Source organism: Chiroxiphia lanceolata, chromosome 7, assembly GCF_009829145.1.
Source record: "Chiroxiphia lanceolata isolate bChiLan1 chromosome 7, bChiLan1.pri, whole genome shotgun sequence".
In the NCBI taxonomy this organism is placed as follows: Eukaryota; Metazoa; Chordata; class Aves; order Passeriformes; family Pipridae; genus Chiroxiphia; species Chiroxiphia lanceolata.
In genome coordinates, this window is record NC_045643.1 from 10,062,527 (window position 1) to 10,123,474 (window position 60,948).

The following is a 60,948-nucleotide window of genomic DNA, read 5'->3' on the forward strand; positions in this document are numbered from 1 at the left end:
TCAACCAGCTTTGCACTTGGCCCTGTTGAACCTCATGAACTTCACATGGACCCACCTCTCAAGCCCATCCAGGTCCCTCTGGATTCCATCCCTCCCCTCCAATGTGTCACTTGCACCACACAGCTCGGTGTTGTCAGCAAATTTGCTGTGAGTGCCCCCGATCCCACCGTGCCTGTCGTCAGGATGTTAAACAGAGCCCATCCCAACACCCACCCCTGAGGAACACCATCTGTCACTGGTCTCCACTTGAACATGGAGCTGTTGACTCTGAGTGAAACCATCTACCTGTTCACTATCCACCAAGTGATCCATGCGTCAAATCCATGTCTCTCCAGTTTAGAGACAAGGATGTCACGAGGGACAGTGTCAAATGCTTTGCACATCTCCAGGCAGATAATGTCTGTTGCTCTTTCCTTATCCACCAGCACTGTAATCTCATTGTAGAAGACCACCAGATTTTTTAGGCATGATTTGCCCTTGGTGAAGCCATGTTGACTGTCATCACTCACCTCCTTACTTTCCATATGCTTTAGCATAGTTTTCAGGAGAATCTGCTCCATGATCTTGCCAGGCACAGAGGCAAGACTGACTGGCCTGTAGATTATGCTCTGTTGAGTGCTGTCAGAAAAGCACAGGGAAATGCTGTCCCCAGAAGAAACAGAATTGTTGGCCTGGTTTTCTACACCTGGAAACCAGAACACCTGTCTCTCTGGGGCCTCTGCCCAGGTGACACTGTAAATTTAACTCATGTTTGGAAAAAGAAGGTGGGTTGCTTTTGCAGATTCGTGAAAATATAAACTATTGCCTTATGAAGACTGAATCAGCTCTGAAAAGAGCCAAAGAGCTGAATGTGAGCCATAACAAGACAGAGAGCTGTGGGATATGTAAGGAAGACAGAACTGTTATGGGTGCAATGAACAGGCAAGAGATGTTCGGGGTAAATTCCATCTGCCTCAAATTCTTGATGTCTTGTTATTTCCTGCTCATTCAGGTTTCTGTACAATTGCTGATCGGGTTATATAAGAATGAAGACTAACTCTGTGTTTTGCTGTCAGGAGACCATTGACTTTTCAAATGAATGCAGTTGCTGTGCTGTTTCTCGGTACAACAAAAGTGGCATTAAAAAAAAATGGAAAGAGTTGCAGTAATATTGATCCACCTCACTCTACCCTGCAAAAATCACTTTCCTCTGGGTTATGTTTTGGATTACAATTAAAACCATCAGCAGTAACCTCTGAAAAATTGTCTGCTGCTGCTTGGCTGTTCACCATAACTGGGGCTTGTACACTGCATACCTCTCAGTGCTCAACAGTCAAAAGTTCTGTGCAGCAATTTGAGGTGTCCTCCTGTGAAAACAGCGGCTCTGGTTTTAGAACTAGAGCACTACCATAATATTGTTTTTACCAGCTCAAGGTTCAATTTCAATACAATAATAAATAAAAAACCCCGTTCAAACAGTTCCTTAAAAATACAGTAGTTTAAAAAAGAAACTGCAGAGATAGCAAGTCTTCCTGTTTAGGGAAGTGACTAAAGGCCATGCAGTCTCTCCCTTTTGTAAATGAGGAAGAGGAGAAAGAGAGAAATGACAAGAATCAGTCACTGATGTCCTGAACGATGAAGTTGGCACTCAACATCCTGTAAGTGGCCTGATCTGATCTATAATGTGTGCATGCTGCTCTCAAGAAGTGAGTGCCTGCAGCACTTTCAGGTACATTAGGGCTGGCAGTTCATTTTCTGATTCACTGTTTTTAGAAGCTGCATAACCAAGTCTACTTTTGTCTAATTGGTGATAACTGTGATAATCTTAATATCTTCTGAGATAATGGGGCTAAAATTTGTATACTTCTTTCAGGGTAAGAAGAGTAGATTACCTTAAAAGCAAAGCCCCCTTGGAATAACAGCAATGAATTCTTGTCATTCTTATGTTATGAATTTGACACATCCTGTAATATAAATAATATTATCCCAGAATCATGCTGTCCAAACTAAGTACTTCCTGGTCATTTGAGATAACTTGAGTAAAACTCTGTGAGCTGGTTTGGGATTGAGAATTTCTTAGAATCTGGCCTCTGCTTCACGTGGGAATTTGGCAATGAGCCAGCCCAACCCAGGTATATGTGAGCTGGAGAGCCCCAAGCAGTCTCTTTTAAAGTAACTGGCTTACCTAAAATATTCTTATTTCAAGCTTCCTTGCAAATCATTAGTAAGTATTGACTTAATTTTAGCTTCTGTTTATCTGTAAGAAACAATGTCTTGAAGCTTCTATGTACTATTTCCTTCTTTTCATTTGGCATATTGATTTACCAAAGGATATTATGTTGTGCTTCAGAGACTTATTCTCAGAATTTTAGTAAACTGGAAATTTGGCAATTATAGGCTTTCAAACTTCAGATTGCACTTGCAATTAATCCAATGGATTTCTCTCATATATTTAATAATTAATAGAAAAGTAATTCTGAAAATGTAAATGAAATTAGTGTCTACCCAGCTACATTGACTTCTACTAAACTACCTGCAAAAAACAGAGAAGGTTATTCTCTGAAGTATATACTGTTCAAAGTGAGGATATGATTTTATGAACTATTTTAAGGTACTGGGTTTAGGTAACTACTTAAGTGGTCTGACAGCCAAATGCTACTGGGAGACTGCTTTCAGTGAGAATAACTACCCACTCATTTTCATATGTGTACAGGGTGAAGCACCTTATGGTGCTTTTTTCTTCTAAGAAATAACTAAGAAACCTCAGCAGGAGAGAAAAACTCTTTAGAAGTTGCACTCTCCACATATTTAGAGTAAGCTACATGCTGGAAGCAGTTACGTGAGCAGACATATTTGTTGAGAGATGGTAACATGATTAAATGAAAAAATAAATATCAGTTCACTCCCAAGACCTTTAATTTTGCCCCCATCTGTCCACAAGGCAGTAGTATTTGGTTTTTTTCAATTAATTTTCAGCCTTGAATTAGATCACTGCATGCCTGTGGTGCATTTTGGTATACATTCAATAATGTAAACCTGTTATAAAGAATGAACAGCATTTACTGTTCAACAGTTTACTTTAAATATTCTTGGGGTGCTTTGCTTTGCCAGGAAAAGGTATGAATTCAAACTCATGTTTTTCTGGGAGAAGTCCACAATAATTTCATCAGCACTACAACAGAAGCTCATCTGAGTTTACCCTTTGTGTATATGGGAATGAATTTTTTAGTTGTCTTTATGGAGAGATAAGAGATACAAGAAGGGAAGGTTATCTGAAAGGAGTGGAAAGACATAAACACCATGAACGAAATCAAACATTTTCAAATTTAAATTTTTTTTTCTTTTCAATTTCAGTGTTGACAAAACTGGCATTAAGTTTGTCTCAGATTGGTTTTCTTTCCCTGAGTTTATCAGTCAATTTTCTTGGATGACATATCCATGGATGGACAGACTGGATGTCAGTACAACATTTCAGCAAAGTTAGTCCAACCCAACCATAGCAGAAATGGCTTTATTTTCCATCTGCTTGTTTACTGGCATTACTACCCTTGAGTTCTCTCAGAGCCCTCTCAGTGCTCTAATACATCACAAATAACATCACCTGATCTGTCAGCAAAGATGTGTGACCACATCCCCTCTGTCACAAGCAGTGTCTTTCGTTCCATGCTTGAGAAAATGCTTTGAAATTTCTCTTCCTTTTCTAACCATAATGGGATTTATTCATCACTGTATTAGTCAATTTTTCTGCTGCTATAGGTTGCTCTCAGAGGAGTTATCACTGTTTTACAGCAAGAGGTATCAAATGAGGTTGCTAAGTCATGCAGATGAAAAACAGCCATGAAACAGGCTTCCCCATTTGTCTGCTCCCTTCCCAGTTTCTAGCTGTGTAACATCCACGTGGCCTATCTCTCCATGTAATTTCACTGATATTCACCCCTGATTTTTACATTTCTTGTCATTTAGACCCCATTTAGGTGTCCCTGTGATTCATCTTTTTTGTATATCAGTTAAAGTTTACTCTCTTCTTCATAGCTCTTTCTATTTAAATTCACATTCCTACTTGTGTCATTAAAACTTAATTACCATCCAACTGTGCAAAGTATTTTGGGGCAGCAACATGGAAAATAAACTGCAGTACTTTGTAGTACTGTAAATAAGTGTAGTTAAAGATTTGGAAATTGGGGTGTTTCCTAACATCATTCACACTGCTGGTGTGTCTTTATTTATTTTCTGTACAAATCACTAAATACAGGTGTAAAAATTAAAAACATGTAAATTATGGGGAGAAATTACCCAACTTCAGTGCATGCCAGCATTTTAAAGCTGAGGTCATGTACTTTTAATGGTGTCTGAAGGCCAGTGTCCCACTGCTCCCTCCAATTCCCATTTATGAATTATCAGGCATGGATGGATAAACACAGCTGAGAGTAAGTTAACTCTTTCCCAAACTGTGGGCCAGTCATTGACAATTTTGATTTTGAGAGCCTGTCTGTTGATTTTAGATTTTGCTACTTGTACAGCTGATTTTCAGAAAAGCAAACAAAACACCCATTTCATAATTTGCTTTATTTCTGCAAACAATACCTTTGTCTTCCCTGCCAGAGCATGTTCTTGTCACATATCTTCTCCAAAGGAATCTCTTTGAGGTTTTGGATCCTTGATGAAGAAGGGATGAGGCTGTACAACATCCTTGTTCATTCATTCAAGCTCATATTGGCTTCCCTTTCACTGCTGAAATGTCATAGATGAGTAATCCCTCCCAAGATAGCCAGTAGCTTAAGGATGTTTTGGCTTCCTGATTCTTCCTGCTGATAACAGAGGAATTGCAGGAGTTTAAAAATTTGTCATATCCACTTCTGTGTGTAACAGAGGCAAAATGGGGACATTCACTCCAGCTGCCTGCTAAAATCCAGCTTTAGAAGAGCTATCCTTCTATTACTCAGCTAAGTTTAGGTCATATATAAAAAAGGCCAATTCATCAACCTAGTGGTTAAAAATTGACAGGGACTGACAAACAAAAAAGATACTGACCTTTGTTTTCTTATTTTGAGCTGCTCATTGATTCTTTCAAATAATGTCAGGGACAAGTCTCATTAAATTTTTCCATTCTGTTTGAGAAGAGGGTGTTAAACAAATTCCTCAGCATGTTAAGAGATTACATTAAAGTCAATATTTCCTCTTTGGTCAGGTGGGTCAGTTTTGGAATCAATCCAGTTTACTTTTATAACTGAAAGCCTTTAGAGGAATTTCTACCCCACCCAGCCAGCTAGCACAGCTTTGTTTGATGCTTTGAACCCTGCCTGGCTCCAGCAGATAATATCCATATTTATTGATAGAGAGCTCTGGTGTGGCTATGACCATAAGCTCTTTGTGGTCAGCAATCTCAGCCCAGTCATGTGCTGAAGGAAGCAGCTGACTGGCCTTTACCTCCCATCACATCCTTTAGTATGAAGGTGATATCTTTCTACAACCACTGCATACAGAAAAGATGCAAACAGGTGATTTCAACAGTCAGGAAGAAAAATAAATGAACCTGAGCTTGCAAGAGAGGAAGAAGGCTGTGGCACACTGTTCTTGCTTTCTAGTATCTTCCACTTAGAATTTTATCCCAGCCCTGTGACCAGCAAAACCTGTCTGTCTCAGATCCAATGAAAGGGCTTGTGACTGCTTTAGAGAGTAGGACTAGAAAGTTATGTTTAAAACAAATAACAACAAATCAAAGGGATATTCATTTAACAAAGCAAAGTTTGCCAGCAAAAGTTTTCCTGTGGATAAGCTATACTAGCATTTGCCAGCTTTGCAAAATCAGCCAAAGGTCTATGAGTCATATTGGCTTTTTTCCATATTGCAGGAACACCTCTGTGTTTACCAAAGACTTCAGTTGCTGCTGCAGCATCACGCCCTTTTGTTTATGTCCTTTGATGTTTATGTAACTTTAAGTCTTGAGCCAATGACAAAGGTTTTATATTTTTTCACCAAAAATATCAGCCCATGTTTAAAAACAAAACAAAAAGCCTAGCCCCTCCCTTCAAAGAGGCCAACTCAAAAACTTCTGAAACAAAGATCTTTAAAACCTGTATCTTGTTTTATCATGTTAGCAAAAAAATCATGGGTTTCTGTCTAAAGTAACTTCCTGTATTTACACTAGTACCATAGTTAAAAGTATGCAGACAATATCATTGACATTGACATTTTTGCTTCAAAACCTACACATATGCTCATACATGTTTATATACTATCCAAACAGAGGGATATCTATATGTTGTTGTAATGAGAAGGATAACAATAGTTTTTAAAAAAAAAAAGTTAGATGGATTTATATCCCTTTTTGTCCCATCTTATGAGTAAAGTAACTTTCAAATTGTACTTACTAGTTCATGCAAAACTGACCAGATCTACTTTGAATTATCATTGGAATTCGCACAGTTGAAACCAATTAGAGCTAAGTAAAGAAATCTGCCAAGCAAAGGCTTAAATGAGAGCACCCAGTTTGGCAGGAAAAAATCATATATAGTCTCTACTAAAAGTACCCTATTTATACACAGCCTTGGAGTTATATAAACTTGGGCATTAAATTCATTGCAAAAAATGCAAGCAGTCCTGAGGCAGTGAAATCCCCCAGAGAACATCATTGCCTATTTCCAAGCACAAGCTTTAATCACAGAATCACTACCCACTTGTTTAAGTGCACCCTGATGCTTAAACACCTTCACTTATGTCCTTGCCATAAGCAAAGTCTCTGCTGCTTCAGCACCCAATCTCAGCCCTCTTATACAGCCTGGGAATGAGCACGTTTCAGAGTGCCAAACAGCAAAAATAGAAGCAAATCTGTAAAACACAACTGACCACACAGATGGTTACAGAGTAAGTACATCAGCAAATTCAGAGCAGAAAAGATAGCTTCAGGTCAACAGGTTATATTTGAGATACAGATTAGGAAATTATATAATAAGGAAAGAAATGCCTTCTATGTGATTCCCTGATATTTCACTTCAGCAGCTCTTGTTAGTGCACTTCTGAGCAAAGCTTTCTGCAGTAAAGCTCTTTCACTCCTAAGGAATTTCGTAAAATCCTTCTGGCTTGGCAAGTCTGCATTGACACTATGTCCTGTTAGCTGTTCTCTACCTCAAGGTTAATTCTGCCAAGGTTAATTCTTCAGCAAACTGATTAATACTTGTTGGTCATTGTCACACAAGAAATGGCGCGACTGACTCTGTTTCAGGCTCTCAGAATTCCTGAAAGGCAGGCACAGAAGCTAGAAAAAATGTTTTAAAGAAAATATACAATGTAACATGTGCCACAAACCCAGCTATGTTGGCGTTCCCACTGCCTTAAATTCTGATTAAATCTTGGATAGATATTTAAAATAAAGAAGGAAGTTAATGTTTCAAGCCATTATCTTGGCTTTTTCATAAGATATCAATATTTCAAAAGTAAGAAAATTAAGTTGTTTTCTTCAACCAAAAAAGCTGAATTTGGCAGAGAGGTAAAAATTTTATTTTGTCAACAAGTAGTGACATTTTTCTCCTACTTAAATAACAGAAGGTTTGTGTACAACTTCAACCACTAGCTTTCTAAATTAATTTCTCCCAATTAAAATATTTTTCAGTATTATTGTTCCTGACCTCCAAGGAATACTCACAAGACTTTCACTTCTGTTTACAGTCAGAGGCAGTATCAGGATATAAGAACTAAACCTGCAAGCAGAATTACTAATTCTATAGCTTTGGGTTCTGGTTGGTTGGTTGGTGGTTTTTTGTTGGTTTGTTTTTTTTTAATGGGGGGTTAATAGTTTGTCTAAACAAAGTACTTTTCTGTATACATATATATGTTAACCTTTTATCTCTCACATGCAGTTGGGTTGTTACAAGGGAGGACAGGAAATTAGTGTGGGAGATCTCACAAATTCTCTCTAATCTCACCCTCTTTAAGCCTGCATCTCACAGCTAAATCTTGGCACCATACCCTGTCTCTTACTTTCTCATCTGCTGTGCTGACACAGCCAGCTGACTTCAGCTGGGCCTGCTGTCCAAATGCATCAGGACCTCAGGGCACTGGAAAGAGGTCACAGCATTGTACTGGAGCTGGAGGTGTGCTGCTAGACAGGACCCCATCGTGAGACAAGCCCTGCTAGAAGATACAATCTGCTTTTGCAGCATTATATCCAAAGCCCTTCTGTATTACATATACACATAAAATAATTCCCTTCCTGCAGCCCAACGTACGAGCCTGCACTGTGCAGTGTTACTCAGCAAGGAAGTGAGCTGTGAGAGGACAGGGGGAAAAAAGACAGATCTGTTCTAAAAGTATGGTAATATATCATTCTTTTTGAAGCTTGAAAAGGCAGTCTGGATTTGTTGCATACATTTGTATACTCTCAAGCTCTCAGCACTCTTGCAGTGCTGGCTTCCCTGCAGCACAGAAAGTTGCTCCACGGGCTTTACAGGGGAGCACACTTCTCAGCTGCATGCTTTTCATAGTAGTGCCTGATCTAATAGTTTTTGGGTTGGGTTTTTGAACCTGTGTTATAGAAAATCATACCTTCTTTTTTCCAAATGTTGATGTGCAGGCAGCTCTTGTACCAAAACGTCTGGTTAAAACTACTGAGAAGAAACATAAATGAAAGATACAATGTACAACTATTGGGAAAATATTCTAGATACAAACAGGCTTTTCAATGTATCAGCAGAAAGCCATGAGCTGACTAACTGGGAAGGTTATAACCTAACTCAAACTACAAATTAGACTTTCATTTGTTAGCAGGGAAGGATACTCAGATGTCTAATGACCAGTATCAGAGTGCTGGAAGGCCTCTTAATGGTCCCTTCTGGCTTAAAAATTAACAGATACAAGTTAGAGTGTGCAACAGCTGGAACCCACTAACACAGAGATTTGTTTATTGGTACACTTTGGTTGGGTCAGTCTCTGGAAAGTATCTGTGTAGCATCAGTACATCCACAACAAGGCAAAGCTGCCTTCAGAGCAGCTTCCTTACCCACCAAGTTTTCTAAACACAGTAAAACTAGTACAAAATCAAGCAAGCCTTAAATTTTAAATGACCTTTCTGTATTAAACATAGTAATTTCTATTCATCCATTGCAGTGCTTTTACTTAGAGTTCTTAGTTTCTTTTTCTTTTAATGAGGTTTTACATTATTGGAATTTTACACAGAAAAGCTAACAAACCCCATATGCTCCATTTTATTACTGAGTACAATTCACTCAATATACTCAGAAGGGGAAAGATACAAAACTTTGTATTTTAATTCTATTTTGCACTCAATGGATTTATTTCTAGACTGAACGGCAATACAAATCAGTCATGCCTAGTGATCAACAGTGGATATTGTGGTAGATATCTAATGACCAGTGTCAGAATCAGATCTGTATTTTATTTGCTGTACGAAGAGACATTCTAAGAGATAAAGGACCTGCTTGGAGGAAGAAATCATTCAAATCAACATACAAATGATCTAGTGCAACAGTTTGGTAATCATAATCACTTTATTAGACCATAAAACTTGATATAAGCTGCTGACTTCGGACTAGTAGAGTTTGAATTCTAGTCATGGATTCACTACAACATATGGAAAAAAATGAAGGAGGGAATATAAGTGTTTTTTCCCTCAAGATAAATACTAAAGACTGAAAAAGTCGATGGAGATTTGAAATTAGAAATGGACAACCATGGAGTATGGCTTGGATTTAAGACAGGACTAGGAAATGATTGGATAGGATTGGATTCTAGATCTGCCAGGCCTGACTTAAGGTAGTACTGGTGTGAATCATCCGGTTTAACAAGGGAACAGTTTTGGAAATAATTAGGTTAGTTCAATTCAGGAATATAAGAGAAAAAATGTGTGCCTTCTTAACAAATAGAGGAGAGGTTGGTTTGCCTCTAGATTGAAGCCCACTATGGAAACACCAGTTATTTTTGGAAGAAAATGTGGCAAAAATCGTATGCAAATTTCTCAAGAGAGAAAAATGAAACAGCTTAAAACTTACTTGAAACGTTCCTAGAACCGCGCCTCAGCCTTTTGACGTGCTTCTTATAAATAACCATTGCAAAACACGCTGCTCTATTTTAAAATATGATTTGTTGTGAAAGACTCCCACTATATTGTAGGTCTTACGTTATAAACCAAAATGTCCCCTGATCTAGTGAGGTGTTGGATCTAGTGAGGGGCGTTGATTTGTATAAGGCTGGGGGGGAGAGGGGTGTTTGGGGGGGGGGGGGTGGTTTTTTTAGCTCTGTAGCTGTTCCATAGGAATGAAGTGTGTCGTGACGAGGGGCTCCACCTCGGAACGTGGACACGTTTATCGCCTTATCAGGTTTTCATTTCATGAGAAAGCCTGGCAGGATTTTCTGCAGTTAAATAAACGGGGGGTGATGCGATTCTCGCCCTCGGAAGGTACCTCGGTACGGAATGCCCCGCTCCTGCTGACGGACCCTCTCCCCAGGCGGCTGCAGAGGCGGCGGCCCAGGCCCGGCCCGCAGGCCCGGCTCCCCCCGAGGCCCGGCCCGCCCTCCCTCCTGCGGGGCCCGGCGGCGGCCCCGCTCCCCGGGGCCCGCAGGGCTGTGCCCGGGGCCGTCCCGGCCCGCGGCCACCGCTCGGCGTTCGCCGCCCGCCGCCGCAGCGAGGGGCGGGCAGGGCAGGGGCGCTACGCCACTTTCGTAGCGCTGGAGCAGGGGTAGGAAATGGCTCCGCCTCGGGCCGCGGGGCCGCGCGGGCAGGGCGAGCGTACGCGGGTCTGTGAATAGCGGCGGCGGAGCGGCGGGAGGAGGAGGAGGAGGAGGAGGCGCCGCGGCGGTTTGGTACCGAGCGGAGAGGGAGATGCACACGGCACTCGAGTGAGGTAGCTATAAAACCCCATTTGTTTACATGCCCTCCCCCACAGCCGCCCGGCTCCGCGGAGCGGGTGGCGGCCGGCCCGGGCCGGCCGGGGCTTGGGGGGGCCGCGGGCGCGGGCGAGGAGCCAGCACGGGGGATCGATCGGCAGTAGCGGACACCACCTTCCCCGCGATGCGGAGCGGCGTGAGGGGCGACACGGCGGCGCGGCCGCCTCGTCACGTGGCGGCGGGGCCCGGGTGGGCGCGGGGGGCCGGCGGGGTGAGGGGGGCGGCGGGCAGGGGGGCCGCGCCCGGGCTCTCCCCCAGGCGGCGGAGCACGAGGCGCCGCCGCGGCCCTGGCGCGTCCCCCCCGCCCCCTTTCTCGCTCCTGCTCGTGCGGCGACCATGCGGCAGGTAAATCCTCCCCGCCCCCGCGCCCGGAACTGGGGGGCCCGGGACGCGGCGGCGGGGCTGCGGCTGCCCTCGCTTTTCGGGCGGAGAGAGAAAGGGGGTCGGCAGGGGTCGGGGGGCGCCGCGGGAGGCCCGGCCCCGCCGCACGGAGCTCCCGAGAGCCCGCTCTCCCGCTTCGCGCCCGCTCCCTTCCTGCCGGGATTGCGGCTCGGGAGCGTCCCGGCCCCGCCGAGCGCTCCCGGCGCGGCCACGTGGAGGCCCCGGGAGGGTGGAAGGTGCCGGCCCTCCCTTCCCGCCTGGCTCGGGGGCCGCGGGGAATCGCGGGGAGGGAGCTGCCCTGCGGGACCCGCGGAGCACACTGTAGTACTTGGCAATATTTGGGGGCAATAGAGTGGTTGTGGATGATGAACGAGCCACGCGAGTAAACCTTGCTGGGCTCGGAGTTCCGAGTTCGCGTTAACAACTGGGGGAAAAGCACTCGGGCTGTAACCTGCACATACCTTAAGGGTGAGAGATGTAGGGTCAGGAGGCTTTTGTCGCTGGCTGTAACGGGCACTAAAATGATGGGCGAAAATAATCGATTTCCTGTTCTGGACCATTACAGCTGCTTGCGCTGCATCCTTTGGAAACATACACCTAACGTTGCAACTTTGGAATAAAAATCACTCTTCAAAATCTTCACTTATCTTTGTCGTTTTTGGGGCCCTCTGTAAAAAGTGCTCATGCCTGCTAGCTCTTAAACTCTTGCCTCTGAGGAAGAGTTGCCAGAGTTAGAAATAACTCTGGTTTCTAACACTCTAAACACTGTATGTCTGTAAGTAGCAATCGTAATGAGGGTTTTTTTATTAAGATAGGATCTTGAAACACTGAGGGAACCTGTGATAACCTCTAGCCTGAAAAATGCACACTGGAAGGCCTGGTTAGTTTTCAAACAAGCAGAAGCAATTTTCAGCTAGTTAACGAACGTAATACCTAGTGTGTTCCAACTGGTATGTTCTTGTATCCCTCTGGGTAGTAGTAACTGATACAGTGACATAAAAAAAGAAAACTATTTCTTTGCAAAACAAGTGTCACATTTGGGTTTTAAAATTCGATTTTAACAGCATTACTTCCTTTACTTTAGAAGATGCCTTCTTTAACTGCATGGGGGAAATAGGTATTTAGTGTGGACTAACGCTACTCAACTCCAAGAATTTGACTTTTTAATGGTTACTATTTAGGCTAATACTCTGGTCTGATAATGTAAGAAAATAACGTGAAAAAACTCTGTGGTTTCCAAGAACACTGACCGGTGTCTCAATAGACTTTACTAGCTAAATTTCTGTTCTATAATAATGGTTAGAATAGCATTGGTGATACTCTCCTGCAGCACTTCTGTTTTAAACTGCTTTCAGCTTTTGAGAAAAAAAGTATGCAGCCATGCATTCTATTTCTGTAGGAGATTAGGCCTGTATGTATGTCTGTATATCTGTAGACTGTGAATTAATCATGTATGTTTGATGAGATTAATAATGGCAGTTCCATATGGGGATGTGTCTTAGTGTCCACAGAGGATGGACCTAGAGGATCATATACAATTGTCTATCTGGAATAGACAACATGAGAAGAGATTCTGGCTTCACAAGGAAAATTCTCCGAAACAATGAGGTTTGTTTTAGTTAATACTTGTGTAGGTCTTTGTGCTTTCCAGATTGGCTTAAATAAAAACCGGGTACTAAGTTTGCAACATGTATCCAGTCAATCATAAAATGTACAATTACAGCAAAGTTGTGGTTTAAAGCAGTGCAAATGTGCTCACAGGCTTTGTCTTACAACTTGTTTTTCCCATTGCAAGAAATAATCTAATGAAATTGGATCATCAGGGTGATTCAGGCATGTTCCAGAAAGTTTATGTAAAGAAGAGCAGATTGTGGTGCTGACCATTATCTACTACAGTGCTTGGAATACTTTATCATTGGTGATCTCAAACTAAGATTTATGTTGTGTGACAATATCCACCTTCTAGAGTTACATGTGAAAAGTCAGCAGGAGAATACTGAGTGCCTGTGGTACTTGGGCCTTGTATGTTAATAAACCATTCCTTTTGAATGTTCAGGAGCACGCCTTGGTAAGATACTTTTCATGTAGTTTGACTTGCACAAGCAACATAAATGTATGCACATGAAAAAATTAATGTATCCAACTTGGCATAGATGTCCTTTGTGGTCTTCACTAAGTAAGTCAAGCAACTGTAATTTAGCTATTTCTATTCATAATACATTTTTTGCAAAGCAATGGCTGATTAAATTATGAAGAGACCTTTTAACTAGTGCCCAGTTCACATGAACTTCAAGCCTGGGTGTATATAGTCCCAAAGGAAGTATGTTTGGACTTGTTTGCCTTGGCTGTCCAGTTTTAATGTCGTTTGATCATGATCATGCCTATTTTAAAGACTGTTGTTCCTGTCTCTGTCACAGTTCTTACAGAAGTGGAAGTTTATTTTATTATATGGGCACTTAATCGGTGATAAGGTAAATCAGGGTTTTGAAACATTTATGTTTTCTCATCAGGCGGAATTACTGAGTTAAAATTACATAAGCTAATTAAAAGATAAACTCCATGAAAGTTTTTCTGTTGAGTTACAATTCAGTCCTTCGCTGTGGCAAAACCCAGTGAAAAGATCGTGGCACCTGTACAAACTGTTGCACAGTATCAGGACGGACAGATGTAACTGCTGTGTCACCAGTGAAGGTGATACCAGAACAAGAAAACCTCATTCCATCTTCTTCACAGTGACTATGAACTGTCAGAACATTTGCTGTTTCATAGTGTGTTATTTTATGGCATGGTTTCATGAATGCATCTTTTCGTAACACATTGAAAAATGTCAGTAGAAGTTTCAGAGAAGGAAAGCTTGGCAGGTATGCTTTTCACAGGATTGAGCTTTAGGTGCAGGGCAAGTTCTGTGAATACTGAGAATTTATACCTTTTAGGAAGCAATTTCTGTTTTCCTAATAAGAAGAAAATCAGTGTAACTTCCTATTTTTTCTGTGGGAGTCCAACTTAATTTCGAGAGCAATTATTTAAAGCAATTTCATCATAGGAAAAGTATTCATCTTTGCAGGTGGGCTACTGAAGTTATCTTAAATGAGAACTAGTAATTTTGTCTTGCTGATAAAAGCCTGAAGTAACAGCACTTGATGCAGAAAGAATTTAGATTGTTCTTAGGTCATTCCTAAATCGCAACTGAGATATTATTTGAAATACACCTAATAAAGTCTAGTAAGGAAATGTGTACCAGTTAGGCTAAGCCAATAAAAAGAATTTTTTTCAAAGTTTCAAAAACTGATTGAAATGCTGGAAACCATGTCCTGCCTATATTTTAACCTCCTTAAGGAAGGAAAGGTATGCCCTGCATCAGTCCAACTATTCATAGTATTCTATGTGCTATTGAATCAGTACCATTTCTCCCGGGTTTTTTTATGTAATAGAAATCTGAGGAGTAAAGCTTTTTGCAGTCACTTTTGTTTTGTTACCTCTTGTGATAATCCAAAATCTGTACAGGTTTTAATACCCAGAAAGCTGGAAGGCAGCATGAAAGACTTGGAAGATGATTGTTTCCTCATGCCAGTTTCGAAAGCTTACGGGAAGAAGGGATGTTGGAATTATGCGTAGTGTGTTACACCCATACTGGGGGACACAGTTCATTTCGCTGGAAATGTTCTCATTTCTAAATATTACACTGTGCTGCCTCATCTTCTCTCCATTTGCTGGCTTTGCCCATTGCTGCAGAGAAGGAATGACTCAGCAGTTGTGTTTTTTCTCTCAGCTGTCAGTGACCCAGAAGCTTTATTCTGTGGCTATCACCTTGGCTGTAGCCTCATGAGGTTTGCTAAAGAAACCTGCACCTCCTTTTCTTCTGTGTTGACAGTCACATTTCAGTATTAATCAATGTATCATATATATACAAAATGTGGAATATTAACTAGAGAGGAGTTAGAGCTCTGTAGTTTCTGGACTGTTAAGAGGTACAGAAAATTGTATTCTGTAAGCATTGGTGCTTAGGTGATAAAGAGACATGGTTTTGAAGTCACTGATATTAGGTAGATAAAACAATCTAGAATTGAGATAAAGTCTGCGTAATACCGGAAGTTGGTGTAAAACTATGATCATGTCTGAAAGCCATTAATCAATCCAAGTCCTGTGGTTAGTTAGGTAAGATAAAATTCATATGTGAGATAAAATGCTCTTCAGATTAAGAATGTATGAAAGAAGTTTTATTCAAGATTAGATAATTTGCATAGAATGGTATATATACTGAACAGAGACTTTGTGCAGTGTTTCTGCATGTAGGCTTTAAATGCTTTAGAAATAGTTTCCAATCACAGTTCCTAGTAAAGACCACTATAATAAAACACGAATTCCAGACAGGTGCTGTCATACAACTCATATATAAAGATAGATATCTCAAGATTACCTGACTTGCACCTCATTCATAGACTGATCTTTAGTGTGATGATTATTAATGGGCAAAAATAATAACCTTGAATTCTGAAAGATAACTAAATGACAAATTATTTACAGCTGGTGATTTGATAACTATAAATAGTTCCTCTTTTAACCGAGCTAACTGCTGATGATAACATGCAGCCATACTGAGATTGATGTAACAAAGGAAAAACACATGTAATCTTCTAGTCTCTTTGAATAGACATTGTTCAGTGTGATTCTTGATGTGGATTTTTTTTTTTGAGTAATACTTATCTCTTTATTAATATTGATTTGCATTTTAAATAGGAATGAGTAGCACTATATCCTAGGATGACTGGTTTTAGGGTTTTTTGTTATAGTAGCCGTTTGTCATTTGTTCAACTGAAAGCTGAGTTCAATTCACCTTGCAGAATAACTGATAATGCCACAACTGAGTGTTTCTGTAAGGGAGAGTAGTGAGTAGGGATGTATCTTAAGTCTTTGCCACTGTAGGCAGTGCTTCATCCATATTCATTCATACACAGCAGTCCAGAAGAACTTCTTTACTGTCAAGTGGAATATTGTACTCTATATTTCACCTGATGGTTACATTACTTCTCAAGACTCTATGCAGTTTCTGTAATCCATTCCTGCCAAGGAAGACCTCTTTTTGTCAGGGCTTCACTGCCCTGATAAGTACTCTCATTCCATGAAATGCAAACAGTATCATTTAGGCCATATATATTGACTAGTTCTTTTTGCAGAATATAGAAGCATTTTTTTGTGCTGACCTGAACATCAGTCTATAGGAGACAGTTAAAACAAGAAATGCTACTTCACTGCAGTCCAGATAATGTGGTAGCCTTGCATTAGTGCGTTTTGATGCTAAAAATAAAATATTTCTATTTATTTGATGTCTGATATGATATGTAAACAGGACTGTTCGTCATTCCTGTTCTGAAATGTGTTTTGAGGCAATTGTCTAGCAGAGGCATTGTGTTACATTAGCAGTGTCCACTTGCTCTCAGACCATATATTCAGTAAACACACAGTAGTTGCAGCAGGATGTATATAAAAAATTTATCTTTTCATTGTAGTATGCCCAGAGCTAATTATTTTTTCACAGAGTCTTTGTACTCCACGTAAGAGTTTTGTAAAGTGTGTGGTCTAAATTTATGCATCTGGATTTCACAGAATATTCTGAGTTGGAAGGTACCTGCAAGGATCATGGAGTCCAGCTCTTAAGCCCATGTGGAGATTGAACTCAGAACTTGCTGTTCTCAGCACTCTGTTCTGACCAGCTGAGCTCATCTCTGACCAGCTCAGCCAGTGTCAGGGTATCTGCTCTTGCAGAGTGAGGTACAGAGTCAGAGAAGTTCATTTGTAGTGGCTCTAGGCAAAAATTCTTATGCTGGCTTTTGCTAACTGTATATGTTCAGTAGTAGGGAGAGGCATGTGAGGGGTTTATATGACTCTTAAAAGAACAGATTAAGATGAGAAGCTTTAATAAGAATGCAGCAACTATAGCAAATTATTATTCCGTTTCCTCTGTATCAAACTTTGTGGTTCAAATGAATTGCAGTTATGCTAGGTGATGTAAAATACTTTAACCATCTTTGAAGACCATACTTGGTCTTGTATTCCCTAAAAAAGTGCTGGTTTGTCAGTGCTAAGTGTCTGCATTTGTCTAATGAAAGACTGTGTTATGATACATTTAGGCTTTGGCACATAGGAACACCTCTCAGTTTGTCATATAGTTTAAACCAACAGCCCCTTAAAAATGTATAGATTTAATATTTTAATTTTGGGGGGCTTTTGCTATGTTTTTTGTTTTCTTAATTGGACTATGGACAAATAAAAATAATGTTTTGGAATACGACAACATACTGCTGTTGGGTTCTTAAAGTAGTAATAAAATTGAAAAGGGCAAATTGTCACTTATTTGTGGGAAATTCTGAGAGTTTCTGCAAATAAATTAATTTACTGGAATTTTCTCTCTTATTGTAGCTTAATTGTTAACAATAAATTTAGAATGTGGACATGAAAGGCAAGGGATTAGTTGGATTTTATAAACAAAGTATTAAAGTGAAACATCTAGAGGAATACATTGTTCTTCACATAAAAGGAATGTATTTTAACAATGAAAAAACCCACATTTTTTGCTGAATTTTTGCCCATATCTTATCAAATGTCATGCAGTAGTTCCAAGCAGTGATTGAAAAACAGTGAAATACCAAAATGATACCTTGTGTGCTCTGCAGTTTTTTATTCTGTATGTGCAGTTATGGTTTGCTTCAGTTTTACTTTTCTTGACAATAAGCAAAGCAAAATCCTTAACATTTCTACCTCACATATTACCAGTAATATAGTTTTTAAACATTACATTTACATTATAAAAGTACATGTAGTGTAATCAGAAATGTATAAACCTAGCATATCAAGTTAGAATTTTTTTTTGTGTGTTTTCACTTATTTGTTGTGCTTTCCTTTGAGGACACAGTTATGCTGGTCAAAGATTGGCTATATCTTTAGCCTTGCCAAATTTCTGGGAAAAAAGGCATTTCAGCCTTTATTATTCTGGGATCAGGTTATGAGGTTTCCCCCTACATTGAGAACATCTCTGATCAGGGGTGTGTGTATAATATTCCTAGATGTGGATGACAAATAGCCACCGAAGTATTGTCAGTATTTATTGAAGTATTTCAACTCCTTAACCTGGCAGTGAGGTGTCCTGCTAAATGATAGCATGTTATTCTATCTGATCTAGAAATAACAAAAGTGAGGCCTCTGACTTTTTTTAGCAGCACACAAATATTTAGGTTTCTTCAGCTGTAATTAAAACTTTGTCTGTTCTCAGGATTAAACTCTCACGCTTTTTAATGACATTTTAAACTGAGCTATTTTTTATGTTAAAATAAGTTTGGAGGTGTAGATGGACTGTATTTGTCTTGATTCTTAACTGATGCTTCCAGTAGTTTTTAATTTTGCTGATGTGTATCACTTTAGTTTCTGTCAGTTTATCCTGATGGTTTAAACCATCTTCTACCACAGGTCTGTTTTGTAGTCTGTTAATTAGTTATACATGTAATTTGAAATACAGTAGTTTTAATTGGCTTGATTTTGTAGAAAAGATGTGCAACCCTGTTCACATAATGCGTTGGATAGCTGTAATATGATCTCAGTAAGTATTTTGTAATCTGGCTGTGATATGCTCAGCAGACTGGAAGGGTCTGAGGTACTCGTAATTACAGTAGCAAAAGGAGAGGGAAGGAGGGAAGATATTTTTAACAGAAAATGTTGACTCTGTGGAGTGTTAAAGCATTTGTTACAGAATCTCATGTTTACATTCTCTGATTCTTAAATATTTTTGAAGTTGAACCCATAAAGGTCACAACTAACTATTGACTCTTTGATTTTAGAGGCAGATGCCAGTTTTCATTTTGTTTCAGCTATGAGTGGCAAAGAGCATAAAATACCTTTCTCTGAGAAATTTGATAACCCGTAATTTCAGTGGTAGGCTGCCAGACCATTTCTGTTCGTCAAAAAGAGAACAACTACAAATATTTTACCATTGTGGAATGTGCCTCTTGCATAGTCAGAATAGTCTTGTTCTTTCAAATTACTGGATTTGTTTTGAGATACACTTATTGATCATTTGTATTAAATGTTAGAGACAGCAAGTAGTTTTTTAAATTCTTTTTTTAAACTGTTTCTTGTACCATAGTATGGCAGTAGAACCAATTTCAAATTTTAATTCTGGAAAAATCAGAAGTTGGTTCATTTGCATATTAACTAAAGTAGACAGGTTTCACATAATTAGGAGGATCTGTTGAAGTAGTAGGTTCCTGATAAAAAGTATTCTTTCTTTACAGAAATGGGTTATGGAAATTACAGAGTCTGGAGAACTAATAGGATCATGTAAAATGAAGAAAACCCCATTAGCATCAATAATCAACGAAGATGAAAGATGTCAGTGATCCAGGGAGTGACATAGGGAACATTCATGGCCCAGTGATCCCACTGAGAAAGGTGGTGACCACACTAATATTAAACCAAATCAACAGTTAGTCCAGAAAATCATTGTAATTAAAATTATAATGAAAGGAAGAAAATTACACTCAAGAAAAACTATATTTCAGGAGAGGTACTGGAAGAAGTATGTACCAAATTACAGGTACTGCAAAAGCCAGGAACTCATATTGGATCAAATTATGATGCTACACACTGCAGTGGAGGTTGGATAGATCTCACTGCAGCGTAGTTTTAGAAACACTGCAAATGCAGCCCCACTTCCCATAGAATCTGTCCTTACCTGTCTGCATTGCTGTTAGAAAGTACCAATTGCAAGATGATGGACACAGGGAAGTACATCTATATAATGATATTTTTAAGATTGCAATTTTAGCCTATCAGTATTTCTAATTTGGTTGACTAAGAAGCCATCTCTGCTTGCATTTTAGGTTAAGGCTCTAAGGATTGTGCTTCCTTTCCCTTCTTCTGTCTCTAATCTTACACTAAGAGTAATCTTGGGTATTAATATATGTTCACTATTTCACCTTAAAGTTGTCCCATCAAAGTTCTCTTAATACCTTGTTAAGAAAGGTTAGTAGTGCACAGTAAGTGATTTTTGAAGCCAGTCAGTATTTGTGTCAGTTTGAATGGTTGCTTCAATCATCACACAGACCTGTAATGAGTAGCCATGTAGATCTTTCAGAATAATCTTGGCTAAAATAAATGAGAGCTAGAAGATGTCATGACTTCTGTTGAGGTCTCACTAAGATTGTGGTGAACATGACACATATTGGTTCAGCTGGGCATTTTCTTGGCAGATTTGCCTGTTGAAATATGTAAAACTATTTTATGTCATGTGTCAGACAGGGTAAGTGTTACTTCTGAATTTGCCAAGACATCTTCATGAACAGTTTTGTCTCCCACGGTTACTGAACAAAGACACATTTGCGAACCCACTAATTCAAGATGTGAATGGTTCCAGTAGCTGCCTATTGTCTTAGTAGCAGTTCTCCTGGTTTGTACTCTTGACTGAATAAATTTGTTAATAAGAATTTGAATGGCATGTTGACAGAAGGCCTTATAAAAGTCTGTGATGGTGGTTCATTAATTAAATTTATTAAAAAATGCAGATATGAGTCAATGGTATACATTGTCAAGTAAAGAATTTGAACCCTTTAATTCTAGAAATGGCCTTCATAGTCAGCCATGCACTAATTTGGCATAGCACATGTAAGAGAAGCATTTGTTTGTTCCATATTTCAGTGGACTTTCATAATTGATAGATTTTGTAAATTTATTTTTATGTGGTTTTAAAGTGAGAGAAGTCATCGGCTTAATAGTAGACATGCATCATTCCTTTCTGGATTGTAGCTGTGATAGAAGGGTTCTTATTATAATAGTACAGGTATTAAACACATCAAAGACATGCCTTTTAACATACCACAAGTATTATATCATAATGCAAGGATGAAATAGTTATGGTGGTTTAAGTTATAGTAAGAATAAAATTACTGCAACTGGTTTTAATGCTTTATTGGAAACGTTGTTATATTCTGTTTTGAAGGGAAAGCTTTCAGTAGGAAATACATCCAGTGTTGCTTTTTCATTGTTATTTGAGTACATTTTGAGGTGACCAGTTGTTTTATTTGTGCCAGATCAAAATATTCTCTTAGACTGAAGATCAGTAACTGGTGTTCCCACCTAAAGCAAGGTGGCTCTTTTCTGTGTGGACTGTGGTGTTTGTGCAGCTGCACAGTGAACCAGATAGGAAAAGTAATCTGTCTTGAAAATAATCTTCTTTTCTTTTTCTAGGCTATTTTTCAGCAGAATCTAGTTGTACAGCTGCACAGCGAACAGATCAGCAAACAAATGTGTGCTGGTATACAAAAATGAGTTTTGTGGGAATGGGAATGAAGAGTGAAGCAGTGGGGGAGGGCAGAACTGCTGATTTAAGTGCAACACTGTCTTAAAATATTCTTTGAACATCAGCCTTAGTTCTAACCAAAACATTTGCTTACTTTCAGTAGAAAAATTACATATTAAAATGCAGGTGTAACTGGATTGTCTTTCGAGTATTTCATCCTTACAAGCTCTGGTTGGTATCTTATTAGGACCCAATTGAACAGTAGAATATTGGCACAAAAGCAAGCTAGCTCTGTTATAGATTTTGTGCATTAATAGCTGTTTTATGGACTACATACAGTTTCTATAGGAAAGACTGAAAATTAATTCTTGGTGAGAAGAACTAATACTTATAGAACTTCCAACTATTGTGAAGTTTTTTTATTCTTGTGAGCTCTGAGAAAGAGCCTGTTCTCAGCAATTTTTTACAAATAGCTAACTGTCCCTTTGAAGGAGGCTGTCCATTTTTTTATCCATTCCAAATAAAATAAATGCCCCTATCTGGATAATTGACCTAATAGATTGCTACTGTATTGGTTTAGGATTATTTTCTAGTTTGCTTGGGACTTTGCATTTCAAATACTTCCCAGCTGAGATTTTTAAAAAGTTTTCATGGTGTGTTCAGTTATGCATAAATGCTTTCTGTACTATTTAAGTCTTATCTGGTATTAACTTAGCAAATAGGGCTTGGATCAGTTAGTTAAAGGTCTGTTCTTACAAAGTGCCCCTCCTACTGGGCTGTAGGTTTTCAAATGAATGAGTTTTACTTAAATCCACAAACTCGTTTCACTGAAATTGAAGAGGGAAGAAAATACAGGAGATGGGTGAGAACTAAAGTTAGAAATGGTTAATTTTCACTTTTTAGATCTGTGGCAGGTTTTCCCATTTGTATATGCAGAAGCTAATGGCAGTTTAAGACTGATAAAACAAAAAGAGATTGTTGTTATTGAAAGACATTTTAAGAGAGCCATAACATTTTAATTAAATAACAATGCATTAATTTCATATTAATATTTTTATAAATAATTTATCTTAAAAATGTGTGCTAGATTAATAGGACTTTGTATTCTAGTATTTGTTAAAAATGTGAAATTTAGGAAATAAAGAGTAGGTTCTCTGGATTTTCAGACTCCAGGCTTTTTTTTTTTGAACCAAATACAAGTTTGAGATGGGGTGGAGGGAAGGGGTGCTGCAGACATTTCTCCTGCATGTACGTTGGAGTGAATACCTGCAATATAGAAAGGCATTAAAATTTTCAAGAGTTGTAAGAAAAACTATCCTTATGCAGTCAGAAACTTTATTTCAAGAAATATTTCTCTTTTTAAAAAAATGGCATTTCTCATAGAGCTGTTACTCTGAGCAGTTCTTAGTAGAAATTAATTAGGCAAGTGCTTAACTTCTCAGTGCTGAACAGAGAGAATGTCTTAGTTTGGTAAGAATATTGCTTTGTCTTTATTTTTAACACCTTTTGTCCTTCTGGGTTCTCTCTTACTTTAGCTGAAGCATGTGTTTGGTGTGGAACTTGTAGTTGCCCATGAAATACTGCTAAGGCAGTTTACTTATTGTGGCATTCAAGATGAGTAATTTAGAGGAGTCAAAGATGTTTTTTAAAGATGGGCGGTACATTCTTCAGAGAAAACAAGGAAAGAAAGTTGAATACAAGGGAGGGAAACTGAAATAATTTGGGAAGGAGCATGGGAAGGGGAGAAATCAGTGCATTTCTGTTACAAATATTTCAGGTTATTAAAATTGTTGGGAGCAGACAAAAAAACAGGTTGGGGGAAGAAAGTTGGGCACTTAGAATATTCTAGTCAGCAGTGTACAGTGACAAAAATGCTGTAGTACGTGGGTTGCAAGCACTAAAATGATAGATGTGGCTTTCGATTGAGTTTGCATTTTGTATGACCACGTAACTTGAATCCAAGTTTGTTTTAAGTAAAGCCTAACTCTTGAACTAGTTTTCTAGTTTCAGTGAAGCAGTTGCTGATAAATAAACAAAAATTTCACCCAAACTCATGTTTGTATTCCATGCTCTAAGTCATAAATAAAATACTATATAAAGAAGAACAGTTGAAATAGTAGGCACTGTGGGTAAGTTTCCGTAATCCAAGGGAAATTGAATCAAAAAGGCTTTTAAAAAACCCAAAACTAAACCTGACTATTGTCAGAGGTACCTTTAATTTAATAGATTAAATACCATAGGCAGACAGTGGTTTAGCTTAGAGGTATGGTGAGTTTTCCATGCAGAGAAGATAATTCTTTGCTTATGTACTGCTCAGGTACTGTGACCTCAAGCCTCTGATATAAAAGTCTTGCGTATGGATGTGCAGTCATGCTGCATTTAGTGTGAGTGATCTGCTTGCCCTAATGAATGGGGAGGGGGTGCACTGGGCAGCACTGTGAGCCATTTCTGAAATGCCTGCTGGTGGGGCACACTGTTCATCTTTTCCACATGTATATGTTGTTCTAACTTTGGAACTTGTGTTAGGGTGGGGTTGTCCTGCTGCCTGAGGTGTCACGAAGGACTCGTGTTGTTCTCGTGCGCAGCTCAGTGGAACGTGGCAGGTGCTGTTGTTTCCAGCCCTGCCCTTTACAATGCTGTAGTTTCTTACCAACATCCAGGAGATATTTTCCCTTGTATCTCCCCCGTAGTGGGTGCCCGCCCATCAAGGAGCTGTGGAGGGAAGAAGGGGAGGCAGCAGGGAATCAAACGAGTGAACAGAGTTAGGCAAAGGCTGACAGCAGTAATAGGCAGAACCTTTTTCAACTTTGCTGTCCTCAGGCTGCCCTTCCATATTCTCTTGAAGGGATTTGAGAGTCTTAATGTTCCTATGTTGAGATCAGCTATATAGAATTTTGTGCCACTGAAATGTACAAAATTTGGACTTCAGCTTTCCAGTATTTTACATGTACAAACACTGCCTGAGAGGTTAAACATGTCAGCTATTTATAATTGCCTAGAGAATAATTAAGCTTATTTTAAAAGAAACAAATAAATAATCGACTCTTTATGGTTGTTCTTTTTGAGACTTTTTATCGTGGGTGCATGTATTTTGTAAGCATCTTTGTTCTCTAAGAAGAATTGCAATAGAAGGTACAACATATTATATAATAGAAGATCAAAAATATTGTGCTAGGATTATTACTATTTTAATTGAAAATAGTGAGGACAAGTATTTGAATTTGAAATTGGTCTGATAATGCTCAGCTCTTGTATTTCAGCAATGAATCTTGATCATAGGTCACAAACTATTTTAGCCATTAGGGCATGGAGAAAAGGTACCATTCAAAGCTAAACACCACAATTAGGGATGCATGACTAAAGTTTCCAAGTAATGTATTAGTAGTATTGTATGAGACAGTCACATGAAAAAGATCATGAGGTTGTGAAAAGGATTACGATCATGCTTTAGTCATGAATTTCCTGATAGAGACATTTTAGTCTGGATCGTGCTTGTTTAAATGAGAGTAATTTGACTTTGCTTGTTCTGGTTATATTACCAGTATATAGCAAAGGGGGAGAAAAGCTTTCTTGCCTACAAAAAATAGTATCCTCTGAGTAACTGAATTCTACCTGACCTTGAAATGCTGTTTTCAGTACTGAGAAACCGAAGTAAAAAAGCTTCTTGAACGGTTTGCTGGAGCATTACAGTGAACAGCATGTACTTACCTGTTGCTGCCATCTCCTGTGCAAGCACATGGAAGTTTGCCTTTCTCCCAGGGCATTCATTGGTCTTGCATGTGCCTAAACTGCTTATTCCAGATCCTGAACCTGCTCTTCACATTAAGTAACGTTCAACATTGTAAATCCTCAGTTGATGAAAATCAGCATATTCCTAAAGAAATGTGGAGCTGTCTTGATCTGTCAACAGTCATATTCCTGATTACTACCAGAATGTTTCTGCTTCCTGGCATGCTGTAAGTCAAGGTCCAGATTCTCAGCTTGTATAAGAAAAAGCATATGTCCTTTATTTAAAGGTGTTTCCTCAGGCTTTTCGTTTCCAGACGATCATACAGTCTGAGGGCTGACCCAGTCCAGTCACTCTTGGATAAAGATTTGCAACCTGTTTCATTCTACTCCACCAGCACCAGCATTTACCTGTTTCCTCAGAGGAAAATGGAAAAAGCTTCTGGAAGATGTTTGAGAGACTTCTGATGGTTTTTTTAGTAATCCCAATGATGTATGTATAACATTAGGGATGCCTTCAACAGACCCTGCGAGTGAAAAAGACTTTATGAAAATAATATCCCAGTAAATTTTGGGGGTTGAACTCATCATGATAAACTACTTGAGAAAGTTTGTCACAGCCCTTAAATCAGTAACTGGAATGTAGGTAATTGAGCTGGAGACAAACTACAGTTATTCCAGACTGATGATTGAACAGTCATTTATAAAAATAAAACAGTAATGTACAATGATTAGCCATTGACCTATCTGAGGTCCCTAGAACCAGTTTTGATGCAGATGCCTCCATTTGACAGATATTCTTCTGGTCTTACATTTTTAAGTGGGACAGTATCGCAAAAGACAGTTCTGCCTTTTCTTAATTTCATAAGCATTTGAAACTCCAGTGAAAATTGAATTTTCATATTTTGTATTTGTAGAAGTTTACAGGAGAAAGATTTTTTTTTTCCCACAGTCTTCTGCGTTGATTCATTTATTTGCTATATAAAGTCATTAGAACATATCCCCTTCCTGTTTTTCTTGAGTGCTTTTCTCTTTCTACCTGTTGCAAGTATAGGAGCTTCCAACAGGTTTTCTGTGTCTGTGTGTGTAATAATGTGGTTGCCAGACATTATGCACAAAACAATAAGCTGGTATTTTAGGAAATTAAGATGGACTTTGTTTATGGTTTGGTGCAAATCACTTTCCTGAACAATTTCATGAAGCACATTTTAGTTAGTGGGGGGCTTGGGAAGGACAACTGATTTTACTGTGTTTTGTCTGAAAGTCAGTGTCATTTTAGGGTGTGTTCACCAGGCCACTTTGTCTTTTTGAATGGAGGGTCAGTGACAGCTCTAGTCAAGATGTGCATAAGAAACTAAAACTGCTGTCAGTGTTAAAAGACTAAAGCATACTTGCCCTGTTTGCTGTTTTCTTACATCCTTGCATTTGCTGCAGTGTCTTGGTAGCATCAGAGTATACAGAAAACAGGGTGGATGTCCTTTCTCTCAGCTCTCATTTCCTTATCAGCCATATTCTAATTTAAAAGCCCTACTTCTGTATTTGTTTCCTTTGTCCATTTTAGTCAATCCCATTAAACTGTTCTTGATCATCCTGTGGCTGTTCAGATTGGTTTGGAAGCTCTGTACTACTTTCTTTTTGTTGTCTGTTCCTTTGCTGATAGAAGGGCTGGATTATCTACTACAGTTATCTAGCAGAACTGTTGTGAATGTTACACATTTTATTTGGCTTGGTATCAAGCAGAACAAATTAAGTGTTTCTAAAAACCGTGGTGGTGTTTATATGATTATGTATTTAAAAAGAAAACATGCATTTTAAAGGTTGTTCTCTACCCAAAATAAGTCTCTAGAAAGTAGAAGTTATAAAATACAATTCTTGGCTTATATTTAGTTTTCTAGTTTGATAACATTTTTGCATACACTTGGATTTTTTTCTTAAGTTTCATTTATAATAATTATTCCGATGTTATTTATATATATATATATATATATTTGCTAGCAGATGTAAACAACACAGCTGTCATATTTTTTTAAATAATGAATTGTTTTCAACTTTAAACACAAGATACACTATTGCAGTGTCTTCTTCATAATCTGATGTTGAATCTTAAGTTTCTTACATGTAATACTAAACTGAAAACTACATTTTCTAGGTGATATAGTTTCTAAAAATCAGTTTTAATTCCTTTAAGCTACATAGTGTCAGCATTAACAGTATTTTTTGAGTTGCATAAGGAGATGTTTTCTATAAAACCTTACTTTTAAATGAATGTCCACGTAGATCTTTCAAGTCAGTGAACCTATGTAAGTAAAAGTGCTAAAAATATGACCATTTAAGCAGTACACTGAAGTTGGTTAATGACATCTTATTTTTGAATTAGTAATGGCTGATTTCAAAGCAGGGAATTGTGCAGTGTGTGTGTTTAGTGGAGGTACTTCAGCAGCACAAAAGAGAACAAATGATGCATGGGATTTCAACTGTCTTGTCTACGTCTCACCCCTATGAACAAGAAAATACAGTATTGTTATTCTAAAACAGTTTTTATTCTTTTATAACTTGGGTTTTAAGAAGATTTTCAATATTATAGGTTATCATAAGCATAGATGCCTCTGAATATATACACAAAAGTGTTATGACTGACTGTAAATGCTGTAAATCTTGTAATCACCTCCTGCAAATATTGTACGTTAAACAGCATCTCTAAAATACACAGAGTCTATCTGACTCTTAGATAAGAAAAGTACACTGATAAAAGTACTGCAGTTGTTATTCATTTACTGCCAATATATAAAAAGTTTTGTGAGCCATTCAATTGGCATAAATAAGTACCAGACTGATATGTAGTACAAGTGTTGAGATTGCTTTTACACCTAAGTGCTTCCCCTTGTGTTTCTTGTAGGAAACAGAGATGAAGGTACACATGCACACAAAATTTTGCATCATTTGTTTGCTGACATTTATCTTTCATCAGTGCAATCATTGCCATGGAGATGGACATAACAATGGTCCTAAAAAGGATCGTGGACACTACCATAATGACTATCAGATCTCAAATGAATCGTACTTCCAGAGTGGAGGAACAGAATCTATGCCGAGTAAATTTTCAGCGTTGGAAGCTGAAAATGAACAAAAATACTACATTGAAAAGATTTTTGATCGTTACGGTGAAAATGGAAGATTATCTTTTTTTGGCCTGGAAAAACTGTTAATAAGCCTTGGTTTAGGAGAGGTAAAAGTAGTGATGATAAATCATGATGATATTGGCCATGATCATGTTTCTCACTTGTATGCTTTAGAAGTACAGGAAGGAAAGCATTTTCACTCTCATAACCATCCTCACAGCCACTCAGATTCAGAAAACCAAACCATGATTGGTATGTCTGCAAAGAGAAATCATAAATGTGACCCAGAGAGAGACACAGTAGTGCCATCAGTAAAAGATGATGGCAAACACATTCATGACCAAAGTCGCCGTCACCACCACCACCACTCTCGTCCACATCGCCATGACCATAATGGCACCCATCACTCTCGTAATGATTCAGTCAGTCATCGTGAGCACGGGGAACAGAACCATGAACCTTCAACAGAGACAAACACAACTCAGGATCAGCCAGAAAGAAAACAACGGAAACAGAAGAAGAAGCAAAAGAAGATCAGCGAGACTTCAGGAGATGCGACCTGGGATTATGCCCCAGATCACGATCCCGGTGATCAGTATGAGCACAATCGTGTTCATAAACATGATCATGTACACGATGCATCTCACTTGCATGTGCACCATCATGACCACAGCAGTGATCGTTCTAGTAGTCATGGACATCAAGATGCCAGCTTAGGTAATGACGATGGACACCGAAATACCAGCAAGCGAGAGGCACCTCGCAAGCAGATCAGTGTAAGAAAACGTGCCCTTGTTTCAATGCGTAGTCACAAGGATCGTGAAGAGGTGAGTATGAAATGGGGAGCTGGGAGGTTGAGTTCCGCTGTTGTTACATTTTGCTGTATGTACCGTAATATGTTACGAAATAATTGAAGGTGCATACCCACAAATAACAGAGAAGCGCGTTTGTGACCGTGGTATAATACAAGTTGCAGAATGAAAATCCTAGAGGTTACTGCCACAATTTTGAATTAACTTTATGAGTTTTCGTTTCTGTCTGCCCATCACCCATCTTTTCTGAGCGATCTATCTTCTTGCCTATTTTTCTGTATGAAGTTGATCCTTAAAGGCTTTCTGAGATATGCTGCTTACAAGTGTGAGGTTTTTTCCCTTCCCAGTATTGATGAATACTGCAATGACACACAGAAGGAAGTTTTGGACTTCTTTCTGAATCTCAGATCATTAACATTTTTGAAAACTGCACGGACACTCTTTCCTAAAAAATATCTGCATCTTTTCATAATGCTTCTAATGTGTTTGTCCTAAGAGATTATGAAGCAATTGTACATATAGCTTCTGTAGGACTGTGCTCAGTGTAAGATCATCTGTTTCTTCCTTCAGCATCCATTATATCTACTAGCACCGTAAATAGCCCCTTACTACAGAGGCAGGACATTCCGATACCATAGTTTTAAACTAGAAGTCAGGATAGGAAAGAATGGAGTGGGTGCTAAGTTTGAGGTTTTAAACTGAATTAAAAAGTGCAACTCTAAACACAAAAGGTTGGTAGATAAACAGAAGTGTTAGTAAACCTATTTTGGATTTACATTCTTCCACTCCTTACCTGTTGCTCTTTCTTCATTACCTTAACTGTGTAATGGTAAAGAATACGGAAACTCATTTTCATTAATATTTATCAAGTATTATATAGGTGTTGGGAGACTTGAATTTGTAGTCCAGATATTTTTACTGTTTCTTTCCCCTCAAAAACCACTTAGGTCAGCTTAAAACATGTTTTAGCACTGGTGGAATGTTTTGGCCAAAGTTTCTGCTGTCTGTTTTGTGTTCTCAAATAATATGCTAAATTTTCCATAACTGTAGCTTTTAGTAAAATAGTTGCTTTTATATTTAATTTGTTTGTACAATTTGCTTGCAGTGCTTAAATGCTACCCAGCTGCTACGGTACTATGGTCTGGAAACCAGCTCTCTAATATCTCCTGAATTGTTCGTGTACATATGTCCTGCTTTGCTATACCAGATTGAGAGAAGGCTTTGTATTGTACATTATGATGAGTTTGAAGATATTATGAAAAGTAAAAATGCGTCAATTGACAATAAAGATAAAACAGGTGCATCAGGTAGGTGTGTAACATCTAAAGCTTTCTAAATCATTTTGCAATTTAAATATAAAACTTCAAAGTTTGACATGTCATACAGTTTATCGTTGCTTGTAAAGAAATGGTTGAAATTTAACATGCTAGAAGAAATTTAAGACAACATCATCCTTTAAGTCAGGTGACATAGCATTCTGTTAGGTGGTATAACAGGTTCTCCAAGGTAACCATGGATCAAGGAGGTATGTTTTTTTTCACTATCATTTTCACTATTTTATGTTTGCTTATTTTTATTTCTTTTTTTTTGATTTTCTGTCATTGAGGCCTAATGTCTTACCGTTGGACCTAGGCATTTTGCCATAGTTCTAAGTTAAAAATATTTTTACTACTGTTAAAGCAATTACTTTAGGGACAGAGTCATTGTTGTGATTTCATAACTGAATGTACTTTTAAAATACATATTCAGTACTGCTGTCTTTTATAAATGATAATGGAATTGTTGATGTTTAGTTGCAGCGAAATATTAAAAATCTAAAAAATTTGCGTATAGTGTCTGTATTTTGAGAATAAAAGTATTGTAGTGGTGAATATTGATTAGTACATAGGTGCTTATTAGCATCACTAGAAATAAAGCTTGAAGTAACTACATTCTCATAGATGTTGGTAACTGTTGGAAAGTATGCATTGTTCTTTCTTAACAATTCTGGAGTCATTAAAATGGCTAACTTCTTATGCATACATCTCCTACAGGGACACGTCTGCTATCTTGTTAACTGTTCCAAGATTGCTGTCAACCAAATGTACTGTGTGTTTCATATGGCAGCACATTGTTTTGTGGGGTAGCCTCGTTGTAGTAAGAGTTGAACCCTGCCTTATCACCAAGAGCATTTCCAGAGTTGCCCTAAGCATTATCTGCCAATTAAAATGTTGAAACCCTTTACAAAACTGTCATGTTGTTCATGCTTTGGACCGGTTTAATTAGAAAGTTTCTACAGTTGAGTGCTTCTTTTTAAAAGAGCGCATTTTATTTCTCTGAAATGAGAAAGGGAGTTGATGAATAACTCAGCTTGAAGACCTTTAACATTTTGAGACTTAATTTGCAAAATTAATGAAGCTTATCGTGAATATTTAACGTTTTATGTCATCTGATACTTTGACTATAAATAACATTTTTGCCAGTTAGTTGTTAAAATTTGGGGTTTAACATTGATTTAGCTGTGAACATAAACAGTAGCCCTGCCAGCTTGATTAGATAATGATAAATCATTCTTCATAACAATTTCCTGTATACTCTTGTATTAACTACAGCAAAATTTCAGTGATGTAATAATAATTTTTCCTTTTTAAGTAAGGAAGTGAATCACAAAATAACAAATTCTAACTGGAATGTGGGGACTGTGGGATGTGCAGGACTAATTTCAGTCGTAGGGTAACTGAACCTGCAGGTTATAGGATTTTACTAAAATGAGAATGCGTGCTCACACGAGCTAATATAAACATTTTAGATAGAAGTATTTGCCAAAGTTAGGAGGATGCAGTCACTTTTAAACATAAGCTTTTGGTGATTTTCTTTAGTTTTAATTAGAGCTTTCAAAAAAACTTAGCAGACCAGTGGTGCTTCTACTCCCTGGTGAGGTTTCCCTTACCTCTGATAGTGCATTTTCTAAAGCAAAGTAATTTAATTAACTGATGGCCAAAAACTTATGAAGCCATGTTGGGTTTTCTTCCTGTAATTTACAGATAGTTTCAAGGGCTTATACATACAACTGAGCTTTCACAGTGTACCTGCTGGAAAAGATGACGTTGTCATCACTGAGGGCTCATAAGCAACTTAACCTAAAAGCAAAGACACATCCTACTATGAATCAAATTAGTAGAAGTGATACAAGTAAACAGTGAGCAGTTTTTTAAAAGGTGGAGAGCACTTAGAACTGATGAGTCAAAGTGTTTCAGATCAGATACAGCTTGTAATTCTGCCTGTGCAGATGCCAGTGTTCCCTGGAGGGGATCCGGGAGGTGCACAGATTCCGTATTCTGAATCTCATGTGCCTCATCTTAATCATGATGCCATGTTTAGGTACTGTATCATTCATAAGAGTATGTAAGCCCTTCAGAGGTGGGTTTGCCAAAATTATGCTATGATATGTGAAACTTAAGCCGGTTTGCATAATCTCCTTTCCATTTTTCTCCGTGTAAGGCTGTTGATCATCTAACCTGGCACTTAATATCATAATGTGTCCAGATGGAGGTCCAGTGTCCTGCCAAATGGCTGTGTGACTTTTTTTTGGGGCTGCTTGTGCATGCATGCATGATTCAGCATTGAGTGACAAGTCCATGTATGCTGTTTTTCTCAGCAGAGCCTATTAATCCAGAGCACGTGGCTGAAGTGCTCTGGGTATGAATCAGGGCTGCGTAGGGGCAGTATTTTGGTCCTCAAGGTCCACCTTAGACTGCTTTCATATTCCCATTTTCCAACCTCTGTTTTTGAGTTCCTCATCTGATGGCAGACTTTGCCTTTTCACCAACTCTCTTTTTCCCTCTGTCTCAATGTGCATGTATGTCAGTGCACACTGCACACTGTCTAAAGCTTTTTCCAATCAGTTTCTCCTCATGGATGTGGTCTTGTACCCTTTGCATTTGAACTGAATTGTTTCCTTTTGTGCAGCGTTGTGGAATGACAACTGCAGACTTTGTAAGAATGAATATCTCAAAATAAATTTTAAAACAGCGGATGTTGTAAGCTTTGGTGTTGAACTAGACCAAGCCTGCAAAGTCTTGGCAAAGTCTTGCCACATAATTCTGTAGTGAGTTTGATACAGATAGATTTCTTGAGATGCTTGACATTTTAATATTAGCAGCAACAACATATTCATTCCTCCTCTCTTCTCCTCTCATCCATACTCACCCCTTGCTCCCCCATTTTCCAGGATGTTTTCCTTAAATGAGTGGGCCTTGAGAGATGCAAGGGAAGTCAAGTCGTGCTCTGAAATGTGGAAACACTAGTGATTTTGAATTAGGAGGTGTTGACTTAGATTAAAGTTGGCAAACTGTGTAGACATTTTTGATTAAAAACAAAGCTAGGAAAACCCTAGAAAAACCTGAGGCCTTTAGGCTAAAACTTAAAATAAAGAAAATATTTTATTAGGGTGAGATACTGAGTGCAAGAGCAATGTCTCTTTGATTATAGAATCTGTTTCTTGAGTAATTCCTTCTTTTACATGTCATCTAGAAATTTGCACATCTTCCCTAATTAAGGGGATTGTGTTGGGTGTACCACATCACATTATGACTTTTTTTTCTAATGACAACAGTAGAGGTTCTCAGATAAAATAAATGCTGCTTTTCATTGGTAGCGAGTTGCTTTCAGCTCTTTGAGCTCTTATTGTAGAATTAGATTTTAGAGTCAAAAGTTGAGTCTTACTTCTTGTTAATAAAAATGTATGTTTCAAAGCACCAGGTAAAATAAATAGTGCCAAACTAAACATGTGACTCCAAACAGAAGAGGAGATATATTGATTTCAGATAAATTTTGCATCAGAACCATGTTAAAAACAAATGTTAAGTACATGTTAGTGTTTGTTAAGTTAGCTTGACAAACTGAGCTTGATCTGAGCTTAAGTAGTGGAGGTGGTTCTGTTCCAATATGAAATCTTTTGCTTTTTGTGTTTCATTAAGGGCTACAAAACTAAGTCAGGAAGAATTGCTGGGCTCTTTTTAGCTAACTGTCTTCTGATGTCTTTCAGTATATCGTACTGTACTATGAATAAGTCTGGGTATTTTTTTTGCTGTGGACTTCAGTACTACTTTCATATTTTTCAGCACCTTTTGAATGAACAGTCACACAGCTTAGGTTAAAGGAAAGTCACCTCTTTAAGAGATACTTGAAAGTCATTAATCAGTCTTGAAAGTTTTGCAGGTGTTCTGATAACCTTTCTATATTCATTTCTTCCCACAGCCTGGTTTTGTGGTATCATCTCTATCACCGTCATTAGCCTGCTTTCCTTGCTAGGGGTGATCCTGGTTCCCATCATTAACCAATGGTGCTTCAAATTTCTTCTAACTTTCTTGGTAGCTCTGGCAGTAGGAACAATGAGTGGAGATGCACTGCTCCATCTATTGCCACATGTAAGTATTGTTTCCTTACATTTTATTCTTAATTGTAAATGAGTCTAGAATTTTCAAGGAATTGTTTGATAGTGTCAATACATAAATGTTCACTGATACAGATGTAAAATGACTTGGCTGTGAGGGGCATCCTGAAACACTGTTAGAGACTTTCTGTTAACAAAAAGAAAGAAAATGTGTTTTTCCTTAAAAAAAAAAAGTAGTTTTGTATTCCTGGTTGAAATGTTGTCACTATTTTAAACTACTGTTACTATTTTAAGACGCCTCATGAGCCCAACGAGATTATTTTAAAGTTAGCAGTATTGCTGTCTCGTGTCTACTGACAGTTGATTGTGTGTCAGTACCACCTAAAAGTATTTCCTGGGGATTCACCTTCATGGTTACTAGCTTTTGGGGAGAAAGTAACCTCTAACTTACTGAATCAAGAAGTTGCCCAGGTTCCAGGGAAAGTAAGCACTTTTTAATTCATGATCATATAATGTAGTTCTTAAACGGGGAAATGTTTTCTAAACTTTTGTTACCTTAATTCTTTTAACGGAAAGATTAGTGTTTACATGTTTTCTCTGTATAAATTCTAATACACGTTTTTGGTCTTTTTTTTTTTTTTTAAGTTTGTATTTCAGATCAGAAATAAGTCTCTAATGGCCTATAATGGTTAAAAATATTCATAAGGTTTGGTTACTGTTGGAAGCATAGGAATGGTAATTCTGTGTGATATTTCGGAGAGTTAGTCTCATTTATCATCAGCATTGTGAGAAAACCTGAAGCTAGATTATCTCCCACTGTCCCAAAAAATTTCCCAGATGGATTTTTTTTTTTTTTTTCATGATTAGGGTAATGAATAGTCTAATGAAAAATTTATATGGTAAAGTGTGTTGGGGGGGGGAAGGGGGGGATTTTATGCTACCTTTCTGAAAGGTGACATATTTTTTTAGTCTGAACTCAGAGCCATTTCAGTCTCCTGATTGCACCAGGCCGTGCTGTGTTACTATTTTCTCTCCTAATAGTCACATGGAGGCCACAACCACAGTCACCACCATGGCCAAGGTCACGTTCATGAACACAAGCGTTCCCATCGACATGCCCACGGACATGCAGTGCGGACTGAAGGCTTCCTAGAAGAAAATGATCCAGTGCTGAAAGGTCTTGTGGCACTTGGAGGCATTTATGTTTTGTTCATCATTGAACATTGTATAAGAATGTACAAACATTACAATAAACAAAAGGTACGTACTGAAATCGCGTGCTGTTTAAAAGCGCAGTACCTGAGGTTATCTTCTGAGAATTGAGGAGTTGTCTGTGTGATGATTTGTTATTCTGTGAACAAGTGCTGCTAATCTTTATTCTGTCTCATGGTATGTGAGAAAACTCTACTCTGTAGTGTAGAAATCTGGTGGGCGAAGTTGCAGCTTTCTGACCAGATGCATTTGGAGGTAGATCTAAGTAAAAGAGCTTACAGCTCTCCCTCGAAAATGCTGTGATTTTATTTTTTCTTTCCCCCAAAATATGAAAAGCAGTGTGTAAGAAAGAACATAGCAATTGTCGGGCAATTTACAAGAAATGTAGCAGTATATTGTTAGCTAACAATGCTGGTGTAACAGAAGTATTCAATTTTTCTACATCAGAAAATGCTAAAATTTTCAGACCTCCTGCTTTCTATAAATTGCCAGTCAAATTTTAACTTATTCTTCTAAAAATTGTTGGACTATTAGTGCTAGAAGCATTCCGTATTCATGATGGTGGTATAAAAGGAGAGCAGGTACCTTGGGGAGTGTGAGTGTGCATGGAAATTCAATTTCAACTTTTGCCTTCATCAGTCCACTTCGAGGAGAAAATTGTTTTGGTGAAACTGAAACTATAACTGCTTCTCCCAAAAGGACTGTGAAAAATATTCAAGTTCTCTGTTTTCACATCAGACTTGCTGTCTTAGCTGGACAGGCAGCAAGAGATTTTCTGTGTTGGAGGAGGCATTTCTTATATCTGATAAAGGGATAAAAAGTGTCCCATTGGAATATCTTCTTTGAGATTAATTAAATAATTAAATCCCCTAGGCTGCTTTGGCAAATCCATAAGCTTTGTTGTATGGGCTGCAGATAGAGAAAAGCTTGCTATTTTCTTAAAGGAAAATAAAAACAAGTTCCAGAAGTATAAAAAAATTAAAGTTGAACAAATTAGAGGAGCTGTTCTTGCTGCATGCTTGCTTTCTTGAACAAAATCAGCAAATATAATAGCTGCACACTATTTCTAGGGTGTTTCTAGGGTGTGAGAGCAATCCTTGTCATAGTATACTCTCTTACTAAAGTCAAATATCATATGTGAGTGTTTGTGAGATTCTGTGGTAGGTAGCTAATAATTTCCACTGGGATAGCTACTGTTGCTGAGCCTTACCTATTAAGCCTATGCTTAATTCAATATTCTGAAGTAACATACTGTTAAACATGTTAAGAGAGAGTAACTTGGTCTCTTTAGAGGAGATTTTTTGACAACATTTCACTTCTTTTTATCTCCATCAGTGTCATTTTACAAACCAGATGTTACCTGTTTTCTGTTGCAGAGTAAGCAGAAATGGTGCAAAAAAAAACAGGCTGAAGAATCACCAATTGGAAGGAAACTTTCTGATCACAAATTAAATAATAGACCAGATGCTGACTGGCTTCAGCTGAAACCCCTTGCAGGTTGGCATTTATTTTCAGAATTTTCTCTGATTATGAGATTCAAAGTAGCAACATGTTACTTTGGTATGGTATTTAGCATGTAATGTCTTGTACGGGTTTGCTGCTATTATGCAAATCATTGTTAATAAGACTTAATAGGCTTTCCCTATTAAATCTTTTTTTATTTTGTTTTCATTAGATCTGAGAACACTCTGAACACTTCCTAATATGCCATAAAGATGGTTCTCAGACTTCTGAAGCAGTCAGGTTTTGGGTGGCTGTGGTTCTTCAGGAGTTTTTTTATTTATTTGTTTTCAGGGTGTTTTTTGGTTCAGCTGTGCCTGAATAGCTCAGCCCAGGCAAAAATTAGATCAAAAATGAACACCCACACAACCTGAATGCAGATATCTGTTTCACTTTGAAGATTCCAGCAGCTGAACCAATTATCGTTTGGCTGAGGAAGCTAAACAAAATCTGTTTCTTTTCATAAATACAACTGAGTATCCTGAATATTCCTCAAGTATCCAAAACAACTTTCTCATACTGTTCCTTGTGAATGCTCAGGCAGTGTGAACCCAGAAGGAATTGTGTATCCCCCTAGGGGTGAGAGAAGGGCAAGGGTTTTGCTTCATAACCTTCCTGTTCTGTTGCCTGCATGGCTGCTGCATTAATTTGCTGATGAAGAGTCCGTAGGCTGTATTTATACAAATTCAGTTTTGTTAATTTGATTGGTTTGTAGAAGGGAGAATTAGGACTGCAGTCAATGGGATATGGGACATTGACATAGAACATAGAAAGACTTTAAACTGTATGGATGGTGCTGAATATATTTGAAATGTCCTCATTTCCTTTTAATGGGCAATCAGAGGAATTTTGCTTCTGAAAACATGGAGCATGTACTGGTTTTGTAACACGCTTACTCTGAAAGTGTGCTCTGCTGCTCAGTATATCATTCGTACTGCAGGCACTGGAAGCCCATGCTGAATTTGAATTTTGAACTGCAGTGCCACTACCACTGACCTGAATGGCCATTCCATTCCTTTTTAAACCACCTCCACATGATGATTAAGACACTGCTTATCTAGAACTCTTTGCTGCTTAGGTACTCTGTGCCAGTTTTTTTAATTCCGCTTATGATTTGCTTATTTTTGACTCTGAAATATTTTTTTTAATTATTGTGAGCTAATTGTCCAGAACTGCCTTTTTTTTTTTTTTTCCCCCCTCACAACTGCTTTTCTTTCCTGGAGGTAGATTGCCCGCTTTGTTTATTTATTAATATTACGGAAATATTAGTAAACTTAAAATTCATTGTGTAAGCCTTCTGCATTGTTTTCGCTTTGTATTACTTTGTAAAAATGGCTTTGATTGCTAGCAGGGTAATGAGCTACTCTGAAGAAGCTCACTGTGTGAGCACACAAGTGTGACACAAGGATTCATGCAGTACAGCAGATCTGTAGCTAGTGTCTGTGTCGGTGGCAGGTCATGGTATACTGCAGTGAAGGCTGAGCTGTGACCTGTAGGGGCATGTGTAGGCAGTAGCCAGTTAAGGTTTCCTGAGCCATTCAGATTCCATCTGCAGGAGATAAGACATTATTATCATCCTGGCAACTCTCCTTTGCCAATGTTGAACCATAAACTTTGTCAGTAGCAAAATTGCAGATACAAGCCTAGGCTGGGTTAAAACTGGCTTTAAGTGCTATGGACTCAGTGATGTTGCCTTGTAGTGGAGACTTTCATATGCTGTACATGCAAATTAGTGAAAAATTGTATCAATGAGAGATTTATTTTTTTGACTGAATATTGACAACGAAGTTACTAGACTAGGATGTGTTAAAATACTTTTTTTACTTTCACAGAGCAGTTAATTCTTAGTTCAGTGATGCAGCAGTTGCTGGTGACGTGTTAAATACGAATTAACACAGTGTCTCTCCCAACTGGCTTCAATGCAGGAGCAGATGACTCAGTTTTATCTGAAGATCGACTGAATGAAACTGAACTAACTGATCTGGATGGCCAGCTGGAATCCCCTCCCAAAAACTTCTTGTCTGTGGAAGAGGACAACAACATGCGCCATTCTCACAACGACGTCTCACATGCTGCTCAAGAGCATGATCTTCATGACTCAGAGTATGACAGCCATGGAGAAGATAAAATGATAGCTAGAAAACACAGTCACCACTGGCATCACAAACATTCCCATCATTCCCATGGCCACTGTCATTCTGGAAAAGACCTGAAAGATACTGGGATAGCTAATATTGCTTGGATGGTAATTATGGGAGATGGCATTCACAACTTTAGTGATGGCTTAGCAATCGGTAAGCAAAAGCACTGAGTATTTCTCAACAGTTTCTCCTTACCTTTAGTAACTCTGGTAATATTTTACTTATCAGTGATCATAGGTAAGGCTTCCAGTTAGCAGCCATGGTTACTGGCATTGCTTAATCTCCTTCAGGGCAGAAAGTAAAAGGATGTCAATTGTAATAGTTACTACTTTGTTAATATTTTGTTCTGTTTCCGCCGAAATTACTGTATTGGCATAGTGACAATCTCTGCCAAGTAAAGATAGGTGCAGACAAACCTCTTTGTGATTTATGGAGCACAGTAATGCACATTCGTTGTTTGGATCTTAGTATTTGCCTTTGAATTATAAGTAAATTCAGTCTTATTTACAATTATATTTATTTATAATAATAATACTACTATTTCTATTATTGTTAATACATAGAATTATACAGTACTTGTAAGTAAAAATACACTATGAGACAGGTTACAGAAATAATTTTTTAAAAGTACTACTAATGATAATTTAATTTTTATTTAAGCAAAGTTTGGTTTTGGCTTATGGTCATTATAGATTTATTTCTAGCCAAGTGCAGAACACATTGAATTACCAAACAGATTTTATTAGATTTATGAAATCAACTTTGATTCACATAATGCTCTAAATGTGATTTGAACTGTAAAATGCATTTTATTTCAGTATATGTCATACAAATCAAAATGACAGTGAGAGTACTGAAGTGCATACTTTTAATTTTTTACTTAAGTAGCTGCTAAGAATACACAGGGTTCTGAACTACTAGTAGGAGGAACACACACATTTTGAAGGATGGGAGATAAGCTACTTATTAGGGTCTGTAGTTAACAGTGGAATCTACTACTATTTCTCCACTTTCTCAAAACAATTTCTAAAGAAACTAAATTCTTTAAAAAATAACCTTTTGCTTCATTTTCATATTAAACAGGTAAGACATTTAGACAATGGTTTCTAAGGCCAAAAGGATTACTATGACTACTGTTGAGAACTTCACTGTGTTGAAACTCCATTTCTAAATATTCCTGTGTCAAGTCCAAACAGCTGATTCTTTGGTAAAATGTAGATTTTAGAAAAGCATGTTCATATTTTTAGTGCATCAAGTTATGAATAATCCAGAGGAAAGTTAAATTTCCCCTCTGTCTTCAGATTGTGTCTTCTCTTTCTACTTTATGTTGCCTGTTTTGACTGCTCACTGCAGGCTCTTTTTGTGCTTTTCTCTGCTACAGTACAGAAATTTAGTACCAGTTTTCTCATCTCAGAATTATTTAAGGTATGAACCTAAAGTTAATTGAATTAAATTAGCTTATGCAAAAGTTACTGAAAGACATTTATGGCAATGTTTTTATCCTTATTATTTTCCAGGTCTGGCTTATTAATATTGCTGATATGTTCTCTACGTATAAGCAGAAAGGAACTAGAGAGGTTATGGGTTAAATATTAGTTTGGATTTCCAAGCTGGAAAGGAGAGGTTTAGACTCTTGCTCATGTGCATTCCTAACTGTCCTCATGTACTTGAGAGTTCCTAAAAATGTAAAAGTGGTGCTATTTATTAGCTTGTTGCCTTAATGTGTCCGTTTCGGTCAGTTGTGATCTCCTCTCCCAGGATTTGTCTTTCAGATACACTGAATAATAAAGCATGCAGTGGTAATGCACATCCAAGATATTTCCAGTACTTCCCATTTATATATAGACAGGGCCTAGACATACTGAAAAATATTAGAGTATGCATCCTAACAGAAGGTCGTCATCTCCGGAAAATCTGTTGATTTTCTGACTTGAAAATAGTGAAATATCATTTTAATTTATTTTTCTTCTTTTTTCTAGGAGCAGCTTTTAGTGCTGGACTGACAGGAGGAATTAGTACATCTATAGCAGTATTTTGTCATGAACTTCCCCATGAATTAGGTAACTAAGTCTAGAAACTCTGTGTTCAGTCTCTTCATCTGTACAAAACATTTGTCTAAGAGCTGTTGTGATACTCACAGTGATAAGCACAATGCAGTGCAGACGCCGCAGGGGTGACCAGAACTTCAGAGTGGAAGGGAGCAATGTTGCTTCACAGTAAATAATGATACAGGATTGTATTGGCAGGTGTCTACTTACAGCAGCTCTGTGAAGCTTTTTGAACACATTTTAAAAAATGTTCTTAGGAGCACACATTTGACATTTTGTTGTTATACCTCTGCATTTTCTAGAGAATTTCACACTACTCTGTGTGGCCTTGTCTTACACAAAGTTAAGTTATATAAGTAAACACAAGCTTACCTATTACGAAATTGTGCTAGATTGAACTGTGCATATGCTTACAGCTTGCTCACTTGGTGAACTGCTAGCTCTGAATGGTCAAAAATGAGGTAAAACAAGTATTTCAAAAACCCTTAGAGGTGATGAGTGAAAGCATTTTATATAGGCAGCTACTGAGCTATAGGTAAGTAGTGGACACAGATGGGAAATAATAGAGCAGATGTTCATGGTCTGACACCAGTGGTGTACAATCATTAGTTAAGTGAAGCTGCTGCAGTATATAAAGGATTGCAATATATAGTAGTGTGCTTATAACTTGATAGCATAATGTGATTAAACTAACTCTGTGTAACAGGTGAGTAGTTCACTGTACATATTTTTTTATTTTTTTATTTTGATATGTTTTGATTCTAGACTAAGCAATTTATTTCTAGCATATGTGACATGAGAATATTTTGTTAATTACCCTCATGACTGTATATCATCTTACACTTCTGATATTCACAAGAATTCAGTATGAGTGGAGTAAAATGATTAAACCTGGTTACAAGACAAATGTAGATTTTTGTAGAATATCTACCTCTGTCACCAGTTTTAGCAGAGCTGTCCTGAATTCAGAATAATACAAGTTAACCGGGCATGTCTTAAAACAGAAAAGTGATTCAGCATGATGTAAAGTCATTCTTTCTGAATGACTTCATCTGAATGACATCTCTTCCTTTCTCTATGCTCAAATTCAAATTCATTGTTACCTTTTGTGGGGACTAATGCCTCGTTATCCTCTTCCTGAATTTGCAGGATGAGGTGTATATAGCTAAGAGGAATTTTCACAGGTATTGATAAAAAGTAAGCCTCTGGTTTTATGTGCCATGAAGAACTTCTGTGAAGTAAATGACTTGGACACAGTACTGGAAGGGATACTAAGCAGGTTTGCAGATGATACAACAGTGGGAGGAGCTGTTGACTCCCTTGAAGGCAGGGAGGCCCTGCGGGGAGACCTCCACAAATTAGAAAGACTGGGCAATCACCAACCATAGGAAGTTCAACAAGTGAAAGTGCTGGATTCTGCACCTGGAATGGGGCAACACTGGATGTGTGTACAGACTGGGGAATGAGATGCTGGAAAGCAGTGCCAGGAAAGGGACCGGTCCTGGTCTGGTGGTCCTGGTCCACAGTAAGCTGAATATGAGTCAGCAGTTTCCTGGCAGCCAGGAGGGCCAACTGTGTCCTGGGGGGCATCAGGCAAAGCATCACCAGCCAGTTGAGGGAGGGGGTTGTCCTGCTCTACTTTGCACTGGGGCAGCCTCACCTTGAATATTGTGGCAGTTTTGGTCACCACAATACCAAAAAGATGTCCAGCTATTAGAGACTGTCCAAAGGAGGGCAACAAAGATGATGAAGGGCCTTGAGGGGAAGCCATATGAGGAGTGTCTGAGGTCACTTAGTCTGTTCAGCCTGGAGAAGAGGAGACTGAGGGGAGACATCATTACAGTTTACCACTTCCTCGTGAGGGGAAGAGGAGAGGCAGGCACTGATCTCTTCTCTGTGGTGACCAGTGACAAGACCCCAGGGAATGGTCTGAAGTTGTGTCAGGGGAGGTTTAGGTTTGATATTAGAAAAAGATTCTTCCCCCAGAGGGCAGTTGGGCACTGGAACAGGCTCCCCAGGGCAGTGGTCACAGCACCAAGCCTGACAGAGTTCAAGAAGCATTTGGATGATACTCTCAGGCACATGGTGTGAGTCTTGGGGATGGTCTTGTGCAGGACCAGAACTTGCACTCGATGACCCTTGTGGGTCCTTCCAGCTTGGCTTATTCTGTGATTCTGTGTATTCTCTGTGGGAGGACCAGATCTAGACTCCTCCATTTACCCTTCATGATTAGTTACTATTACCTTTCTGACAATCAGCATTAAATCATATTTTAATCAAGGGATTGCTGCACATAAATACAGTTTTTACAAGAGTTGTCATTTTCTGTTGCTCAGCCTGACTCTGACCATCTGTAGCAGCATTTTTACTTTGGCAGTTCCTTGGATTGGTGAGGTAGTAAGTGTAAGCTAATTTGTTTACTTGCTTCTCCTGAGAAGAGTTTTACGTCTCCTGATGCCAAACCCCTGTGTTCTGTCCCTGTTGCAGGTGACTTTGCTGTGCTCCTCAAAGCAGGTATGACAGTAAAGCAGGCCATTGTGTACAACCTGCTGTCAGCCATGATGGCGTACATCGGGATGCTGATCGGCACGGCCGTGGGGCAGTACGCCAACAACATCACCCTCTGGATCTTCGCCGTCACCGCTGGCATGTTCCTCTATGTGGCCTTGGTGGACATGGTAAGGTTGGGATGGTGCTGTGCCATTTTTACACTCCATGCATAAAACATAGGACTGCTGTGGCTGGGCCACTGTGTGCTGGAGTTCAACCTAGTGTTCGGGGTTGTTCTTCACTAAAATTTAATCTTGGTATGTTCTGGGAAGTTCAGTACAAAACTTTAGCATGAGCAGCTGGTAATATATAGTTCTTGTGGTGATTAGCTTTAAAAGAAATTTATCTTGTGGGAAAATGCTACTGCTTCAGGAGCTTATAGGTATGTTACCTTCGGTGTGTGTACACCATAGGTCCAGATCCTTCGGGCAGTAACAGTGTTGTGCACGTTATCAATCCATATTTAGACCTAATTTCTCTCCTAAGCAGCTTCAGAGTTTCATTTAAATAAGCCAATTTCCTCACTTCTTGTCTTTCCTAAGCGTAATGATGATGAAATCGTTTTCCACTTTCGGGGTATTTTCTAATGCTCTTCAGTTCATTATTGAGACTTTGATTTGTAAATATACTGTAGTTACTCAAGTAACTCAGTTACTCTGTTAATAGGTGAATAAGTTCTTGTCAGGGCTTGCTAAATTGTTAAATAAAATGTCTGCAGAGAGGGATCCTTCTTGCAACTACAGTAGCCTATAATTACCGGAATATCACTTGTATATAAGTCCTGTGGCTGATATTTATTTCCTTTGAGTGAAGATATCATGTATAAAGGAAGGCAGTATTTTCATTCTTTTATTCCTTTTTCTTTTCCTCAGTCATCATAGTAGCAACCAAATAGTCAAAGCCCAATGGTCTGACTAAACAAGAGCAGCAAAACTTCTGCAAGACACACTTGAAACTGCTCCAGATTCTTGTCTTGGTGTTTCCATAATCTGCTTCCTCTCAAAGACTTTGTTACCTGACACACAAGAAGAATAGATTTTGATTCCTCCAATGCTGTCAAAGTAAATACCCAGCAGTTTTAAACCCCCTTGTAGTAGTGCTAAGGTGAAGCCTTTTTTTTTTGAATCCAGAGCACCAGATTTAAAAAAAAAATCTGTGACTTCTCTGAACAATTTCTTTTTCATGCCTGCCAAGCTGCTCTCAGAAGTTCTGTTCATACCTCCCATAGCTACTGCAGCATTGCAGGGACAGCAGAGCTGAAGCAGCACTGTGTCCAGCAGTTGGGCAGTGCCTCTTCACCAGGTAAATGTGAATATGCAGGAGGTTCGTTCCTACAGTGCTAATGTATGTGTGGGCTACATCTCAAAGATGGAAGGAGGGTTTTATTGCCAGTAAGAAGTTCTTGCAGTGCACAGCCTCCTTCCTCCCTCCCTCTCAGAGTCTTTCCAGGACCCTTTCTACTGTAAAAATAAATAAGTATTTTGAGGACAGCAACGATGGGGAGTGTGCCCATAGTACTGGTTACTGTTAAATAATCTTTTTCTTTTTATTGTAAAGGACAGGGGTCTTCTACTTGCTGTTCAGTGCCACAGTTTGGGGAATACATGAGCACTGCCACTACCTGTAACTAAGACTTCCACTTCTACTCATCCTTTTCTCCGTTTTCATGCCCATGACTGGAAATGGAGACAGAGCACTGTACCCTTCCTAGGTTTTGAGACAGTTACCAGAGTATTCTTTCATTATTCTTAAGAGCATCCTTAGATTCAGAACAGCAATATTCTGTCTCTGTAGAAGTTACAACTTCTACAAAAACAGGTCTTCCATCCAAAAAACATGAAGATGAGAATTGGCAGCAGCAATTCCAGCACAATTCTCTGATTAGATTTTGTGTTACTTGCTGAAAACAAGTCTGGTTTATTAAAAATAAAATAATTCTAGTAGTGTAAACTCAATCATTACTGCATTTATTTTGGTGACTTAACAGTACTTTATAATTTGGTATAGTGCTTGCTGTTAAACTGCCTGGCCTATTGTATATTTATTGTCATGTGATTGTCAATTGATATGTATATGTAATGTGTCATTTTTCACATCAGTTTGGGTTCTTTTGTATATATTTTAATACTCAGTGAGTCAAATTAATTGTCAGGTTATGTGTCTTTTAGAAATACAGTAATACAAGACCAGAAGGGTGTAACATATTTGGGTTTTTAGCAGCTTTGATATCATTGTCTCTGCAGAATTCAGGTACTCAGAATAACAAAAACTACTCTAGCCTATCTAATGAAGAGCAGTAAATAGACTTGTGCTGTGTACTACCTGAAGTTTACGTTTTCTTCTGTAGTTTCTTTTTGCATACTGTGTGTCTTGAAGAAATTCCTTTGTTTTCACCTCCTGCTTTCATGAATTAATTTCTTTGTAAACACGCTATTTCTCTTCTGTATGTGTTGTAAAACACTTTGTAAGATTTATTTTTACATCTTCCAAGTCCGCTATTATTTGTTGCTTTTGTCAGTACTCTTTGACTTTTCTTCACAGATGAGGAACAAAAGGACTAGCCAGAACTTTCATAATTTCTTACAGTTTCACATAGAATTTCTCTTTAATTGCCTGGAGCTACTATTCCCGTATTTTAAAGGGATGTGTATGTGACTATGTGTAAGCATCTAACATGACAAATGAATGGCTAAGTTAATCAGCAAAGTCATTATAAAGGGTATATTTATAGCAATGTAATTACTGTAGAAATAGGCAAAGCTTTTTATTACGTTTACTTGAGCATGACAATTTTAATTGAGTAGAAGTACTCAAGAGAGCAGAACTGCTGGGCTGGTCCTTATCTTGAGGAACTTAATGTTCAATTAGATGTGTGATCCAGTAAAAGCTTAAGAAAAAAAAAGTCCAAAGAAAAAGTGTTTTATGATATGATCATGTTTTTATTGACTGTAGTGGTTAGGTAGAGTTTAAGCTATGTCTTAGTGTGTTGTTTTGTATCTGAACCCCGGAGTATTTAGTCTTGACAATACCATCTTGTAAATTTGTCCTGTATGAATGGAATAGAGGTGAAAAAACTTTCTAAATTGTTTTTTTCCTTTTAGCTTCCAGAAATGCTTCATGGAGATGGAGATAATGAAGAGCATGGCTACTGTCCTGTGGGGCAGTTTGTTCTTCAGAATCTAGGCCTGCTTCTTGGATTTGCCATCATGCTGGTGATTGCCCTCTATGAAGACAAAATTGTGCTTGACATCCAGTTTTGACCTAATTCTGGTAATCACTGTGGTTACAATAATGTTGCTGTATGGCTTTGAGTCTGCACTGTTTCACTGTATGCACGTTGCTCAGAGGAAATGCGGTGGCTTGCACTACTTACACAAGTACAGGACATTTCATTTCTGCCTAGATTAACTAATGCTTTTTTCTAATTCAGATCAGATCAGGCCACCCAATGCAACTTCTACACTCGAGTGATCAACACTTAGGAAACACAAAATATGAGAAATAAAGGCCAAGTTCAGTGTACTATATAGGGAGCACTGCTTGCTTAAGAAAGAAAAAGTACAGTGAATGATCTTAATTGGGAAAATACCATTTCATTGGTACACTTGGACAGAACCAAGAAGATGTTACAGTTAAAACAAAAACCTCTGCAAGGCACCCGAGCAAGCTTTTAGTGCCATATAAGTCCTGAGTAGTGCATATATGTATCTATATATGTATAGATCTATGTAGATATATACAGATATGCATACATATATATGTGTGTGTGCGTGTATGTATATATATATATTAATTCTGCGCTGATTTTTCTGCATAGTGGTGACTTGAAATATTAAATCTTGCAGCAGGACATGACTGGAAACCACTATGCCAGTTTAAATTTTTAAAAAGAAACCCAAAGCCTAAACACTGTTTAAGTTCTTGCAAGACATGTTAAGCTCACTCCATCATTTCAGTCCTCCTGTGTAAGAAGGCAGGCTGTTGCCATGTACTCTGCAAAGTGTGACTTCTGTCAAGGGTCAGTTTGATGATGTTTTTCCCAGCTAAGATTTATTTGATGTTTGTTCCTTGATATTAGTAGGAAAATGCAAAATGCAGTAGAATTAGTGTTAGCTTGGGGAAATCCCTGACGTTGGAGTTATTGAGCTGTTTCTGGTTTTTTCTTACAGACGCTAAACATGTATTGTGTGCCACTTGCAGCATAAACTACTGAAGAATTGTGGCTGTGAATTTGTGCAAACTCTTTTAACAAAGAATCCATACGGGAATTTCTCCATTTTTTTAAAAACAATTATTTTGAACTGTTTTCTTCTCTTCATGTTAAAACAATCCAAAGTTCAAGATGCTAGTTACTGAACCTGGGCACAAAGGTTAAATTATGCTCTGTGTATGTTGTAACGGTAGGTTATTTACAATACTGTAATAGCAGATCAAATGTGTTTCTACAATGCCTTGTTATCAGACATTGCAACACCAGCCATTTCTGGCAGTAGAGAGTATGTAAGAAGATTTCTACTTCCAGTATAAAGGAGTTCATTTCTAAGATATTTTTTTACAATTTTGGTATTTAAATTAGATTATTAAAAAGCAGATGTGGTAGAACAATGGTATGTGTCATTCGGAAGAATAGACTGAAACTTTGGGCCTTAACTTGCTGGGACCAGCTGTCCTAGATCAGATTGTGCTGATATGCGTATATTGCCAGACATGAGTTAGTTCTTCTTGTACCCATCTCCTTAAAAAAAAAATTGTGAGTTTGTGAGGAGTGCAAGTTGATTCTGTAGTACCAGTCCTAAGCATGGTAGTAGCTTTTTTTAAAACATGCAGTTCGTCTATTTTATGTGTATGCCAGGTAAAAGCTGTATTTTGACTATGTGCCGTAAGTTTCGTTTCGGTCTGCTTGGTGCCAGTGTAGCTGCTAAGAACACTGATCCTAACGCCTTTAATGAGAGCCAGTTGGTATCTTCATTCCATTTCAAGTTAATGTGTTTCCTGTGGCCCTTTACTTTTGAAACTTCATTGGTCAGGTCAGCTTTTACTGAGAGCAGCTCATGTATTTTAAAGTAATCGGTCGGTCGCCAGTATTTCTTCCTAATTCAGTATCAGGAAACAGTATTAAGGGTCCATTTCAAAGAAGGGTGCAGTTTCTTCAGTGAAGAAGCCAAAAGCCCAGAGTTCAGGCAGGCAGCCATTTCATGTTCTGAACTCAGGTTTTATTTTTTGCTCTTTAAACATGTTTACTGTTGGACCCTAATTAGCAAACACACTGTTGTTAGCTTCAGATTCCTGAATTTCTGCAGTGTAAAGCTCCTGGGTGACATTTTAGCATAGTGTTCATGTTTGGTCACTGAGTACCATTTTCAAAGAGACTTAACTCACTGGATACCTTCTGAGGATCTAAGTTTAAACAATCTGTGTTTCTTATGTATTAAACTGACTTAGTTTTTCTTTTCTGTTAATTCTGTCAAGTATAAGGGGGTCATTATGCAGCTGAACTGATGTTTTGTCAAATCATTTTTTAAAGCTTATTTCTCTTAATTCTTTTCAAATGAAGATTTCTGTATTTCAGGTAGTATATTTACTTTTTTATTAGTTGTAATATGGTTATAGCTTAATACACTGCCTCTGTAGGAAAATAGTTAACTTCCTTCCAAGACCATCTTCAGACAAGGGAAAAACGTGGTCATTGAAGGTAGGTACTGTATTTTTCATGGAATATAGGTTGTTTACTTTTATTTTCTAATATTTATTGCAAATGTAACAGAGCAGTGTAACAGCTGTGACTTCTTCTATGTGTTTCCGCCAGTATTGAATTCCAAAAGATTCTAATGTACACTTCTGTTACAGACAATCTGAATTCCACTACATTTCTACTTGGCTTCAACATTCCATTTTGCTTGAATCCAGAGTCTCATTTAACTTGTATTTGTTGGAGGGCATAAATGTTACTTGTATATTACAATGCTGTCACTGTGTGACATCCCATAAGAATTTTGATGTAAATCACATTGCACTCAATCCTCTGTGATTATGCTTAGAAAATGTTGTAGTTGCTAGATGCAGTGTGATTTTTTTATTATTATTTTTTTTTATTTTTCTTTCCCCATTAACAACTGAGTCTATGGTTTAAAATGTGATTATGGTCCAATAAGATAACTTGCTGAGCTATTGGTCTTTTTGTTATAACTAGATCATTTTTTAAGATTTTATAAAGCTGGAAATGATCAAATGCTGTTTTGTTCATTGTCAACAGTGTTGTGTTCATTTTATGTATGTTCCTTATACGTAAGGAGCCTTCAGAAAATAAAAGCTATTCAAGGAGCGGATATTTTTGTTGGCTTTTATAAGGTTTTGTTGTGTACTTCTGTATTTTAGTATTCCATTTCAAATCTCGTGAAAGGCACAAATGCAACATTGTAAAAAAACTCGATTTCTCTTTTTACATGGCATTTCAGGACTGACATGCACTCCTTAGAAGTGATCTGGAAAATGCCCCTACCTCCCAAAACTGCAATAGGTTTATGAATTAAGCTGACATAATAATGCCACACCTGTCTGACCCGGTGTTCTTGTGGTTGGTCTGAAGGGAGAGTCGTGACAACCACAAAGGTGCTGGAATGGCCTGTAGTTGACAGGACCCCTCTTCTCTCGCTGGTCTTGTACACTGAGGCTGGGTAACTTGGTCACTGTGGAATGTCTGCTCTCTTACACAGCTTCAGCCATGTCTGCAGCGAAGAACAAAGTAGTCCTTTTCATCTTGGACAGCTTTGGATTGGCCAAAGTATTTTTACATTGTTGGCAGGGTTTTTTATTTGCTTTTTAAAAGATAGCTCTGAAAACTTCTTTCTTTTTTCCTCTTTCTTAGCAGATTGCCTCCGCTCCCAAGATACACAACACCAAACTTCCCATTATTATTATTATTAACAGAGGGTTCTCAGCTCCTCTCAGACACTACTTTCTATTTCAACAACTTGTTTAGCACACTTACAGAGCCAATCCCAGTCATCAGTGATGCTGCCACCATAATTGCATTCTCCAGTTGTAGAGTGAAGAACATCAGGTGGCAGCTCTTAAAAAAAAGCCGGTGATCTGAGCAGCAGCTGAGCAATTCTCTGGGCAGCATATCCCTATCACTGTGTAATTTACTTGGAAGTCAACCAGAATTCTCACTGGAAAGTTTAAAAGCTGTTAATTCATGCTCGAACCATTTGGTCTGCAGATCTTCAAATAATCATCCATCAAGTCATCCAGCATTGCTGCTTTTGAAGAATAATAGCACCAAAAATTTCCGTAGTAATGCAGCTAGAACTCCCCTGAGTACAAGTTTATGGAAAAATCTTCCAAAATTTTCTCTCCTTGTTTGGCATATTCCTAAAATAAACGTATGCTGTCACAGGGCCATAGCTATGCTCATAATTTTTTATTTTTTTTTTAGAAAATAAAGTCAAACATGCTTAAAGTCTTGAGGTTGGGAGAAACTGGACTCCTCTTAGGTGCATAAAAGGAAAAAAATTATGACTGATAACAGATAAATTATTTACAGAAAATCAAGGCAAGAGTGGGTGATACACTGAGAACTGGGATGAGGAAAAACGGTCAAAAAAGGTACCAAGGAATGTTTACTACATACAAGTTATTATCTTTAAGAGAAGGAAAAAAAAAAGCCTCCCTCACTGGTAGGAAGTATATTTGCTCCTAAGCTCTGGTTGTAGGACGTTTCCCTAAGAACCCTCCCCCTTCCCACCCTCTCCTTCAGGACGGAAACACACAATTCCATGAAGCTGCTTGAATCACTTGCCCGTTAGCCACATTATTGCTTGAATTTGCCTGTTAACCACATTGATAAGCAAAATAACTCCAGGCTGACAGTTGTTTGAAAATAACACACACACCCCCGCCCCCTTCCTGCCCCATCCATAACTTTAACAGATTTTGGCTCTAGTGGGCTGCTTGGGAAGCTGGAATGTGAAGAAGTGCCATGTATTGCTAGCAGATTCCAGAGGGGCTTCTATGAAATACACCTAACTCTGCAAACAGGGAAGGAAATGCCTTCTGCCAAACTTACACAAATAGGTCGAGGTTCTCTTTAATCTGAAATAGTTGAGGATCTGGTATTCTCCCTGTCATTGAATAAATCACAGAGAGCCATTAAGTGTCTTAGTGTGATGTTTTACACTTCGCAGTAATATCGCCAAGAATGGAATCCACAGTTCCTGCCTGGAGACAGGTTACAATTCCAGTGAATAAGGCAACTGTGGGAAACAAATGCTGCTCTGTTTTGCGTGGCAGAACTTCTGAATTGTAATTTGAAATTTTCCCAGATCTGTTATGTACCAATCATGGTACTCTAACCACAAACTGAATGTGGTGAGCACTATGGCAAGTAGACCTTGGCTTCCAGTTCACTGTCCCCACTAAGCTGTGGCTGTGGCAACAACCCAGCCTGCATTGGTACATTCACACATAGTCCTACAAAATGCAAGCAAGGGCTGGTGACCCTTGTGAGCAGTTGCTGTACCTTGTACTGGTCAAGGAAGGTGTGCAGCTGCTGTGCAGGTCAGTCACATTGGAGCTGTATGGAATGTTCCAACACAACGGCCCAAAATTCCACCTTTCTTGCACCAGAGCGTGGAAAAAGCAGAGGCCTCACAGCAATGTCTTGAACGCAACCTTAAAACCAAGTGAAATACTGTTAATAATTCATGGCTGGTTAAACCATTTTTTTTTTCTTGTGTCCTGCACAGTGATGCTGTCTTTGAGTCACTCAAAGCCCAGCGTCTCCTGCTCTGGTCACTGACTGACTGTTTGTGAGTCAGGGGTAGCTTTTTGACACACAAAGGCCTTCAGCATGATCATTAAACTATCATGAGCACCAGTTCTAAATATTCTCTTAAACCCTCAAAGTGATTTTATTTTTAAAGCTATATATTCATTATATATAATCAGTATACATGACATGCAGCTATGTGTACGAGGCCATGCACCTATGCAGTTTTGTTTACACCACTGTGTTATAAAACATTGCTCAAACAATATTTATGCCTTTTTTTTTTTCTCCTTATCAAGGTAGACTTATGGCCTTTACACAAAAACATTGTGTAGGAACTTTTGGGTTGGTTTGTTTTTCAGTTGAGACAGTTTAGCAAAATATAGATCTCAGTTAGATGATCTACATTAATTATAGAAAAATAATATAAAATCATTTAAACAGATATCTAGTTATAAAAAGAGTGGCGAAGATTTTCCCAGTCTTAATTTTTTTTTTTAACTAGAGAGCTGTATTATTGATACCATACCACAAATTTCAATTGAAGAAGTAGGAGATGAGCAATAAAATAAAAATTAAATTTACTGCACTATTGCCAGTTATCAAAACTAGTTGCCTTTTAGTGGAAAGCACCTATTTAATTTGTGAGGGTTTTTTTCCCCCAGATCATATATACACAGTCATCAGGGTCTGCTTTAACTGAATCACAGAGTTGTAACATTACTAACAGGCTTTCTGCAGCTGTTGGAAAAGTCAGGATCAGATACTGAATATATGATATTTAATGTATGGTATAGTTTAAAATACAATTTAAATCTTTTTTTTCGTGCCATTCCACTTCACTAAAACCTCTTATCTGTCTTCCATTGAAATACTCCAACTACACATCCATTTAATCTGGAACTATAAGATTCTGACAGTTTAAAAATACTCCTGAAAACAATATGATCTTGCTCTTGAAGGATGTAGAAAATCTACTATAAAATGCAAGATACCTTTGCGGTTTGGTGGCTGGAGACTTGAAGTATGTCTGTCATTCTCAACAGCAGAGAATGATAGTTCCTGACAGAATAATAGTCAGGAAATGCAAGAAATACATCTTACCCAAACCCAGCAACTTTCTAGTATTCTAGCAGTACTCTTGTTACATAAGAATTGATTTGGGCTGTTGGGGATTTTTTTTGTTGTTGTTTTAAATGCCATAATAATGACAGTCAAAGTGAAAAAAATCCATACTTCAATTCTGCAATTCTGATGTGTAAATGTCACCCAAGATTCTAAGGTCCTATATTACTATGATGTTTTTAATTAAGTATTATATTACAATTAATGCATATTAGAAAAAAAATAGCATTTTCAGGTAAAATTACTTACAATAAACATTTAAACCATTACAGTTTTTTTCTTTTTTGCATTTTATATTTGAGATTACACAAACAAATTAGTTAAATAGATCATGACTTCACAAGATCATAAAATATGCCAAAAATATTTAACCTACCATTTTCTTTAAACAATAGACAAATTATTTATTCCTGAAAAAAGCCCTCTACGTTATTTAGTGCCTTTTGTTAAAGAGAATCAGAAGATCAATTTTAATGTGTTTTTGGGCAGTTAAAAACAGGTTTTTGAGCTTACTTTTGCATTTCAACTTTTACTTAAATATAAGTTCCCTGCTTCACACAAACATACACATATGTACACATATACACACACAAACATCAACTATGTTAAAAAAGTCTGGAGATATTAAAATACTTGATCATCAGCAAACTACAGAAGGGCTGTCATGGAGTCAGCACCAGGAGAAAGTGTAAATATCAGTGGTTGCACAGCCCAGGCTTTGGATTCTTCTACCATATGTATCATCTAAAAGAAAAAGGAAAAATAGAATTAAATTGTCCTGGTTAGGGTAACACATACTACTCTAAACATCTGAATATCAATTCCAAGGACAGTATCCCTGCATATAAAATTAGATACAAGTACAGTCCCAGAGGAATCAGTGATTTAGCATGTGTAAATCTAGGCAAAAAAGATGCTCTGATAGAGCTGAAATTAAAAGTCCTATGCAAATGTTCCTTAATCTCATTTCTGTCACCACATCTGGACAGACTGACATGCTGGGTTATTTTCTGCACTTACTCCATCTGTATTATGGAGAGGATTTAAATTTTTCAAGTCTCATAATGCAACAGCTTTCAAAGGTGTTAAGATTTTGGCTTAGAAAGCTGCTGTATACAGCAGACTTGAACACACTGGTATTTAAAATTGCTGCTGAAGCTAAGTGGGCTCTGTACCAAAATAAGAGACAATTTATAAAGTGACAGATTAATACTTTCATCCTGTAAACCTTTACAGATGTAATTCTTCAAAATATTATCACTGATTCTATCTCTGGACATACTCTAAAATATTTTAAAATAGAATAGAATATTTAGAATATTATAAAATAACCACCTCCTCTTTAAAGAAATGCAATAGTATTTGCAAAGAGAATCCTAAGATTTAATATCTGAAAATGAAGTCTAAGAAACACTAAAGGATTCAACGCCTCTGTCACATTCTATGTACTTGGTCACACTATATATTTTTTCCCTGAAAGCACCTGTGATAATTGCAGATTTTATAATTGAAATGTTAAAAACTTCATGTTAAAAATTCCAGTTACAAATACAGCAACTTAGCGTATAAAATTTAAAAATATATTATCCTCGTTGTGACCAGAGGGGGGAAAAGTTCCAGTGGCTTCATTTCTCTTGATTGTCCTGCTCATAAACTCACCTGTGTTTTTGCTTTCTTTAAAAACTTACCCTGCTTTACAGGTGCAATGTGTCACCAATTAGTATAATGCCTTAAATTTGAGAGCAGGAGAGAGGCTCTGGGCTCTGTTAACTGTGGGCTTTATAGATGGAGATGCTCTTGAAAGAGCTTAGTTCAGCTTCCAAGCTCTTGACTGATTTTAAGGAGATGTATGAGTATGAGAACCGTTTAAAAACCTTCACAAAGTGGCCTTTCCAAGAGAACTGCAAGTGCACTCCGGAGAATGTAAGTCTGAAAAATGGTTATTTTTCCTGTGCCTTATTTTTTATATACTGTGCCTAAATGTGGAGTCACTGTTAAGTATATTCGTGCTCAAGAAGAGCCCATTAAACTTGATGAAGATGGAAAGTTAAATACTCCAACTTTGCTCTGTTTGCTCCTCAGAAATACTGTAGTAGGATGACTGGCTTTTCTGTGTTCAGTCTATTAGTCTAGCTGCAGAACTTAATATAGTTACTTTTTTTTGTTCTTGTCACTGAAAAGTTGATTTCTAGTATTATGTAGTCTTTCTGATTGCAAATTTCTATTCATGGCAAAGTAGCCTACATTAGACTGGAAAAGTACACATCCAGCAGGAAGGATGAGGTAGCAGAATGATGGCTACTTAAAATTCAAAAATGGAAAATATATAAACTTTAGAAAACTTAATGTTTCTGTCCCTGCAGGCTTTGACTTGAGCGTTAAAAATAAATAAATTAATAAATAAAAATTAAAAAAATCTACCTGACTTCTAAATAGGCACACACGTGAAACCTTCAAGCTGGATCTCAGATGAGTCACACTTCAGGAGTTATCTGAGAAGGTTTGGATAACTGAAATAAACTTAATTTTTAGTGTTCTGATCAGACATGATTCTAAAGTGACAGGAAAACATAGAAGTCCAAGATGTAGCATTTTACTCACATAATTTATATTTAAAGGTTCTCTATGTCCAAGCCTTTTTTTTTTTCTCTGAAAATATTCTTTAAAGTCCTAACTATGGCAGATCTCATGCACTGCTACAGAAATACCTGTGTATCGTGGCATTTACTAGTTGTTACCTGGTGCAACAAAGCTATTCCAGTTGCCTGCAGATAGCACAGCTATGCAGAAATCTTTTCACTACTTGTAGCCTATTCCTTGTTCCTTTACTAATTGCTTATTTACCTGCTTGCAGTCCTCACACTTAAAATTTCTTTTTCAGCCTGATCTGTGCTGATAGACATTGTGAGGAAAGGTGTTGTTTGCAAGCTCTTCAGAATCAAGTCTGCTCATGTAAACACGAGCAAATGTGTGGGATAAGGCTCTAAACTTCTAAACTGTCCCTTGCAGATGGCAAAGGCGGGATTCATCCACTGTCCAAATGTAAATGAACCAGATGTGGCAAAATGTTTCTTTTGCTTGTTAGAACTGGAAGGCTGGGAGCAAAATGATGATCCATGGTAAGCACAGATGCAACAAAGTTCTTGAAGTGTTTCCCCAAACTTCTTTGACAACATCCCCTTAGTCATTATAAAGTTACCAATTTCCTCCATGACAGTTCACAAAACTGAAGTTTATCTTACCTAATAGCCTTGAAATAGTTCAAGTAGCTTTTGTCTGAGATCCACTAGATCTATTTCTTGTGTTTTCTTGTTCTGCTGATGGGCAGTAGAAGTACTGAAGCGACCTGTCACTTCAGATCTTCATCTCTTGAAACGTAACTTTTATGGGTTTATTATATGTTCTTATTCTGGGTTTATTATATGTTCTTATTCTGGGTTTATTATATGTTCTTATTCTGGGTTTATTATATGTTCTTATTCTGGGTTTATTATATGTTCTTATTCTGGGTTTATTATATGTTCTTATTCTGGGTTTATTTTGCAGGGAGGAACACACCAAACGTCACACCTGTGACTTTTTATCTCTTCCTAAGAACTTTGAAGACCTTACAATGGAGGAGTACTACATGCTGGAGATGACACGGCTGAGAACATTCATTGTAAGTGTTAACCAAATAATCTTCTTATAAGATTCAAAGCAAGAATGTAAACAAGAACCTCTATCTCTAAGGTTTCCAGGCATCAGCCAGGAGTGATGGTATAAGGTTAGGACATGACTTATACTGATATAATGATTTACATGCATTATTGGCTAAGAAATCTGCACCCAGACACTTCTCAGTTCAGTCTATTGTCTGGTTTTTGAATGCAAACCTGTTTCCTTTAGAGAAAACCAGCAACTTATTACAGCAGAAAAAAATATATTGGGTACAATAACCAATCCAGGAAGCTCAACAGTGAGCCACTCTGTCATCTTCAGGAGGGATGAACAACACATGTGAAAAGACAAAATTTGACCAGATCATTGTTTCACATGTCCAGTTTTACATATAAATCAGCCTAATTAATCTTTCAAACTTTAAAGCCCATCTCAAATGTTTTACAGTTCACCAGTTTTACTCCTTCTCGATCCCGGGGTTTAGTGCCACAGTGCTGGCATGTAAAAAAGCACACAAAACTGAGCTGCTCTGTTAATCAAGATCAGCTGATCTTTGATATATGAGCCCTACTCCCATGGATACTAAGAATCAAGTGACCCAAGCTCCCTGATAAGGTGCAGTAAAGGTTCTGCATCTTACTTCTTGGTGGGTTTGCACAAATAAAGTCTTTGCTTTGCTAATACTATTCTGTATTAAATACATACCTGGTGAACATCAAAGTTAAGTATTTAAGGTCCCTATGCAACAGATTAAATAAATAAGAATAGGATCACATGGTGCAGGGCAAGCAGTCTGATAGCTTAAAAGGTGTATTAAGAGTGAGACACTGATGTTATCCAACCTGAACTGCGAATGATTTAGAGCAGTGTTTCAAGGTACAAAAAGGGTCTTGGTCATAATATTACTTTATTTCTAAGTAGAGTATATAGAAAACTTGAAGCAGCAGCTTCAAGTGGGAACACTTTGTGCCCAAGAATCCTGTCACCAATAGCTTGGAGGGCAATCCACTAGGCCTGTTTGCCCTCTTGAAGCACATGTCCTGAGGAGTGAGATCATGCCTCTTCACACAGAAGATGAAAGTTAAGTCTCCCTCCCTGATGTGATGTAAAATACAGCTAAACAGTCGGGTCACCTTTTACTTTAAAAGAAAAAGGTATACTATACATAGCCAGAAGTGGTCACTGAACTGAGCCCTACTGGCAAGGCTGGTGGAGGAGTTTCTGAATCAAATGGGGGGGTGCATGTGACACACTTGCCGAACTGCTCTGCACCATTCCAGCAGCCACAGACAAAAGCAGACTTCTAAGCTAGAATTTGTGGCAGATCAGTGGGGTTTTGAGGATCTAAGATTTGAATCTAGTTGAACTGGACAGTTAAATTGCTCAATTGAAAGTCTCAATTTTCGCTTTGCTTTAAGTGCAAAATTGGCAGACGGATAATAAACTCTTTTGAAGAAGAAGTCGCCACAACTAGGAAGCATCTTGTGGATTACTTTGTCTCCAAGCATCAGTACACACCACCACTGCCACTGCCTGTCAGTGATGATCCATCCACTCAGCGCTCAGAAGGCTCACACTGCCAGTCAAAATAAGACCAGGAGAAGTGAAGTGTCAAGTCCGATTCTAAAAGTTTCTCTTCTTTATGTGGTACAGTAATTTCTTTATCTGAGTATGAATATAAAGCTAAGCAGTTGTGTGAGAAAGTGTATGTAGAGAATTCCCTTCATAAGGTCTCTGGAACAGAGTTCAAAGCTTTTTATACTACTCCTGTCTTTCATAATATGCTTTGTTGTTGTGCTTAAGTGTGGACTAATAGTAGTCCCACTAACCTGTGAATATGTGAAAAATGTCTAAGCAAATACTTATATTATTGTGTTTTTTAGCAGACTGATTTTTTTTGTTTTTGAATAAAGATTCAGAACTCTGAGTACCTTTTGTGATATCTGTTAAAGGCTTATACCAAGACATACTCAAATCAGAACAGTTCTGCTTCACAACACTTCCCATAGAACCAAGTGGATCCCTCTGCTTTAAGTACCTACTTTATCTACACTCCTGCTTACCGTTAAATTATCTTTCGAGATCAGACAAAATTGTCACAGATAGTGACATCCAGCAGAAAGAGCAGGTGTCCTGAATAAGGGAAGACACAAGGTTTGTAAGACAGTCACAAGGAAAAGCTCTGGGGATTTTGGTGTGTACACTGAAACTTAACAAAAGCTAAAGGCCTACTATTCTGTTTTGAAAAGTTTTTCTTGTTATAATTTCAAACTCACTGGGGTTTTTTTGAAATCTTATTAATTCCCATTTTCCTTTATGAGAGGCTATTGTAGAATGGTTGTAGAAAACACAGTTGAAATACGTACTTGCAAATACTTTTGGTTTTTAAGATGGACAGACCTTTTTCAATAAGGTGAAAGTTTTGTACATGGTTTGTCAGGTCTTAGGTGGTGAACAATAAGCATCTTTTGGAACTCCCCCGACTTGTCTTGCCACTCTGTAGGAAAATCCTAAATGCTGGGGATCTTAAAAACATGTATTTCAATGTTCTTTAAAGCATTTGTGAATTACCTGTAGTGAGAGTAAATTATCTTTTAACTTGACACATAATTCCATGAAGTGTTTTCAGTTACAGCAATGAGGCTTGCATGCTTAAATCTTTAAAAAAAACCAAACAACAACAACTTTAATTATAGGTTTATCTAAGAAACTTCTCTTAGAGAAGTTAGAGTAATGTTCAATTCTTCAAACAATAATAACTCAAAGTTCTGCTCTAGGAAGTGAAGAAGTGTTGTGGGGGAAACCTAAACATGCATTTACCTCCCTCTTTCTGTTAGAACTGTATTCTAGTGTCAGTCTTTAATTATGATGATAACCATATAATCAATGACAATCACATCACAGTATTACATGGTAACTACATGTTGAGTTGCAGCTGAATGCAGAAAATGATGGCAGGAAATGAAGAATCAGAAAATTAAAGTCCAACAATGCACCGGAGAACTTGGTTTGTAAATGGCCTGTGAACAATCCAGCTGTTACATTGTTATTGCAATTATCATATTGGGAACAGCAGTTGTTGTGTGGCATTATTAGCCTTTGGTACAGTCCCAGCTAGGTATGCCTTTCTGGAAACTGGTACTGCAGCTCTGCTGATGAGCTTCTTGGGCTTGCCTATAGAGAGCTGGGTACAGAGCTATGCAGACAGACTTGCACAGACTTCATTCTGAGTAATTTTGATTTAACAAGTCATGAAGGAGCTCATGTTCTGCCTAGCATCCTCCTTCCCCAATTTCTAGGCACTTAGTTTCAGATTCAAATCCCAAATGCTGCATTCTTTTTATTTTAATATATGGGGGTAAATAGGTAC

The 60,948-nt window shown here is 38.0% G+C and overlaps 2 protein-coding genes across 3 annotated transcripts; both read left to right on the forward strand.

Annotated features, from left to right (window-relative positions):
* The first annotated feature begins 11,204 nt into the window (after nt 1–11,204).
* SLC39A10 (solute carrier family 39 member 10) lies at nt 11,205–51,456 on the forward strand. Of its 2 annotated transcripts, XM_032692880.1 has the most exons (11): nt 11,205–11,223; nt 28,167–29,216; nt 30,307–30,508; nt 34,440–34,609; nt 35,617–35,835; nt 37,164–37,284; nt 39,213–39,581; nt 41,408–41,488; nt 43,964–44,154; nt 47,128–47,296; nt 48,196–51,456. In XM_032692880.1, the coding sequence occupies exons 1-10, from the start codon at nt 11,215–11,217 to the stop codon at nt 47,284–47,286; spliced, it is 2,571 nt and encodes an 856-aa protein (XP_032548771.1). In that variant the 5' UTR covers nt 11,205–11,214; the 3' UTR covers nt 47,287–47,296; nt 48,196–51,456. The 2 variants fall into 2 exon arrangements, with proteins under 2 accessions (XP_032548771.1, XP_032548770.1); XM_032692879.1 differs by having other exon boundaries at nt 47,128–51,456.
* A 2,169-nt stretch (nt 51,457–53,625) lies between these two features.
* On the forward strand, nt 53,626–59,505 carry LOC116789270 (baculoviral IAP repeat-containing protein 5.1-like). The gene is made up of 3 exons (XM_032692881.1): nt 53,626–57,037; nt 57,465–57,579; nt 58,997–59,505. The coding sequence occupies exons 1-3, from the start codon at nt 56,928–56,930 to the stop codon at nt 59,168–59,170; spliced, it is 399 nt and encodes a 132-aa protein (XP_032548772.1). The 5' UTR covers nt 53,626–56,927; the 3' UTR covers nt 59,171–59,505.
* Nucleotides 59,506–60,948: the final 1,443 nt, after the last annotated feature.

Bases quoted from the DNA above. Each gene is read 5' to 3' on its own strand.
- LOC116789270 (XM_032692881.1), top strand. From the start codon at position 56,928: ATGGCAAAGGCGGGATTCATCCACTGTCCAAATGTAAATGAACCAGAT. The intron at 57,038-57,464 runs GTAAGCACAGAT...TTTATTTTGCAG, and splicing joins GAGCAAAATGATGATCCATG to GGAGGAACACACCAAACGTC. The intron at 57,580-58,996 runs GTAAGTGTTAAC...CTTTGCTTTAAG, and splicing joins CACGGCTGAGAACATTCATT to TGCAAAATTGGCAGACGGAT.
- SLC39A10 (XM_032692879.1), top strand. The intron at 35,836-37,163 runs GTACGTACTGAA...TTTCTGTTGCAG, and splicing joins AACATTACAATAAACAAAAG to AGTAAGCAGAAATGGTGCAA. The intron at 39,582-41,407 runs GTAAGCAAAAGC...TCTTTTTTCTAG, and splicing joins TAGTGATGGCTTAGCAATCG to GAGCAGCTTTTAGTGCTGGA.